This window comes from Anastrepha obliqua, chromosome 1 (assembly GCF_027943255.1).
Source record: "Anastrepha obliqua isolate idAnaObli1 chromosome 1, idAnaObli1_1.0, whole genome shotgun sequence".
NCBI lineage: Eukaryota > Metazoa > Arthropoda > Insecta > Diptera > Tephritidae > Anastrepha > Anastrepha obliqua.
Window position 1 is genome coordinate 66732427 of NC_072892.1, and position 71653 is coordinate 66804079.

At 37.6% G+C, this 71653-nt stretch overlaps 5 protein-coding genes across 16 annotated transcripts in view; 2 read left to right on the top strand and 3 right to left on the bottom strand.

Annotated features, from left to right (window-relative positions):
• Positions 1 to 891: 891 nt before the first annotated feature.
• LOC129253320 (probable cytochrome P450 6d4) lies at positions 892 to 6209 on the top strand. Its single transcript, XM_054891627.1, has 5 exons — positions 892 to 1630; positions 1704 to 1856; positions 4992 to 5188; positions 5253 to 5492; positions 5576 to 6209. The coding sequence occupies exons 1-5, from the start codon at positions 1095 to 1097 to the stop codon at positions 5995 to 5997; spliced, it is 1548 nt and encodes a 515-aa protein (XP_054747602.1). The 5' UTR covers positions 892 to 1094; the 3' UTR covers positions 5998 to 6209.
• LOC129253323 (cardioactive peptide) lies at positions 6159 to 30830 on the bottom strand. 4 transcript variants are annotated; one of them, XM_054891634.1, is made up of 3 exons: positions 26749 to 26840; positions 8864 to 8927; positions 6159 to 6591 (listed from the first exon to the last, which is right to left on the bottom strand). In XM_054891634.1, exons 1-3 carry the CDS (start codon positions 26800 to 26802, stop codon positions 6311 to 6313), a joined length of 399 nt encoding a protein of 132 aa, XP_054747609.1. In that variant the 5' UTR covers positions 26803 to 26840; the 3' UTR covers positions 6159 to 6310. The 4 variants fall into 4 exon arrangements, with proteins under 4 accessions (XP_054747609.1, XP_054747607.1, XP_054747610.1 ...); XM_054891632.1 differs by lacking the exon at positions 26749 to 26840 and adding an exon at positions 13761 to 14104; XM_054891635.1 differs by having other exon boundaries at positions 6162 to 6591; positions 26753 to 26840.
• LOC129253319 (uncharacterized) lies at positions 6566 to 43446 on the bottom strand. 2 transcript variants are annotated; one of them, XR_008583709.1, is made up of 12 exons: positions 42964 to 43446; positions 37500 to 37700; positions 37145 to 37441; positions 36669 to 37086; positions 36414 to 36596; positions 36158 to 36330; positions 33679 to 33826; positions 33360 to 33601; positions 32809 to 33295; positions 31357 to 31518; positions 8864 to 8927; positions 6566 to 6591 (listed from the first exon to the last, which is right to left on the bottom strand). XR_008583709.1 is itself a non-coding variant. In XM_054891626.1 (10 exons), exons 2-10 carry the CDS (start codon positions 37557 to 37559, stop codon positions 31391 to 31393), a joined length of 2136 nt encoding a protein of 711 aa, XP_054747601.1. In that variant the 5' UTR covers positions 37560 to 37700; positions 42964 to 43446; the 3' UTR covers positions 31207 to 31390. The 2 variants fall into 2 exon arrangements, 1 of the variants encoding a protein (XP_054747601.1); XM_054891626.1 differs by lacking the exons at positions 6566 to 6591; positions 8864 to 8927 and having other exon boundaries at positions 31207 to 31518.
• LOC129253321 (uncharacterized) lies at positions 20716 to 31365 on the top strand. Of its 4 annotated transcripts, none has more exons than XM_054891631.1 (7): positions 20716 to 20975; positions 25940 to 26058; positions 26826 to 26960; positions 29472 to 29807; positions 29881 to 30081; positions 30813 to 30926; positions 30992 to 31365. In XM_054891631.1, the coding sequence occupies exons 3-7, from the start codon at positions 26832 to 26834 to the stop codon at positions 31109 to 31111; spliced, it is 900 nt and encodes a 299-aa protein (XP_054747606.1). In that variant the 5' UTR covers positions 20716 to 20975; positions 25940 to 26058; positions 26826 to 26831; the 3' UTR covers positions 31112 to 31365. The 4 variants fall into 4 exon arrangements, with proteins under 4 accessions (XP_054747606.1, XP_054747605.1, XP_054747604.1 ...); XM_054891630.1 differs by having other exon boundaries at positions 20716 to 20964; XM_054891629.1 differs by lacking the exon at positions 25940 to 26058.
• A 3984-nt stretch (positions 43447 to 47430) lies between the features above and the next one.
• Positions 47431 to 71653, bottom strand: part of LOC129236464 (protein winged eye) — a 49429-nt gene continuing 25206 nt past the window's right edge. For 2 of the 5 annotated variants that reach the window (XM_054870872.1, XM_054870870.1), the window contains 6 exons: positions 58984 to 62747; positions 56098 to 56329; positions 54829 to 55727; positions 54582 to 54761; positions 54280 to 54441; positions 47950 to 49136 (listed from right to left, as the gene is read on the bottom strand). In XM_054870872.1, coding sequence (XP_054726847.1) covers positions 48825 to 49136; positions 54280 to 54441; positions 54582 to 54761; positions 54829 to 55727; positions 56098 to 56329; positions 58984 to 62747 — 5549 coding nt within the window. In that variant the 3' untranslated portion in view covers positions 47950 to 48824. The other 3 variants (XR_008581672.1, XM_054870874.1, XM_054870873.1) reach the window with 3 other exon arrangements.

Genomic DNA, 71653 nt, shown 5'->3' on the forward strand with positions numbered 1-71653 from the left:
CTGTTGACGTTTGACATCATCGGCCTTAACAACCGCACTGTTAGTTCTGCCTTTTCCAAACTGGATCAAGAAGCGAAGCGAATGAGTCTGATGGTGAACGAGGACAAAACGAAGTACCTCCTGTTATCAAACACACAGTGGCTTCGTTGGCTGGGTCATGTCGTCCAAATGGATACAAACGCGCCAGCTGGTGGTAGCAGAGGAAGAAAAGGGCCTTCTCTGCATTGAAAAGATCAGGTGAGGGGAGGACTTGGCTTCTCTTGGTGTTTCCAACTGGCGCCGGTTAGCACGAAAAAAAAAATGATTGACGCACTTTGTTAAACTCGGCCAAAATCGTTTAAGAAGTTAGTAGTAGAAATAACATAAATAAAGAAATAAGAGACAAACAAAAACAAGCCAAAAATACGAAAAAGCTCTTCCGGAAAATAATTGAAAATAACAGAAACAATTGGAAATTCCAGATAACAGGAATAAAGAAATAATTGATAATAGCAGATACTAAAAAAAATGACAAAAATAGGGAAAATAATTCAAAATAACAGACATAATTGGAAATAACAGAAGCCAGCTGTTTGAGTTAACTCTTTTGGTGGACATTTTGGTGTTTGGTGAAAGATAACAGCCTTAACTGCAGTTAATCTCGGAGTATAAAATTACTTGTTCAGCCTTCCATCATTTCAAATGAAACTCAAAGAATAGCACAAAATATAAATCTCATTTCAATTTGAGCATCGCATTTAATATAAAATTGAGAAATTGTAATTCGGAACGTTTGAAACTGTGTTTACTGGGTTATGGCTACTTATATTCGTCATTGTGCGCGCGCTGCCTTGCACTGCTCTTGTTTTGTTAATAAATTTATCTGTAGTAGCGAACTTCAGCACAGTCGCAGTTCACAAAAGGCAATGCACAAAATTGGACGTTCGTAGAACACCCGCGTTTATGCAAAAGTTATCGTGATTTTACTCGTACCGGTTTCTCAATAATTTATTATCTTTTCTGCATATACACACATACCTGTATATACTCGTATTATCACATGCGCAGTGGGGTTCAAAGTACAATAGTATCTACTTCACCGGAATTAAGTGAAAATGTTCGTGCTTCTCCTCTTTTTACTGCTGGGTACAATTCTCTGCTGGTTGACCAAGCAACAATACTCTTATTGGAATCGTCGCAATTTTCCAACCGATCCTGATCCGCAAATTCCCTGCGGTTGCTTGAAATCAGTGGTTAAGCATGAAAAATCTATGGGTGTGGCAATTTACGATGCCTACCTCAAGGCAGCGAAATTACCATTTATTGGTGTTTATTTGCTCTTCCGACCGGCCGTCTTGATACGTGACCCAGAGTTAGCGCGTCAAATACTCACACAAGATTTTAATAGTTTTCACGATCGCGGCATTTATGTGGACGAGAAGCGCGACACCTTGTCATGCAATTTGTTTAGTTTGCGCGGTCAAAGTTGGCGATCATTGCGTCAAAAGTTGACACCTTCCTTCAGTTCGGGTAAATTGAAAGCAATGTTTCACACGTCCGATGATATTGGCAATAAAATGGTTGCACATCTGAATAAAGTATTGCCGGAGGAGGGTAGCGCGGAATTGGACCTGAAAGATATACTTGTGACGTAAGCATGAATTTTGGATGGAATGGGAAACAAAAAGTGAAATGAATATTTTGCATTTTCGCTTATTCAACAGCTATGCTATCGACATAATTGGATCTGTTATTTTCGGTTTGGACATCAACAGCTTTGAGAATCCAAAGAATAAGTTCAGATGCCTTGTACACAAAGCGCGGCGCAACAACTTAATAAATGCCAATATTGGAATGTTAATCTTCTTGTGCCCATCGTAAGTAACTGATAAATTTATTGATCATAGTAATAAAAATATAAAAACAAAAAGCAAACTAAAACAATAACAATAATAATAAAGTACTAAAAAAAATAAAAATAAAAACACAAACATCAATAAAATAATATAAAACATAACACAAAACAAAAAAGATAACAATAGTGCCGACATGACTTGTAGCCCGAAACTACCGGCGTGTTCGGTGAAAATGAACCCCGCCTCGCGCGGTATGCGGGTGTGAGAGTGGTGTAGATTATAATAATAAAAAAATACCAGTCTAACGGTTAGACGCGATAGAAGTGAAACCTTCCGTAAAACAAACTGAGAGAGAATGAGACGAAAGCAGCATTAGGAGCGGGATAATTATAGGTTCATTATAATATTGCTATAAAGTTCATATTTTATTTTCTTCATTTTATTATTATTCATCCTCAATGTTTTCAATTTCAACAAATGATACGAGTGGCTTATGATAGCTAAAATATGATACAAATGCTTTGGTTTCGATGTTGTCAACATTTTTTTTGAAATACCGCGTCAATGGTTGTTTTTGATCGTGTTGTCGATTCAGTGCGATTGTTACACATTTTTAAATTGAATGTTGTATTGAGAACGTCAATTAAAGGAACCGCTGTGTCCAATGCAAAATTTACGTTAAAATCGCCACTTAAAATCATTGGAACTTTATTGTAATCTTTTCTAAGTATCCGCGATACTTCTGGTGTATACTTTATTAAATTTTCGTGAATGAATTCCGTGATGCTATTTATTGATTTTTTTTTCTGTCGATATTCACGACACTTTTCTGCATTATTTTTCGGCATAATTGCGGTAAATATTTAAAAATGAAAATATTTACGAATATAAAAATACACACGCGGTTGCTATTATGAGCGTCCCCAGCAAAACCTGCGTGACCGAAACTCTAACACAATTACATTTTTTTGAATGTTACAAACACATATGCACGCAGGTTTTGCTGGGGCGTGACCGAAACTCTAACACAATTACACATATGCACTCGTATTTGTTTGAAAATCCACTTTTTTTTTTGGTTCTCCGTCACCTTTGGAAAATGTGTAAACAGTAAGCAAACTTTATTCATATATTTTTCCTCATTTTTGCATCAGTAAAATTAAACAAACGCCGTAGCCGAATGGGTTGGTGCGTGACTACTATTCAGAATTCACAGAGAGAACGTCAGTTCGAATCTCGGTGAAAACACCAAAATTAAGGAAAACTATTTTTCTAATAGCGCTCACCCCTCAGCAGGCAATGGCAAAACACCGAGTGTATTTCTGCCATGAAAAAAAGCTCCTCATAAACATATCATAAAATAAAATAAAATAAAATAACTGTATAAAAAAATTTTTTTCTTGTGATTCGAACCAAGGATTTTGGATCGGAAGCTCACATTGCTAGCCGCTCGGCTATCGCGCCATGCTGTCGGCGCTGGCCTAAAAGTTATTTAGTTCGTCGCTAAGTTTATATCAACATATAATGTAACGCTTCGTAGCCAAGAGTGTCGCTTTTTCGTTTCATCGAGTCTCAAATCACTCCCAACGATTCTAAAGAAGTTTTCACTTCAATAATAACACTTTTCATTTTGGCGTGTGAGAGATTTTAAAATGCCTATTTTTGATTTTTTAACATTCTGCTTTTGATATTAGAACAAGTTTCTTATTTTGCATTTGCATGGTTTTGGTATTGCAATAATTTGAGCAATTTTCCATACTTTTGGGAAATATTTCAAGTTCAAGATTTGATTGAATAAGTTCCTTATATAGATAATTCCCTTCACTGGGAGTTCTCTGAAAATTTTACCAGTTATTAGGTCGTTTCCTGGCGACTTCTTAGGATCAATTCTCTTCTATATACATTATTTTATTTCTTCGACTTCTTCATTTCTTGGTTTGCATGAATCCTTTTTTGCGGGGGTGTATTATTGGTGAAAGTAAGTTTGAAGTGTTTTGTGAAAACTTCAGCCTTGTCAAGATTCATTCAAGTCTTCTAATAGGTGGTTCGTATAAAATTTTATTTTTGATTTTGTTTTTAGCCTTCCACGGTGAATAGTTTGTCGTTATACCAGCTCCAAGATTTTCGATGTGTCTCTTAAGTTTTTTATATAATATTTGTGGTCAAATAGTATTTGTTTGATTTCCTTTGAGGCTGCGTTCAGCTTGTGAGGTGGCAGCTTTGTTAATGAATATTTTTGAATGAACTAGTCATTGTGGTTTATTGGCTGGATGAGAGTGGAGTTGTTTGCGGCTGTCATGTGTTTTTGTTAGTGTAATGGATATTATCGGTGTTAACAAAAAATTATGTTCATGTTTTTTTTTTGAGTTTTTTGTTGTAATTTAACCGGTAGTCCTAATCATGATGCACAGAATGTAGAGATGTAGTCAACATCATACCGTTAAATGGCTCTCAGCGATTTTGAATGAATCAGCTGATTGGCTACTGTAAGCTGGGTTATGCACGATGTAGAGAATGCAGATGCTGACAAGGATGATAGATTTACTAGGTTTGGCAATTAACTATGCTGAAAAACAAAACTGTTCGAGCAACTTCGGCTGTCATGTCACAGGAGTACTCGACAGCCGAATTCTGTCCGCTCATTTCACACGTATTCACACATTCGTCCAATCAGTCGTTGTTCAGACGGCTGCATGGAAGGGGATGTGTTGATTTTTTTTCGATCCAAAACTCCTGTTACGCCAGCCGATTCTGTCAAATTCGCTGAGAGCTGGTTAACGGTGTGATATTGGCCATATTTGTAAAAATCTTTTCACCATGGAGGTGTGGCCAGCATTAGACCGTTAACCGGTTCTCAGTGAGCTTGAAGGAATGGGTTGATTTGCTTACGGTATGGGGAATGTTACGGTGGTTTGTTTACGGCAAAATCGTCTGAACCATATATACATATATACATACATAAATGCCTAGCTGCGAACCTCTCTCATTTTATGTAAGAGCTCGCCAGGAACTCGTTTGAGTAGTTGGTAGAACTGCTAACCCCTCGGCTGATAAACAGTCGATATACGAAATGACGAGCTGCCAGTTCGTTTTCACGTAAATTCATTTTTTTAAATTTTGTTAACAGATTTTACATTTCTTACCTATGCATTATAGCCTTGTGCAAATCATGACACGTTTGGGCTTCAAAAACACTTTAGCTGTGGGGTTGCGTGAAATAATGAAAGATACGATTGAATATCGTGAGAAGCATAACATAGTTCGCAAGGACATGTTGCAGTTGATGATGCAGCTGCGTAATACTGGCAAGATCACCGAGGATGATGACAATTGGAGTGCCAAGCCCAACGCAGGTATTAACCATTTTAAAACTTTGCAACATTTTACACACATTTGAAATCCGAATCTTGTTCACAGCGGTTGGCGTAGAAAAAGAATTCACGTTAGATCACATAGCCGCACAGGGTTTCATTTTCTACATTGCCGGCCAGGAGACCACCAGTTCAACAGCTGCTTTTACCATTTTCGAATTGGCTCAATATCCAGAACTGCTTGAACTTGCGCAGAAAGAGGTGACTGAAGTACTGGCGCGTCACGATGGGCAGTTGAGTTATGATGCTTTGCGAGAAATGTCATTCCTGGAGTTGTGCTTACAAGGTAAGTGGCAATGCAAACACGAAAGAAAAAAACAATTTATTGTAATAATTAATTTTAATTAATTAATAATTTAATATTTTCAGAAACTAATCGCAAATACCCGTTGCCCTTCTTGAACCGTGAATGCACACAGGACTACACCATACCCGGCACCAACCATATCATCGAAAAGGGCATACCCGTCGTTATCCCTTTGCTGGGTATATTTCGCGATGCGCAATACTTTCCAAATCCAATGACATACGATCCACATCGCTTCTCGCCCTCAAGTCCCAATTACAATGTAAATGCGTATATGCCTTTTGGCGCTGGACCACGACAATGCATAGCTCTGCGTATGGGCATGTTGAATTCAAAATTGGGCGTTGTTAAAATCTTACAAAATTTCAACATTGAAATTATGAGCAGACGTGAAATTATCATCGATAATCACTCCGTGGGTATTCAATCAAAGGGTGGTGTAAAAGTACGTCTCTCAAAGAAAACGCAAACCACAAAAGAATAGCAGGCTGCATGTTGAAAAAAAATTAAAAAAATTTACGACTTCCTTGGTATTTTGGTATTTTCTATATGTAATTAGTGTAATAACATACATTTAGGCGTAGTAACGCTGCATGCAATTGTAACTTTTTAATTTTTATTTATTTTAATTGTATTTCTTATTTTTCAAAATGTTTTATTTCATTACGAAATATAATAAATGTAACTCTATTTAAATCTCTGCGCTCGATTTGCTTGAAAGAATCAATACTTTTTCCAGTTACACGACTACATTTTTATTTCTATTGTTGTTGTTATTTTTCCTTATTGTTCGTTGCTTAGACACCTTCAGTATTATCTTGGACCTCTTCACGCTGCCTCATTTTTTGTTTGTTCTTCTGTCGGAATATTTCCTTGCTCGCTTCTTTGATGGCTTCGAATATTTTAGCCTGCGACATTATTTGTTTTTGTACATTTTCCACAGCTGGCTCAGCATTTATATCGATCAGATCACTTAGCCCCTCAGACATTTCTTCGTTGTTATAAGTTTTTGCTTCGTCCATTTCAGCGCGCTTCCATAAGGGGTAAGGTGGGAGGGATGAACGCTTTTTACCGCAACCTTTGAATAAAAGTAAGAAGTGATTAAGACATTTGACATTAACAAGAAGAAGTGAATATCTGAATAATTATTTACTGCGAATTACTTAAAAAAAGAATAAAAAATACATATATTAAAACTGTGTATTAAAAGAAAGGGTGATCAGATTGGAGGTACTTTTTCCAACAGTAGTTTTTTTACAGATGTCACGTGACTACTGTCAAACTAAATACATAATTCTTTTATTTATAATAATTTACGCGTAATTTATTTTTCGTCTCGAACCAGTGAATTCGTCACCAATATCGGGTGATATTACACCTTTGGACTTTTATTTGTGTGGGTACGTAAAGTCTAAATACTTTCTGGATGAACCAGCTTTGGTTGAGGTATTGGAAGCCAACATTACTTAAGTTATTCCCGAGATACCGACCCAAGTCCTCCAGCGAGTCATTCAAAATTAATGTTTACGGATGGCCGAATTACGGCGTAGTTGCGGCCAACATTTGAAAAAATTGATGTCAGGAATGGTTCTATACAAAAATATTAAAGACCTGCACAACATCATCGCTGTACAGTAACTCAACATCTTATAAAACAGAACTTTGAATAACATCTTTAATTGCTCCCTTACGGGTATAAGCCCCATTGACCCAGAAATAGAAAGCAAACGACCATTCACTTCGTTATCGGCTCTAAAACCTTAGGCCAGTTCGGATTGGTAGTCGCTTTGACTGAAAAATAGGCGGCTGTGCTAATGGAAAAAATTCCTGCATCCAAGATTCGAAAAAGCGCCACATGATTGTCAAGATATCAATGATTGAATCCGCAGGAATATAAATGTTTGGTGCGGATTTTGAATTTGTAGCCACTTTGGATCATTAATTTTTTAAAAAGCCATTTTGGCCAATGGTGAGCGTTACAAGCTTGAATATATGATTACCGACTCTTTGTGAATCGAAACAAAACAAAACTGGCTTTGACACCGAAGGAATCCCGCAAAATCCTTCGCAGTGCATAAAATTCCGCCCATCTGTGTAAGAGCAAAAATGTAAGAAATGGCAAATCCACCGTTCGAAGGGCTATTCTAAAACATAAATGTGAAGGTGGTGTCATGGTATGGGGAGCAATATCGTGCATCGAATTGAAAATTGTAGAGAACAAAATAACGGAAAACAGCTATAAAGCTCTGTTAGAATCATCTTTTCCCGAGATTTGTGAAACATTTGGACCTCTTAATTGGATCTTTCAATAGGATAATGCACCTATACACAATTCAAGTGTGGTCAAACTTGAATCGCGTCCCAAAGAATGTTAAAGCATAGCCACAGTATTCCCGAGATCTGAACCTTATTTAAAATCGATGAGTATGGCTTGCTCGCAAGGTTTATGAGAATGGGCAACAATTTGAAAACAAAAATGCTTTAATTCGAGACTGAAATGAAATTTCATTAGTCTATTTGGAGAACTTGAACAAATCCATCCATTAACGTATTTACGAAGTAATTTAAAAACAAGGTGACAGCTCAAACTATTAAGCTTTAAATAATAAATGTAAAAAAAAAAAAAATTTCCTAACTTTATTATAATTTAAAAACAAGGTGGCAGCTCAAACTATTAAGCTTTAAATAATAAATGTAAAAAAAAAAAAAATTTCCTAACTTTATTATAATTTTTTCTTATTTGATTAGTGCCTCTTTTCAAGTGAACTAATAAGTCAAAAACAGCATTTCAGCTACCGAAGTTTTATTAATTACTACGAAATACCGTTAGATGGAATAATATTTTGATGCATGTTTATTTTCGAGCAAAGTACAATCTTCACTTGGAGTATCACAAAACCTTGGATTACTAGATCAAATGCGGTTGCTTTAATAAACATTTTCTTCCATAAAAATAATTGCCTCTAATCAAGTGAACCGGAGCGCAGACTATCCGAGAGATAGACCAGAAACCGTTAACAAGGTCTTGGATGCTAATAAAATCCTCTACAACAAAGGCAGCTACGTGAATCAAATCCCTGCCATAATTCAAGAAAAGTTGTGATCTTTCGAAATAATAAAATAATTTATACAAAATTTATTTATATTTCTTTTAATTCAATTTTTTTTTTTTAATTTATTTCAAATAAAATAAATTAAAATTAAAATAAAACAAATTAAAAAAAAAAAAAATAAACTTATTTTTGGACTACACTTTATTTAATATTTGGGTGGTATTTTAAATAAAATAAAGTTTTAAAAATAAACTTAGTTTTAGACCACCCTTTATGTAATATTTGGTAATTACATACCTGTAAAGGCATTACAGAATGGACGCTTCTCATACTTCCACTGAATGATGCCACTTAATTTGTGCTGTAATAAAAAAACCAAACATTGGATTACATAGACATTTGAAAAGGGTGTTTTATAGACGTACAACTAGTTTTAATAGGCATATCTCAAAAAACTACCTCCTGAACCCTATAATTTCATTACGCATTTGTTCAATGCCTGCTTAACCAGAATTATCTTACCAGCTCAGTGGAAAGTGGCGGAAATTAAAATGGTGCTTACACTGGGAAAACCAGGGAATGAAGTGAAATCTTATCGTCCTATCAGTCTTCTACCAGTTCTACCAAAAACGTTTGGAAAAGCTTTATTTAATCGTCCGTCGGGCACCCGGTTCTGGCCAGACTGGCTTTTTCGACTTTGGACGTGAATTTAACATATTTCTATTACAGCTAACGACTTGAGCTTCCAGGTAGCTTCCTAAAGTTTAATTTTCTATATAACCCTTTGAAAAAGATCTTCGGACAGGACGACAAAAGGCCAGACCCGGGTGCACAACCGAAGGTTTTAAAAAAGGTGTCGAACGGAGGGTTAAACGTTTAATGGTTGTCATTGAACGCAAACAAATAATCCAAATACATTAGCTCGGTTTTACGAAAGAGCATTGAGCAGATTCAAACAAAAAAAATTTGTTCAGCAGTTTCCCTGGACATACCATAAAATTACGACCGAGTGTGGCACAAATGTCTACTCTTTAAAATAAAAAACAAATTTCCGCTAAACGCCTATTCGCTCCTTAAACATCAAACCTGTTCTATGTAAATTACAATATGAAAATGAATTCTCCAATTATCAACAAATTAAACTGGGCTCCCACAAGGCTAATATGCTGCCAAACCTGTACTTAATTTTTACACGCGATCTGTCAATCACAAATGGTGCTCTAACCGGTACATTTGCTGATGACACTACTATTAATACTGACAGCAGCAGATCCCTCAGAAACTCCAAACCGGCATAAATAAAGTCTCCAAATGACTTCGGGGCTTGCGCTTGAGAGTGAACTTGGATTTTATATTCTATTCAGATTTGGAGCGACAAAAATCTACGGGAGATTAATCAGGTTTCTGCACACTCCGAAAGAATCAATGTGTGATATGGATTTTGGTCCGCCGGTAGGTAACTGGGTAGGTAGGTAGGTAAGTAGGTCTGGTGGCTGCCAATATGACACTTCTTCCTTATTCTATAGGATCCCTTTTAAAACATTTTGTTGCTTTTATAAACGAGCTTAACTTCGTTAGTTTAAGATGCTCTATACCTGTTACATCTGTTTAAAAAAAAACAAGGCCGGCATCATATTTATTCTTTTATTTCATCTAAGGTGCGCTAGAAACTGTAGCCGCTAAGAATTACGATCGAAGGCTGACAACAGACTTTGTGGGGCTTAGGATGGAGGGGAAGGATTTCACAATAGGAAAAAAAGACGATACTATACCGAAATATTCAAGAGTCTTTGCATAAACAAGTAAGCCTACAAACAGTCCGTTATTGCCTGCGTAACGCTGGTTATCATATCAGAGTGGCACGCCGCAAGCTCTAGATTTCAGCTATTAACAGAAAGAAGAAAATGAAGTTCGCCAAACGCTATATAAATGAGCTAGATTCTTTTTATGAAAACGTCATATTCAGCGATGAGTCGAAATTTAATGTCTTCGGATCAGAAGACCCTCCAACAGTTTGGCAAAAAACAAATTTAGAACTGAATGAAAAATCTTATTCCTACCATTAAGCATGGAGGAGGACATGCGGTGGCTTGGGGGTGCATGGCTGCATATGGAGTAGGAAAATGGTTTTATTGATGATAAAAGGGTCAAATATATATTATTTATTTAAACATTTTGAAGAATAATTTGCATGATAGTGCTGTTAAAATTGGACTTGATGCTAAAGGGTTCTTGTTTTAACAATGACCCAAAGACTCATCTTATCTTGTGCAAGAATGGCTTATTTACCACTGTAACAGCTTAAAACGGCGACCTGAATCACCGGATCTGAGCCAAATTGAGTATGTCTGGGAGCTCTTAAAAAGGACAATCAGAAAGTACAAAATAACATCAAAAGCGACATTAAAGTCAGCTTAAGTGTTGAGTGGAAGAAAATTACAGCTAATGAAACCAAGGTATTGGTGAAAAGTATGCATCGACGTTTGGAAATAGTTATTGAAGTTAAAGGCGGCCCAATAAAGTACTGAATACTCGTTTTTTATTTAATAAAATATTTTTCAAGTGAAAACTTTTTTAGAATCGTTGGGAGTGATTTGAGAAAAAGTGAAACGAAAAAAGCGACACTCTTGGCTACGAATATTACATATACACGTAGCGACGAACTAAATAACTTTTAGGCCAGCGCCGACAGCATGGCGCGATAGCCGAGCGGCTAGCAATGTGAGCTTCCGATCCAAAATTCTTGGTTCGAATCACAAGAAAAAAAATTTTTTTATACAGTTATTTTATTTTATTTTATGATATGTTTATGAGGAGCTTTTTTTCATGGCAGAAATACACTCGGTATTTTGCCATTGCCTGCTGAGGGGTGAGCGCTATTAGAAAAATAGTTTTCCTTAATTTTGGTGTTTTCACCGAGATTCGAACTGACGTTCTCTCTGTAAATTCTGAATAGTAGTCACGCACCAACCCATTCGGCTACGGCGTTTGTTTAATTTTACTGATGCAAAAATGAGGAAAAATATATGAATAAAGTTTGCTTACTGTTTACACATTTTCCAAAGGTGACGGAGAACCAAAAAAAAAAAGTCGATTTTCAAACAAATACGAGTGCATATGTGTAATTGTGTTAGAGTTTCGGTCACGCCCCAGCAAAACCTGCGTGCATATGTGTTTGTAACATTCAAAAAAATGTAATTGTGTTAGAGTTTCGGTCACGCAGGTTTTGCTGGGGACGCTCATAATAGCAACCGCGTGTGTATTTTTATATTCGTAAATATTTTCATTTTTAAATATTTACCGCAATTATGCCGAAAAATAATGCAGAAAAGTGTCGTGAATATCGACAGAAAAAAAATCAATAAATAGCATCACGGAATTCATTCACGAAAATTTAATAAAGTATACACCAGAAGTATCGCGGATACTTAGAAAAGATTACAATAAAGTTCCAATGATTTTAAGTGGCGATTTTAACGTAAATTTTGCATTGGACACAGCGGTTGCTTTAATTGACGTTCTCAATACAACATTCAATTTAAAAATGTGTAACAATCGCACTGAATCGACAACACGATCAAAAACAACCATTGACGCGGTATTTCAAAGACATGTTGACAACATCGAAACCAAAGCATTTGTATCATATTTTAGCTATCATAAGCCACTCGTATCATTTGTTGAAATTGAAAACATTGAGGATGAATAATAATAAAATGAACAAAATAAAATATGAACTTTATAGCAATATTATAATGAACCTATAATTATCTTGCTCCTAATGCTGCTTTCGTCTTATTCTCTCTCAGTTTGGTTTACGGAAGGTTTCACTTCTATCGCGCCTAACCGTTAGACTAGTGTTTTTTATATGGCTATGTACGAATAATATTTTTGCGTAAAATTCTGCCTTAAGTTCGTTATTGCCTTAAGTTCTCTAACTCCAAAAATGAATTTGGAAGTTTTTGTTCCTTAAATATTGAATAAAAATGTTATTTTTTACGAATATATCCAAATTTTGTACTTTGGTATAAATCGTGCTAACTATAGGTGTATCTGTTTATAAACTGTGAGTGGACGAATAAATTGTGTGACCCCTGTACATCTTTTAGATGAACGTTGAAAAACGAAGCATGAAAACTTTTAGAATTGTCTCACTTTAGTTATTGCTTAAACTGTGAATAAATAAAATTACACAGGTCTATGAAATTCACTTTGTTTTATTTAATTAAGACAAGTTTTCGATGTAATTTTGCACGAATTGCTGATTATGGGATTAAGCTAAACTCAAAAAAATTAGTAAGCAGAGGTCCTCAGTGTCGCTGATTACAAACTCGATGGCAATTTTTCAAAACTAAAAATGTTGAATCCAAGATGGTGGTTGAAGTTAAAAAATTTGAGCTTAGGTTCTGCAAATCATCGCTTGTTCTTTTTTCTGGATGTCTATCATAGCCTTTTATGTCCGAAATCATCCGAGTTTGAAAAAAATAGCGATGAAAACTCAGAAAAACTTGCTTTGAGTTCGTTTACTACTACTTTTCTTAAAAAGCTGAAGTACTAAGGACTTTGTATTTATATATTTGGCACTTATACCCTTTTTGGGTGTTTGGCCGAGCTCCTTCTCTTATTTGCGGTGTGCGTCTTGATGTTGTTCCACAAATGGAGGGACCTACAGTTTTAAGCCGACTCCGAATGGCAGATATTTTTTATGAGGAATTTTTCATGGCAGAAATGCACTCGGAGGTTTGCCATTGCATGCCGAGAAGCGACCGCCTATTAGAAAAAACTTTTTATTCATTTTGGTGTTTCACCGAGATTCGAATCTACGTTCTCTTTGAATTCCGAATGGTAATCACGCACTTAAATTAAAGCTTGAGTTATTCACATTTTATTTGATCTTGCATAAAATTTGCATAACGTAAGAATCAGGGCTTAATTTGGATATAGTTTGCAGTCTCAGACACGTCAAGTTTTTTAAAAACAGTTTTAAAAACACCCAAAAACAAGTTTTTAAGGGCTTTTACCCTCAATTTTCACAAAACTGTGACGTTATGGGCACTTTTGAACACCAGAATCGCGCGTTCAGCTTACAAAATTACCTTATAAACCAGTCTTATACAAATACAAAAAAAAAAATAGCATGCAGTCTTGTGTTACAGAGAATTCCAATTATATAAATTCATTCGTTCATTCTTACATTTAAAAAGTTATTATCCGTTTCGATTTGTAATGCGGAATGCACACACAGTAACCCAACCAATGACCACACCTTCCAGGCCAACATTTTTTCAAATTTGTTTTACTTAAAATCTGTTCGTATATGTCCTGCAATCAAATGCTCAGCAAGTTTCTGCGTTAACTTTTTCTTCACAAAATGTTTTAATAAAAATTTACATTAATCCCCTTAGTTGAATATAACTTTTTTAAAAAACTGTTTATACAATTTTCACTTTGCACAATTTTTCAAAATCTACTTCATATGGTAATTTATTTTATATTCGAAATTTCGAAAGCATTCTTTGGGATAACCGTTCTGTGCAGCGTTCGGCGCACAATTGACCGTCAAAGTGGACGACTTAACTTTTAATTGTCCCTGAGCCGCCAACTCACTATACAAAATTGTGGCTGTTGGTGAAGTGTTGGCTGAGCAGTTCAGTATATGTAGTCGTATATGTGTATATGCATAGTTACGAACACTTGTAGGCGACAGGACCCACTGCTGTGCTGGAAAAGCGGTTTTCGTGGTTAGCTATGCAGGATCTTATAACATAATTGGCTTTTGTTTCAATTTTCCGTTGTTCGTTTTATTATTATTTTGTTTTCTTTTTTTTTTTTGGTTGGATTCTCATTCTCATAATGTTTTCACGGTATTTTGCAAATGGACTACTTAAATTGTGATGTGTCCCGGATAATGCACGCTTAAACTCATTTTTCAAGCATTTTATGAATATTTTTATATATAAATGCACTAAATATGAAGTGAAGTAAAAATTATGCATACGAGTACTGCTACTTTTCTGTGTAAATTGGTCGCGAATTTAAAGCCATGAAGAAAACGCCTCAGTCCCGTGATGGAAAAACCCGTTGTGACTCTAAAACTGGGTGATTCTCAATTTTATTTATCTATTGATTCATACAATAGTAACCTAGATTCGTTGTTTGTGCGTTCAAATTTAGTCGAGGAATGCCTGAATACTTCGATATTAGGCTCATTTGGGTTCCCGGTCACAGGGGCATAGCTGAAAACTGCTGGGCTGATAAGCTGGCTAGATAGGGGACTCTGCAGACAGCTTCGCCGTGAAATGAGAAGATCAGGGTTCCCTTGAGAACCTGTGTTCGCTGGGTTATTGCACAAACGAGCAAAGTCGCGAGATTCTTCTGGAAACGGGTAGATCGAGAGCGCTTGAGGGAACTTCTAGGACTAATAAAGCAGCAGCTCTCGAATTTTATGGGTATCCTTGTCGGGCATTGTCCGTTAAGTATTCATGCGGAAAGACTTGGGATTACTACTCGTGGGCCCCGGTGATATATTCTGTTGGTGTTATTGGGTAATTTTTCTTCGAATATATGCCTGGAAATGGGCTTTCCGTTAACGGATTGACATATAGAGATAAGTTAACCAAATCTTTTTGACCTATTATTGATTGCCACAGCCAATGGAAGAATCAATTTAATGGAAACGAAATTGCTGGAAGGAGTAATTTCACGGAATGGTGCAGCTATTCGACCGCCAGATCGACAAATTTAACGCCTTTGGACTTTTTCTGTGGAGCCGACTCAAATATAGAGCGCAAGCAAGAAACAATTGATGCTTTGTAAAACAATAATCAACGCCGAGATAGAACACCAATTGTCTCTAAATGTGTATAAGAAAGCAAGCAGAGAATTTTCGGAAAATATTGGCCATCATTTTCTACATGCATATCTCATTCCGTCAAAAAATTTTTAATTTGAATTGAGATAACTAAATGGGATTTAAAAGATCTTGTATGTGGGACCATGACCATGAATAATTAAGCAGTAGAATAGAAACTATTACAGCGGCCTTTATGCAGATTAGTAAACTGCTGACATGCCGGGACATACCAATTATTATTAAGTGCGACACTTTTATATTGATGCCAGGCCAGAACGTTAAAAATTGCAAGCGTAGACTAGAAGACTTTGAAATTTAATGCTATAGAAAAACGATGAGAATAAGCTAGACTGACAAAGCATCACAAGACATCCTATTTATATAGGATACAAGTTCCAAGGAACATGCTAACGGACATGAAACAAAGAAAAATCGCTTATTTCCGACATATTACAAGAGGCAACAAATGCGAAATTTCACAACTGGTGATACAAGGAAAAATCGAAGGGCAAAGAGGAATTGACAGAAGAAAAATAACTTGGCTTGAAAATATCAGGTTTCAAAACAATTGGCGAACTAACAGAGGCAGCAAGAAACAGACACAAATTTAATGACATCATCAATAATATGCCTCCTAATATGGCCTGAATGCCGTCCGACTAAGATCAAAATAATTTTTGTATGTAATAGTCACCATCATCATAGCATCACAGTTCGATGTAAACCATTGCTACAATTCGCCGCCACATCACTCGGTCTTCAGGTATTCTTTTGTCATCAAATATGCCCATAGTCCATGAATAAGTCATCTTCTATGCCATCTCTCCATTTTTTTCTCGGCCGACCTCTTCTTTTGTGCCGCTTTGTGGATTTGTTTCGAAGATCTTTTTTAAAGTTCTTTCGTTGCTCAGTCGCAAAATGGGACCGTATCATCGAATTATTTGGGCTTTAACGAGTTTAATTCGTCATTGTACCGAATGCGTTACTTATCATCTTCAATTCGTACAGGGCCAAATATAATAACTTTCTGAGAATCTTTCTTTAGAAACAAATTAACTTATCAACTTAAGTGACTGATCATCCGTCTTGTGATGGTTTTTTATATGCGAATTTTCAGGTTTCTGGTAGTAGCCTCGACTTCATCAATTTTCTATGCGCAAAGTAAGATTTATTTGCAGCTTGCATCCTGGGTTGTATGGCAATTTATGTATCTTCTGCACACTCAGCACTACTACAAGGTACTTAAATTCATAGACTTGTAATCACGAACATCCAACATGGATACGCCGACCAGATTTAAGAACTTAGACGGGTATATTGCCACATCCAGCTTTGATTTGCTTAGGGAGCGTGGGCGTCGGGGATAGAGAGAGTGAGCGAGAGGTGTATATAAAATATAGCCTTTTTGTTCATCATCATTAATTCCTAGAGTTCCAATTTGGAGCATAGGACCACTTTTTTACTTGTTTATTTATTTCAACTTTATGGCTCGGAAGCCAGTTGCCGCGTATCATTTCAGCAATTTATTGAGCCGAAGAGTCTATGTGAAGAAACTGGCTGTTATAAGAAAACTCGTGATGGTAAGCATAGTACCATTTCATAAGATATTTTGTGAATTTGTGAATGAAGAACATGTTCTAAAATTTTAACTTGCTTCATCTATATATGTATATAAAAATGAAATGATGTTCGTTTGTACGCATTTTTTTGGTCCGATACGAGGCCAATTTTATTCGTTCTTTTTTCATATATAGGGGATCCACTAGGGGAAGGTCTTTAGCAAAAAAAAATTTCTTTTAAATATTTTCTTCATATAAAAAAAAGAAAAAATCAAAATATTGTACAAAACAAAACTTGCTCGATTCTTAGATTAAAGTAAATTTCGAATCGACATTCATTTTATGTGTACAACTTTTTTTGAATTTTTCGTTATTGTATACAGAAATTTCAAATGATTCGAATGAAAATTTTTTTTTTTTTATTTCTTCCATAAAATATTACACCTGTCGTTAGACAATAAGTAATTTGATTTACAAAAAGATGGAATGAGAGTGATATTGAAGGGCCAATGCCCCCAAGCTCATTTAGAAGAAATATATACATATTATTTAAAAACAAGTGGTTAACAAACAATGACATATACGATTAGTTGACAATTGATTACAAGGATTTTGCAAGATCTGTTGGTGTTAATCAATTGTAATCAAATCCTTGCCGACTTTGGGTAGATTTTTCTTTATTTGGTAGTCTTCTCATCATAGGATTTGTATGCGTTAATAGTCTATTTATGTGTCTTCTGCTAGCGCTTTGTATTGTTTCATCAATAGTATCGATGTCAAGGTCGCGATGAATATCTGCGTTAGGTATGTACCAAGGTGCATTAGTTAAGGTCCTAAGTATTTATGAAAATAATGTTTCAACTCAATTGAGCAATGCTTTCTTTGACCAATTCTATATGGAAATGAATGCGTTTGCAAACGATGTTTTCGGCTATGAACAAATGTTGGAATCGAATGAAAAAGGAAAGAAACGCGAAATGATAAAAAAAAATCTTGGAAAATTTAAAATGAATGGTGCTTCATTGGAAAAATTCAAAGGTAATAAGAACATACACAAGATAAAGTTAGAATTCGAATTTTTAGATTTATTTTGTTTATTTCTCATTTTTTCAGAAGTACACCACACAACAACTCATTCCAACTCTGATTTTGAAATCCTGTTGGAATTGGTGATCGATAATTTTGTCACTATAATGGTCAATGGAAATTTGCGTGTATCAGACCCTGCATATTATTTACCATATCAACTTTTTATGGAACATATGAACCAAATGAACACAAAAAAATAATTTAGTTTTGTTTTGATTTTTTGCAACATTTTGGTTTTCAGTTAATACAATAAAAACAATACTGTTTTTTCGTGAACACAAAATTCTAAATTTATTACGTTGTTTGTTTAGAATTTTTTTAGAAAAAAAGTAAATTTTTTGGTTTTGAGGAAATTTGTTTATTGTTTCTATTTGTGAAAGCGTAGATATTTGTAAGTATTTGACTATAATCCTAAAAGTTAATGGAATACCACTATGACACATAGAAAACATTTTTTCAAAGGGGTGTTTTTCGAAAATTATAAAAAAAATTGTTTTCAAAAATTTTGAAGAAATAAAGTAAAATAAAAAATTTCGAAAGCATGAAATTTTTTCAAAACCAAATTTTCCTCAAAAAGATAAAAGAAATTTCTTCGAAGAGGTGTTTTTCTAAAATTACAAAAAAAAAAATTTCAAAAATTTTAAACAAATAAAATAAAATAAAACTTTTTCAAGGGTATGAAATTTTTTCAAAACAAAATTTTCTGAAAACCAAACAAAATTTAAAAAAAAAATGGTGTTTTCAAAGCATTTCATATTCCACTATTAATAGAGAATACATTTTTTCGAGGGGGTGTTTTTCAAAGCGGAAAAAAATCTTTTTTAACAAATCAATTTAAACTTTTACAAAAGTATGAAATTTTTTCAAGAACAAAATTTTCTCAAAAACGTTAAATTAAAAAAAAATAGTTTTTTTAAAATATTTAATTTTCAGCAATTAACAATAACAAAAAACACTTTTTAACCAAAAAAAATAAACCTTTTTTCAAAAACAACAGGAATGATAACATTGCCTAACAATTTCTGCACTTTTGCACAGTCTAAAGAGGCATTGATACAGAGTGTATTTCCAAACATAGTTCAACATTACAAAAACCATGATTGACTCAGCGAAAGAGCAATTTTAGCTGGGAAAAATAAGGACGTCAATGATATAAATTCAGCTATTTTAGATCAAATACCTGGTGACATAGTTGCGTATAAGTCAATGGACACTATTACTGATCAAGATGAAGTCGTAAATTATCCAACTGAATTCTTAAACTCACTCGATTTGCCAGGCTTACCCCCTCATAATTTACGATTAAAAATTGGAGCACCGATTATTATGCTGCGCAATAGTAATGTGCCCCGACTTTGCAACGGTACCAGACTCGCTGTGAAGAAGCTAATGGGTAACGTTATCGAAGCAACAATTTTGAAAGGGAAGTACAAAGGAGAAGACATTTTGATACCCTGAATTCCACTGATTCCGGCGGATTTACCATTCGATTTCAAACGTTAGCAGTTCCCTATTCGCCTTGCCTTCGCTATGACAATTAATAAGGCGCAAGGACAGTCTCTACAAATGTGCGGTATTAATTTAGAATACCCAATTTTTTCTCATGGACAATTGTATGTAGCTTGCTCACGAGTTGGCAAACCATCGTCATTATTCACGCGAAAGATGAAAAAACCAAAAACGTTGTCTACCAAAAAGTGTTACAATAAAGTTCGAATGAAATTGTATCAAAGAATTTGCTTTGTTTCGTATTAATTTTATTCTCTGTCAGCAAATCATTGAATTTATCGTCTAGCGAAGCGGGCGAGGGTACGCTAGTACTGTACAAAACTTCTTGGCTAGTGTTGCAAATAACGAGCTGGATTTTAAGCCTAAAGCACAGCACGCACGGTACAATGTGTTGTGGAGCATGGGCTGGGTTATACAGCTTGAGTGCAATGTACTGTACAGTGTTATTGTACCTATTTGATTGTGCGGGCGATATGATGATAGATGAAATTTTATACGAAAAAGAAGAACAAGATTTCTTATTTATGGTACAACAACGACATAAAAACAGTTCCGCACGATACACCTTATCATACAAAATAAAGCTTCGCCCACCACAAATTTAAATATTTCAATATTTTTCCAACAATTGCACCATCAAAGGAATTGGTCATTCATCAAGGCTACATACGAACAACTGAATATGCTGCACGACACAGCCTTGTACGGTACAGCTCCTTGTATTGTGTGTATTCTGCATAATATTTCTATAAGCTAATATTTCGCGGTATTGAATGCCAATATTTTTACGAACAATATTTCTGTGATCTTGGAATATGTAATAAACAGTTGAAAAAGATACGCAAACATCGGCACTTCAAAATACTTTGTAATCACATATTTATGGTCGACTTCCCTCAAACAAAAAAATGGAGTCTGACTGAGTCTCAGAGAGCACGGCAGATTGAATGCCGCTCACCACATCGGCCGGCCGAATGCATTTTTTCGATTTTCGAAACAGCCGGTAAGTGTCGCAACGTTACGAGAACGCGACGTAACAGAGTCTATTTTTATAAATATTAACAGAAAAGTGGTGAAAGCATTTTTCGGCAAGCTGAACGTGCTGCGCCAAGAATTTTTCCGAGTCATACGCTCGCGCTCGATTCGCTATTGCAATATGAAAATACTTTTCGAAGTGAACGGGTGTTTTGCGGTATAGTGTAAAATAAGATAGAACTGGACAAAAAAAAAAAATACAAAAATAAAAATTGTGAAAGAAAAAACAAAAAACGGTAAACAAGTGTGAAATAGAGTCTGAAATTTGTAGAAAGATTTACAGTTATATCATAAATAACGAAGTGTATTTAAAAAATCAACAAAAATAATTTTTACGGAAGTTTCGCACAAAAGTGAGTAAAAAGTAAGAGAAATTGAGTAAGAATGCATGTGTGCTTCAAAAATATGCTCTGATTAATGAAAACTGTATCCAAATGTAGCTATTTTTCTTTAGAAAACTTAAGCAAGTGTTTAAAATATGAAAACTTTGTAAAATTTTGAAATCAAAATCAGCTAAGAATAGCCGCAAATAAAATAAAAACCGCAGTGAGGACCGCGTAGCAACGCAGAAGTTGCGTACACATTGCATTTTTTCCTGTATTACCGTTTCGATGAAGAGAAAAAAAGCACGGCAAGCAGAGGCGAGACGAGAAGGCAGACGGTGACAAATTTTCCCCACTTTCCTGTCTATAAATACGGATACTATTTTAAGAAATATGCGCTTTTTACGTTTTTTGCTGTGTAAATTTATTAAATTCGCTCCATAGGTATGGAATAGCAGTGAAATCTTTGCGTTAGCTGTGAAAGTAGAGAAAGCGTATTTTTCTTGGATCTACATCTAAATTTCATTAATACATAGGTGAATGTACATGCAGAAAAATATTTTAGAGAGTGTTGAGAATGGGATTTCATTCTTCACGTCTCACTTCCTTGTTGGCGCATTTTGCGTGAACTCAGGAAGCCAAAGACATTTGTTTATAAGAAAAACCATCTCGAAATTCCAACACATCCGATTTATCACAACTACTAAAATAAATTTTACACATGCAACTACCCTGCAGGGAAACCAGTACTGATAAAATAAATTTCGAATTTAGAAATCAGGCTGAAAGTGATTAGATTTTCGCAAACTAGAAGTGGACTGTTGTAATTTGTGATTTTGACCTATTAAGGTTTTGTTAAAAAGTTAATTAAAAGGTGTATAGACTACAATGATGAAATTGAATTGTTTATATACTTTTCCATCTTCTTTTATGCATCCAACCGTTTTCGTCGCCTTCAAAGTATTCCATCTTTGACACGAAACCCACTTATGCCAATGTTTTTTTTCCAATTCTCGAAAACAAATGGTTCAACTCAATTTCCGAGACGGCTTTCAATTCACGTCGAGACTCATTCTCAAAAATTGACTGTTTGGTGCACTTTATGGTCATATTTCAAAACGAGGAAGGAGACACCGTTATCGTCAATGATGTTAACCAACTTTCTGTGACCAAAACTCGTCAGCATCGATATATCTGAGCTTGGTTTTCAGCAAGATAGCACTACATGCCATGGAAGCGACGCAGACCCCGAGTTTGTGACTGAGAAATTTGACGCCTCTGTCATTTCACGGCGAGCATTCAATTGGTTCTTGTTGGGTGTTTTGCTAAGCTCATCCTCCTATTAGAGGTGAGCGTTCTGATGTTTCTCCACAAGTGAAGGAACCTACAGATTTATGTAGCCTCCGAACGGCAAATAGTTTTTTTATGAGAAGATTTTTCAAGCCCGAAAGACACTCAGAGGCTTGACATTACCTGCCTAATGACAGTCCTTAGATAGATAGATAGATTTGATGTGAAGTTTGCACTTCGACTTCATGGTCTTTGTGCCCTCTACTCATCACAGTATCTCATCCAAGCATAGTTCTCTTATCAAACTTACGATAGAGCTGGCTGGACTGAGCGGATACGCCTTTTTTGGCTGCAATTGGCCGATATGGCTCAACCTACTACGCGGCATAGCACTGTATCCGAGGAGAAGGTGTATTGGAGTCTCTGGGGATTGGTCACACAAACGACAAGAGGCAGTGGACTATATGCCGATCATGAACAAATGACTGCACAATCTGCAAGGCTACTTCGTTCCCAGTTATACCCCAATGTCCTGAGACTCAAATTAGCTGCATGCGTTTGTGCTTTCCTAACAAATTCAATATCTCGATACACTCAAGGTCCAGTGAGGACTTAACCTCACACCTTAACAGTACCTTGAGCGTCGTCTCACTGTCGCTCAGAATGGCAATTCGTTCATTCCCCCAATTCCTGCCTAAAATGATCTCTGCCCATAGACAGATGGCATACAGAACGGCACAGAATGCTTGGTATTCCATATGCCTTGTGGTGTCTTCGATCCATCTGTATAGAGGCAGTCCTTAGTATAGACTATCACTTTGAATAATACGTTACACATATTGGGCCGAGACATCGAAAACAGGGTCAATAACTTGAAGCTTTGTCAGCAAAGCCGAGGCGACCATTTTAAAGATGTCGCATTCAATATGTAATAGTAGCTTCCGAATAAAGTTAGATGAAGCATTCTGGTTCTTTTTATCGTTGTTATTTCCGATAGCTTTAATTCGATCACCCTATATAATATTACTTGTATATACTAGTACTTACTTTGGCATACCCTATGATCAGAAAGTACCGGGACTGTTTAAATCAAACAAAACAGAGTCAAATTTCAGCAAATTTATTTTATCTCCTTCAAAATATGACCCGTCTGAAGCAACACACATGTGCCAACATTTAACCCAGTCCTCCATGCATCCCTAGTAGACCGACGAAGGGATGGCTAACAGCTCCTTAGTAGCATTCTCTTTGATCTCCTCTATCGACTGAAATCTCTTTGCACGAAGTGGTAACTTCAACTTGGGAAACGAATAGAAGTAGCACGGGGCCATATCAGGTGAACACGGTGATTGCACGATGGTTTTTAATTCGTATTTGGTCAAATAATCTAGCACAATTTGGACTTATAATCATTCAAAATCCAAGAATTGTTTGCCCATATTTCCGGCCATTTGCGACGTACAGCATCTCTCAAACGCTTCAAAACGGATAAATAATATTCTTTATTGACTGTCTGACCCGGTGGAAGGTACTCATGGTGCACTACGCCTTGGCAATCGAGGAAAACTGTCAAAAACACCTTCCCGGTACTTTTTGATTAAAGGGTACTTACTCTAAAATTTTAAGGTGATTTAGTGCAGGCTATACACAAATTTGAACTTTTCAAATAGTGAATTCTTCTTCTTTATTTGCCTATTCCATTTACAGAATGTTAGCGGTCACAACATTACGGTATTAAGCAAATTATGAAAATTTATAAGTACATAACTCTGAATTTACTTTAATTAAGGGGGTTTTCTGGTCTCCAGCGAAAAAAAAATCGATTTTTTTTTTTGCATAATTTTGTTGTATGTGTATGCGAGAATACGCCACAGAAAGGATTTTTTGAAAATCGCATTTTTTCACATTTTTCTGGGCACCGAAGTGTACCCTCCTCCGGCCGTTTTATCATAAACTTTATCTTTAAACGCGTTTCCCCGAAAATCGTGTTTTTTAAGCATTTTGGTCACACTTTTCATAGTAGTTATACTCCGATTTCAATGGTTTTGGTCTTAAAAGGTTCGGAAAACTTACCGCTAAGTTTCCCCGTGTACGATTTTTGAAATTTTTTTTCATTCCATTTTTATAACCTTTTAAAGTTCAAAAAATGAGCAAAAAAAAATTTTTTTTGCAAATTCTTGCATAACTTTTGAAAAAAATTAAAAAAAAAAAATCTGTCACGGAAAAACTTAACCAGGGCAACTCTGAAGACAACGCATATCTAATTTTTGCTTTCTGATTACCCAGGTGGAAAAACCGTGACCAAAATGGAGACCTGTTTCGTTTGGAGGTGGACGTCTTCAGCGCCATTTCAAGGTCGCGGGTGTTAATTTTTTTCAAAGTCAAAACCATTTTTTAAAAGCCAAGACATGTACCTTTAAAATAAAAAAAAATTTTTTTTAAATATTCACAGGATTTGTCACAATCAATCCCCAAAAAAACCCTTCATTTCAGGGCCTCGAGACCAGAAGACCCCCTTAATACTTGATACTATATCACGATAATCTTCACGGTTTTGTGCTGCTTGTACGAGTTGCCCAATTGTTCGAAGTCCAGTCCATTCTCTTATGTTGCTTAACCAAGACATTTGCTTCCTTCCTATGCCACGTTTACCCTCGATTTCGCCTTGCGTAACTAACTTGCGTTAATGTTGGTTTTAACATTAGACGTAACTTCCAGTGTCCAAGACTCAGCACCATCGGCAAAACAGACCAAACATGGCATTTAAAATACCGCAGCCGCTAGTTTAAATTTTAGTTCCTGTTACAGAAAGCATTCCGGTAGTTGTAAGCGGCTGTTCTAGCTACTTCTATTCGACAGCCAATTTCTTTATCGCTTTGCCAGCTGTCGTTAAGCCAACATCCCAAGTATTTGAAACATGATACTCTTTGAATCGAGCTACTACAGGGTCCGGCACTCGAAGTGTAACCAATTAAAAAGCTATAAATTTAGTTCTGAAAGTTACTTTTATTCAATTCCAAAGTAAAAATGTGTCAAAATAATACAAAATTATGAATCAATTTACTTTTGCTCGATATAACCACCTTTTGTCTTGACTATTGCCTTGAGGCGGTCCAGAAACGAGTCGCAAACTGCTCGAATGTGATTTGCAGGTATTTTGGCCCTCTCGCGGACAATGGCTTTTTTCAGCGTCTCAACACTGGTGAATCTTTTATTTCGGATCTTGCTCTCCAAAATGGCCCAAAGAGAATAATCCATCGGAGTCCCGTTGAAACGCCCATCGTCTGCCATCGAAATGTTTGTCTGCCCACGACTTTAAAGCAACCTTCAGAACACATTCCCGATAATATTTCACATCTACCTTGACGCCTCGATGAAAACAATTGGAGAGCGCTCATCTGCGGTTACAGCGACCCAAATCATTACCTGTGGCGGGTGCTGCCTCCTGGTGACCAATCGATGACGCAAATTCTCGTACAAACTGTCCGTCAAATAAAGCCTATAGTCTTGGAAGTTTACGAATTGCTCAATTTCTCGTCAGAAAACAAAATTCTAATTAGGATGTACTCTTCAGGATGCACGGGGCGGGACCAAATATATGCTAGAACTTCAATTTGTGAATTTATAAGTTATTATATTACCATATTTTTGAAAAAAAAAAAAAATATATATATATATCAAATTGCAATTTCATGCAAATAGCTTCTTTTTTTAGCACGAGCGTTGTGGAAAATTTGCGATTATAGTACATATAGAATACATAGATTTGCCGCAAGAGAAATTTCAAAAATTGTTTATTTTGAAAGTGGGTCAAGTTTACTTCCGACAAAGTAGGTAAGATGATTTGTGCTACTTTCTAAATAAATTAAGTAAAATTAGTAAAAGTACGTGTATACATGTATATGTGTATATGTATATATGTATACATGTATATATGTATACAGCTTTGCCTGTAACCTATATTCCGTGAAGACACATTGACAGGTGCGTTTTTAGAAATATCTGCAATTCCGCGGAAAATAATGGAACACTTAGACTTACGTGGTGGATGCGCACATGTATTAAAATGTAAACAAAACAACCAAACTTGTGAACACATACATATGTATATGTATGTATATATCTTCATATATGGGAAAAAAGTTTTATTTAAAAAAAATTTACTTTACAAGTCGCTTACACAGATTTTTCTTTTTTGGGTTATATAAAAAATTTATAATTCCGTGTATGATGTTAATAATAATGAGCACATTTTCGTAATGTAAAAACATAAATTTCCCACTCGGTTTTTGCAATTTCCCGGTCATTTCCATTGTAAGTATTATTCCTACTCTTCCATGTGAACAATTAATTTGTATGAATTATTAATTGTACAGTCATGTACGAGCAAATTAAAATGTTTTTCTTTTTTGTGTTCTTTTGTTGTTTTTAATAATTTGTATCTATTATATTCTGTTGTATCACCTTTATTTATATATACATATATTTGTCAATATGTTTTGCAAATACTCAAAGAAGAGGTACATACATACACACACATATAAGCGTTTGTAGAATTTCTCTCCAACATTCCGGCATTTAAATTTTATTGATATTTTTAGTTGAAGATGTCAGACACCAACAGTGAAACATCCGCCCGGCAGCCGCAACAACGCGCAAATGGCACAGACCGCTCCCCGTCGACTGAAGAGAATGAAGTCCCACGCGAACCTGCTCTGGTACACAAAGACATAAATGTAAGTGTTATACAAAATTTATTTGCATCTATAGTATGCGCATACGAGTACTTATAAGTTCAAATACCTACTCGTACATAGAGAAACGTAAGACGTATACATTTTAGTGATTTAACAGGCACATAAAAATAAATCGGTGGGTTCTACTCCGGCTGCGACCGGCAAATGGTTTCTTGCGAGAAGTTTTTTCTTGGTAGAAATACACTCGACAATTTGCCATTGCTTGGTGAGAGACGACCGTTAATAGGGGGAAAAACTGTTCACTGTTACTTTACATTGCTGCTTCACGGACCAATCGCATGGTAGTTACAGTTGAACCACTTGACTATAGCGGTCGCATAAAGGCTTAACAATTAAATATATATTTGTATGTCTCAAGCAAAGCATCCCAACTGATTTGAAAGTCTGAGAAAGTTGTTTCCGTATACTGAAGCATGCACCTACATAGAGTCGGAATAGTAGCATAGAGAATTAAAAAAACATGTTGAGGATCCAATTTCTCTTCAATCCTGTGTGAGATATCGATGTAAGAGAACCCGTTTTGGTTGGCGCAAGGTGGCGCAAAATTAATCAATGAATTACTTTTTTTAACTAAAAGAAATGATTTTCAGTGATGGATTATTTTGACCTTTATGCGCTCCATTGCCCTAAGCTGTGTAGTTCAGAAATGCTAAATTGGATTGACATACAACGCCATTTGCAAAAATTATAAATCTTCCGATAGAGTGATTCATTTTGCGTCACCTTGTACTACTTAAATATATCTGGTTGTAGTCTTAAATCAGTAGCCCAGGTCAAAGATCTGCGAACTTATTTTAACAGCCATAGTGATTGTATCTACAAAACTAATACGGCTTGCAAAATGACGTTGTTCAAAATCGGCAAATTCGTCAGAATCGGGAAGGACCTCTCCGAGATCTGGTGATGAACGAGGACAAAACGGAGTACTTTCTGTCATCAAACAAACTGTCGGCGCCCTCACGTATCCATACGCACATTATTGCTGACAGTTATGATTTCGAGGTTGTAATAGACTTAGTCTATTTAGGAACCAACATTAACACCGATAATAATGTCAGCCTTGAAATCCAACGAAGAATCATTCTTGCCAACAAGTGATTCTTTGGACAAAACAGGCAATTGAGTAATCTTTTCATGACGGGCCACTTTCTGTGGGCAAAGCACATGGAAAGGTTGGGCATCTCAGACAGTGTACTCTGCCCAGCTTGTGAAGAGGAGGATGAGACGGCGGACCACTTCCTGTGTGTCTGCCTCGCCTTCGCCCGAATCAGGTTTGAGGTCTTTGGCACTGATGTGTTAAGAAGCGACCATCTTAGCTCCTTGGCACCACAAGATCTACTCAGATTTCTTCGGAGATCGGGTAGATTTAAAGAAAATTAAAAGGGAATCCAAGTGTAGTACAATGGACTCAATTAATGTCTTTTCATCATTGAAATCATCTCCCTCAAAACTAACACTTTATGATGCTTTCATCATGCACGTCCTAATGTATGGCGCAGAAGCTTAGACGTTGAAAGATGTAGAAAATTTTCGGACCTTTGTACGTTGGCGACGGCGAGTATCGTAGGCAATGAAATAATGCAACATAGACATTAGTTGGAATTTTTAATCTGATATTGAAGAATATAGTTACATAACTATAACTGCCAACATCGATGAAATTGGCCGCAATACTACATAAAATGATGAAACAAATAAGCCAACATGCGGGGAAATTCTATCAAACAGTCTGTACTTTACAATACTTACTTTTATAATTTCATAGTAGTAAAGAATTTAGTTTACTGTTTTTCCAATAGATGGCCTAGTAATCTCACAATCTCGCTTTATATAAGGACGAATAAGTTACGCTAGGTGACGTTAGAAAGATAAAATGTAATACTACAAAACTTCTGAAACAGTTTTGTGATTACTTGACTCAGTTATTTGCGCGAAGAGAAAATACATCTTATATGTGTTAGAAGTTTTCTTCAATAAAGCAGAAAACATAAGGGACTCACCATAAGCTCCGCAAGCTTGGTTTGGAGGTTCTTATGCACCCACCACGGACCACGCACCAAATAACTATCATCTACCCGTATCTATGGCAAATATATTGTTGGTGAAAAAATCACCTTAAGAGGTGAAATTCGACTGTTCTATTTTTTTACCAATAGGGACGAAAGTTTGTGTGATAGTGGCATACTGGAATTACTTTCAGCAAATTAACGAAAATTTGAAATAAATCTGCACAATCTGGCAACGTATTTATTTATTACACCTACTCTGAGCTACTCTGTCCTATAAATTCTATCTACACAAACAAAAAACTCACTCAATATATCCCTCCTATTGTTTGAACGGCGGCCCTGTTATTGTTTCAGCAGAAACGCCTCAAGTTGGAGTGTTTAGCGTAAAAAGATTAGTATTTTATACATAATATGAAAATTAAAAAAAAATATTTAGATTTTCAAATTTTCTGAAATACTCTTTTATTTCCACTTCTTGCAGATTAAGACTGAATTGGAATGCCTCGTCAAATTGCTCGATGGCAGAATCTACAAAGAAGAAGAGACTGCCATGGAAGAATTGCACCAGTATCTGATCGAAGACGAAGGCTCATGGGTGTTGGGTGACAATTTCCTCATTTTCGTGCAGCGCATATTGCGTGATGACAACTTTTCACCCGATACACGAGTACATTTGATACGTACATTGGCCTATGCAGCGCTAAAGGATGACGTCATCATTATACTGCATCAGGATCGACGAGATCATACACTTATGAACTTTGCGCAAGACATTGAAAAACACACACCAGAAGAGCAACAAGCGTGGGCGATGTTTGTAAGTCAATTCGAATGTTTATCTGCGTAGAAAGGAATGAATAATTACGATTAATAATTGTTGTTTATTTTAGATGTGTAATCTGTTTGAAAATCTAGGCCCCTCTGAATGGTTGCTTTATATCTCCGAATGGGATTATATGGGTCAAACGATATCGAATATACGAGTTACAACAAAAGTAGCGGTACATTGTATACTTTCGAATTGTCCACAAATGAAGAATACCGGTTCAATGATACTCTACAATATTGCCATAAAGGAGGTGAAGACAGTGGTAAGCATGGAAAATAGTTGGTGCATAGATATGGTTCTTATAGTCGCATGAAGAGAAGTATTTTGAATGAAAGCTAAACTAATAAATTCAAGCAATAGTAGGATTTTAAGCGCATTGAGGATCTCAGCTCTCATTCAAAAGAAGGGTTGATCTTCATAGCAATGCACCTCAAATATGTAAATAAAACATGGCAAAAGCTAGGAAATGAAATTGAAGTCACTTCATTATTGGTATTTATAAGTCCCAAGTAATGAGGAACAAATGATATTTTGAGATCGGTAAGCTTTTGAAAAGCCAAGATATCTCTTAACAAACAGACACCAGAAATGATGACGAACAAAGATGTGAAAGTGCTAGAGGCAACCAAGAAAACTATTCTACGCATGGTCACCAGGTATCTCAACATGAATTGCAAAAAGTACATAAAAGTATAAGCACCATCTGGGATTGACTAAACCATACAGTTCACAATCATTATTGATCGACGAAGAAACTCCCTTGATTTCCCGTGGCGATGATGTCGATCACGAAGAAGGCCTTTTTCCTGTTCCCAGAAGCTAAAACTGAATTGAATTATTATATTTGCTAGCAAGACAAGGCAATAGATTAGCTTTTGCTTATTTTACTTCACCCTTAAATACCTACATGCATGAATATGTAATATAAGTTTTTCGTTGCGCACGAGTATTCACCGTTGATACGTACATACATATGTTATATATAATCTACAGGTCTTTGATGACGTTGCTGTGGAACTGGCCATGGCTATTTTGCAATTCTTTCAAAGCAGCCCAGTGGAGGAGCAAGTTTTCCGCACGCTTAAGGCATTGGCGCGTTTCTTGGAGGTGGGCAACTCCTTTTTTTTGTAATTCATTTTTATATTTTATTAATGTTTTTTACTTCATTTAAGGTATCCGCTGACGTTGCTGCCATCATCCAGATGATCGGTCCGCATCCCAAGCAGTTTGCCGGAATGAGCGAGCGCGTCGATGAGTTGGTGAATAATATTAGTCGCAAAGTGCCGGCTTAAAGCCATTCTTCTGCACACACTTTTACATACGTACATATATTTTAAAAATATTTGCAATAGAACTGCTAAGTGTCACAACTTCTTTACAAGGCATATTTAATTTTAATATTATTTTTTATTCATTTATTACTATGCGTTCGAAAAATTAATTTTACATATAAGCACACTTTCTAAAGTAATGCAAGCGACTTTTTGTAAAAAAAAAATATTAAGCTGAAATATCATTGATTAGCTTTCATGCTTACTGAACAAGATTTTGAGGTTGTTTTTGTATTTGATTTAAACCGCTGAATCGCCACAGCACCAGCTGAAAATGTTTCCTTTGCTGGCGCGCAACTGTAACCAATTTTTTTGATTTGACACAAACATTTCCGATGGCAGTTGGGTCTCTTGGGCGGCAGCATCAGCTAAAGAAAGGTTGAGGGGAAATTAGAGGTAAATAAAAAAAAAAAAATTATTAGAAAAAAATAATAATAAAAAATAAAAAGTTAAATACTAAAAGTAGAGTTTAAAAACCTGTTAGGTTAAGTTTAAAAAAACCGGCATTAGGAAAATTTGTGAAAATGGGCATGGTCACTCAACTATGACGCCCACCGCTCATCCAAAGTTAAGATCGTAAAAGCAGATGCAAGATGAATGAATTTTGAATAATGAGACTTCTGAGAGACATTAAAGCGCATAGCTCGTTTCCACGGCTGCCGGTTCTACGTCACCGGAATGGCCCCGACTTATATCCGGCCAAGAACGCTCACCTTGAAAGGCTGAAGAACATCATCAACCAACTGATTGGACCTAATCAGTGTGGCTTTAAACCTAGAAAATTTACAATTGACCAAATATTCACAATAAACCAAGTCTAGGAAAAAATCAATCAAAGGAGAATCAACACACACCATCTTTTTGTCGATTTAAAGCTGCATTCGATAGCCCGAAAAGGAGTTGCCTATTTGACGCAATGTCTGAATTTAATATCCCCGCAAAACGGCTATGCAAAATGACTTTGCTCAATACCAGCAGCGCCGTCCGAATTGGGAAGGACCTCTCCGAGCCGTTTGATGCCAAACGAGGTTTCAGACAAGGTGACTCGTTATCGTGTGACTTCATTAACCCGATGCTGGAAAAGATCGTGCCAGCCGCAGAACTTAATCGCTCGGGCACAATTTTTTATAAGAGCGTACAATTGTTGGCGAGCCCCTTCTACGGCAGCTGTATGGAGGCTGGAGGTGGCGTCATCTCAGCTGCCTTGCTTTTGCGAGACTAATTTTGAGGCCTATCGGCTCTCACCATTTTGCTACAACTGTGGAAATAGTGGGTTTATATATCATCTCGCCTCACCATCAGCACGGAGCGGTTAGAGCAACAATAAATAATCATCGTTCGAGCATTCTCTCTTATCTATTCCTCTTTCCCGCTGCTCTTTTCCCCTTACAATGGTACCAAAATAAGTAAGCCCTCTTAAACTTGGGCGCAACCATCTGAGCTAATCGAAATCTGTCCCACTGAAATGTCGCCTCTCATTCCACTTTTAAAAATTACCGTCATTGCCCGACTTTTCCATTCTTAATGCCGATAATGAGTGATGAATATATATCGATAGATCAATTCGGCTGTTAATGAGCCCTTACACAACACCGGTGTTACAAGGCTGTTACAAATCTCCCTCAGCATCTAAAAATCAATCACAATCATCTACTCACCGCCCACTGCCTTCCGATCGTATTCAAATTTTGGCGATTGAATTATCGAAATTACATCCTCCGGCTTACGCAGCAATATTTTACCCACACCCTTGCACATGCGCAACACCTCGTGGTTACTCAACTTTTCCAACTGAGTCACGTCCAGCAGAGGACAGGCCAGTATCCACTCGCGCACGCAATCGAAATCATTGAGCAATTGCACGGCGCCGTTTACACTGAATTTGATGCGTTTCATATAAATATAGTCCAGCCAAGCCTCGCAAATAATCTTTAAAATCAACTTCAAAATAACCAAATCCTTGGTGGCTTTAATGGCAGGCAGAAATATTTGGTCCAACACATAATCGACATAATCACTTTTCCCATCTTCATCGAAAACGCGCTGCTGCCAATGCGAGGCAGGCGGGAAGGCAAGCTTGAAATTGGCAAGACTGAGTATGCGACAAACTTCGGACATGATTTGCACGCATTCTTCGTTAGTTTTCTGTAAGGCGAGAGAATTAAACATTTAAAATTAAAAAGAAAATATGTAACTAAAACTCTGTCACCTTCAATTTATCAATATTGACATTGATCTCCAACATCAACTTAGCGCGCAATGCAACATTGACCAGCATAAGAATATCTGTGAGATCGGCAGTTAGTTTTGGTAGCTTCTGGGTGCTGAAGCCGGCTAAACAAACACGCACATCGTGCTCCAAAATGCGAAAGAAACGATCCATTTGCCACTCACAGCAAAGTTGCTTGGCTTGCTCTTTCACCCACAAACGCATGGAGTGTACGGAATGATCTGAAAGGAAATGTTGTGTATAACAAATTATAGGTTATGTTAAGAAGGTACAAGCTAAATAGACTTGGGCTGCTCACCAATGCGGTGCAATATGGGTATTTGTTCGGCCACAGGTAGAGTGCTGATTTGCATTTGTACTTCACTGCTTGGAAAATAGCTGTTGCTTAACTCTATCAAATTCTTGAAGACCAAGTCCCAAAAACCGCCAGTGTAGGTGCCCAAATGCTATAAAAATACATGAGAAAACGAAATTTGTGACCCAGGGTAGGATTAAGAAACATAACCTAAAAATAAATCTAGAAATTAAGTGATCGTGTTTTTTGCTCAATTTCATTGCTTTAAATCAAGCAAGCGCATGCATTTAAAAATTTAACGATTTCACTTTTACTACTGAACTTTTTCCCCATTGAACTTTCAAGTCTCAAGGTTCAACTGCTTCTAAACAAATGGTATGCTCCAAGCGCATAAGACGCTCTCACGAGAAAATTTACGTTCAGGTCTATTAAGTTCTCTAATCTATACATCATCATCGCATTCAATGTTATCCGCCTACGAAGCCTAGCAGAAATATCGAGAGGAGGAATAGGTGTACGAAACTGACTTTGTGGGATAATTTATTCTTACAAAAATTCTATTTTAACCCTTCGTTGGATGCCTTTTTTAAAACCTTAGGTTGGTCATCCGGGTCTGGCCTTTTTCGCCCTGTTCGAGAATCCTTCTCAAAAGATTATATATTTAAAATATAAGCTACTTCGAAGCTCAAGCAGTTAGCTAAATTCACGTACAAAGTAGAAAAAGCGATAAGCTTCCTCTACTTCCTGGATAATAGAGGAGAAGTTAGTCTTTTCTAAGCCACAAAAAGGCTCTGATAGATATATGTGTTGGAAAGTGGCGAGGTGCAATGGAAAAATATGCAAATTTATATATTTTCATTAAGTCACGGCCATTTGCATTTATTTGTTATCAAAATATTATTTTGCCAGGGCTTGATCCAATTCGTAACTGGATACGGATGCTTTAAGTTATATCTTCATCGATTCTAACATGAGCTGGATCTCATAGGCAACTATTTTGCAAGAGACGTGACAGAAGACGTTTACCATGGCTTCTTTGAGTGTTCGCTATTCCACGCTTATAGACGCAAACGAAGCGAAGCTCATACCGCAAAGCAGCAATAGACTGCAGAATGCGACGTAATAGCAGATACGAAGAAGACGCGAAGAACCCTCAAAAGAGTACGGCGTAGTAGCACCGACTAACCACTTTTCCGCCCACGAAGTATTTAATGCTTGACGGAAATAACAAACTTCGCAAGCTGGTTTCATAGATCCCCTTGAGGATAATGCACTATCACATATACGAGGTGTGTTCAAAAAGTATCGCGAATTTTGAATTTTCGCAAGTTACGTATATTCGAATTTCGATTTTTTGTGGCGATATGTTGGTACTCATGTCTCTCACTCATAATCACAACATTTTGAATGTTCAGTTCTTTATTGACAGCTGCTTTGCTTGCACGTGTTTCGGCTCGTCTTCGATTTTTACCTATTCAAAAAGATGGATCAAAGAACCTTTATCAAATTTTGTGTGAAAAACGAAATTAAATGCGCGGATGCATTCCGAATGTTGACTGTGTCATACGAGGAAGCTACTTTGGACCAAAGCAACGTTTATCGGTGGTACAAAATGTTCCCAGAAGGCCGAGAAGATGTGAACGACGAAAAGTGTGCGGGACGCCCGAGCACTTCAACAACAGACGAAAAAATTGATGAAGTGAAGAAAATGGTATTGACCAACCATCGAATCACCGTTAGAGAAGTTGCTGAGGACCTAGATATCGATTGGCTCGTACCATCCAATATTTTTCAATGATTTGGGCATGAGACGGGTCGCCGCGAAATTCGTACCAAAACTGATCAATTTCAACCAAAAACAGCATCGCATGAACATTGCTAATGAAATGTTAGACTCTGTCCGCGACGACCCGAATTTGCTCCTAACTGGTTACGATTTATGGCTCCATCCATCTCATCTCCAAAGCTCCATCATCTCATCGGAGCTGCCGCACTAACCAAGACCGAAAAAAGCGCGCCAAATTCGGTCGAACGTAAAAGTTTTGCTTACCGTTTTCTTCGATTGCAGGGGCGTTGTGCATCATGAGTTCTTGCCACAGGGTAAAACGGTCAATAAGGAATATTACCTGCAAATTATGCGCAATTTGCGCGAAGCAATCCGCCAGAAACGCCCGGATTTGTAGAAGAACAAAAATAGGCTCTTACATCACGATAACGTCCTTGCTCACACATCGTTGCTTGTGCGCGACTTTTTGGCCAAAAACAACACACTAATGATACCACATCTACTTTTTCTTTTGCCTGCCGAGGAGCGACCACTATTTAAAAAAAAACCTTTTCTATCATTTCATGTTTCATTCCCGTAGATATGAACTTGGGCATATCCAAATAGTAGTCGCGCACCAACCTAATCGGCAACAACGGCCGCCCTACCACAACGCTCCTAAAAATAAGAAATTTAGACAATTGCATTAATTTGTACCTCATCTTGACCAACAGGTCGATATAACTGTAAAGCACGATCCATCGTTGCCGGCTGACAATTTGTTGACAATAAAGTATACCGAAACAATTGATCCCAAACGTTATTGGCGACGAAATTTGTGAGACTTTCAGCAACGCCACGCAACGTTGAGTAAACGGGTTCCGGAATGTCTGCAAGAAAGTGAAATTTAATTAAATATATGCAAGTAACATACAGCAAATGATGGCATTTTTCTAAGCACACCACTACTAACCTTCCTGCGTATGATTCTTTAGCCAGTTTCTCATAGTTTCCACATGCGTCAGCGGATAACAAGCAAGCGGAGTATCAATCCACCACAAAATGATGTGATCCAAAAGGAGTCCAACATTAGACCACATCAAACGCATGCCGCGCATAACAAACTCACCCAACTCCTCACGTGTGCAGCTTTTACCTACAGCAAAAGAGAAAAAAAACATTATTTATTGTACATAAATTCTTTGGGATTTGCTTTGAAATCGCGTACCAAATATGCTCGGACAGTAATCGTACGCTTTATCTATAAGCTGGGTGAGATATAAACGTTCACGCTGTAAAAAATGCTCAGCATATTTGCGGCAATTACTTTTCTGCATACGCCCCTTACTGCCCACATCCTTATTGTCATTGCTGTAGCTGTGAAACTCATCATTGTCACCGTGCATGTTGAGCGTGAGAATGCGTAAAATTTCCAAACTAGAGGCAGTCGATTCACAATTTTCTCCAGCGGCAACATCCGCCGTGGCTGTCAGGGTTGTTGCACTTGGAGCCGCTGCAGCAGGCATGGTGCCGGAGGAAGTGCCTGCAGCTGCAGCTGCTGCCTCGGCTTGCTCCTGCTCACTCAAGTTGAAGAGGCCGAACAGCAAGTCCAGTGAGTTTTGTTCGATGCGCGTTTGCGAGGCATGCTGGGAAAGTGTTATTTGCATTTATCAATTAAATGATTTCAGAAGACATGTAACTTACCTGTAAGACGTGTGCGAAGTCAATTGGTTTCTGCGGGAGCAACAATGCTGGACACATATTACTGCATATATTGGCATTCCACTCCGCACTAGATTCATCTGCTCCAGTTTCACCCGACTGTCGGTCCCTCTTCTTACTGGTCGGAGTCGCAGCGTTTGCCTCCTGCGACAAGTCATCGACATTGACGATATCTTTTGACTTCTTGCGGTGACACCATTTATTGTAGAGATTCGTTATTTGTAATGCCCAACTCAACCACATATCCGACTGTGAGGACTTGCGTAGCAATTGTGTGACCTACTTAGGAAAATTGCAATGAAATGATAGATAGATGATTGAATTTCTGGCAACTTACCGTCTGTTTGAGAACGAACAGCAGTTGACAAAAACGTCGATCATTGATCTCCACAAGCATATTGTATTTCTGCAATAGCAGGGCATTGTATGGGCTGCGCTTGATTTTCTTATTTAATGAGTGTATGTCCTGGTTTTGCGACTCGTCCTTCAGGTTCCAGTAGAGTTCACAAACATGTTCCACCTCTTCCAAAAGTGTATTCTGGCGTGAATGTAAGAAACGAAGTGGACATCAAAAAAGGGAAAATTTGTATATTGCCATCACAGATTATGTGTTTTTCTTCTATCACAACTACAAAATGGGCTAGAAACCTTTACTCTAGTTGTTTAATAGGGACGCAAATGAGTAGATACATTTTTTTCGCCAAAAATCTGCAATACTCAACGGGCTTAAGAAAAACTTGCTTGGTTTCGTTAACTTTAAAAAATAAAACGCAGCAACTTTGGTATTAAAATATTTACCCTGACAAAGAAATGCAAAAAATAATGAAAATTTCTAAACAAAATAATTTAGTTTATTTATGACAAAAATAAAACAAAATTAATTATCTTCAGCATCTTACATTAAAAAATTGTAAATACGGTAGGAAAAAATAATGTTTACTCATATTAAAAAGTTGTTAATAGGATGTGTGGTAATTTTTTTAAATATAATATATTACACTTATAAGCCGACTTTTTATAGAAAACTCCAACTTTTTTTGTTTCGTCTGGAGAAATATCTTGTCACTCTTCTACAAAGACAATTTAAGTTTTAGGAAAAGAAAAAAGTCACAGAGGCTATATCCGGTGAATACAGTGATTGTTCGATGATATTTGTCGAGTTTTTGGTCAAAGAAGTGTTCACAATATGAGCCTTGTGAGACGGTGCGTTATCCTGGTGCAAGATCCATGAGTTTTCTTTCACCAAATTGGGCCTTTTCCTACGCACATTTTCTCTCAAAAGTCGCATAACTTCCAAATAATATTCTTTATTTACCGTAGAACCATTTGGAACGATGTGATAATCAAAGAAAACGAGTAGCATCACTTTCACTTCTGACCGACTTTAACGTGGTTTTTTTGGTTTTGGCTCATGTGGATAGCGCCATTCAGACGTCTGTTGACTGGTTTGCATGTCAAACTCATATACCCACGTCTCATCACCTGTTATGATGCGCTGGATAAACGTTTGATTCGAATTCACTCGCTCAAGCATGTCTTCAGCCACCTTCTTCCGATGAATTTTTTGAAAGAAATTCAACTCACTTGGAACGAGTGAAGCAGCCACACGTCTCATGCCCAATTAACGGTGTAAAATGTAACGAATCGATTCGTAAGACACACTAAGGTCATGAGCTACCTCTCTCAAACTTAAATGATGGTTTTTCAGCCCCATTTCTTTGACTTTGTCGACGTTTTCATCCGTTGAAGACGTTGATGGGCGACTAGATCGGGACAAATATTCCACGACTCCTCGACCCTCTGCAAAAGCCTTATACCACTCATAGACCCGTGTTTTTGATAAAGCACACTCGCCATTGGCTTTTTGCAGTATTTTCAACGATTCGGCATACGAAATGCCGTTCAAAACACAAAATTTAAGACAAATTCTTTGTTCGATATTTTTATCCATAGTGAAAATCACAGAGCACACCTACGCTTGACTGATATAATTAAATGCCAAAAATAAGTTAATCGACAGATCCCGCTCAAACTCTGCGACAGACAACAGTTGAACCCACATTTCAGAAATAAAAAAAAATGTAGACAAATATGTAACGCGCGCTTTTTAATGACATATTCTCGATATTTTTTTGACAGAATGTAAGCTCAAAATTATGTTTGGGGTTATTGTCTTGCACTACCTCACAACCCGAGCCGAGAACCAGTCGGCGCTTGGCAGATAAATATTGAAATCTATCCATAGTACTTCCCACAAACGCAAGATTTCTTACTCCGTGGGCTGCCATTGTGCCCCAAACCATTACATTGCCGCCACCGGGTATGATCGTAGGAGTGAGGTTCTCCTTTTTCAGCGCACTATTCGCTTTTCTGTATACAAATCTTCTCCCATCTGACCCAAATATATTATATTTACTCTCATCTTTGCAAAGGTCGTCCGGCTTATCAATTTAGGTTTTTGCGTACTCAAATCGCTTTGCTTCATTCTTCGCTGAGATAAATGCTTCCTTGTAAAGTACATCAGTTGTATCCTTTGATTTTAGGTAATTTCCGATGGTTTGCGGGTTAACAATTGGTCATCCAGTTTCCAAAAGGCTTGCTGAAAATTGGGTGCTCCGATTTTTCCATCAACTTTAACCATTCGTTCGTTTACTCACACCTCCTTCTCACTAAATATTCTTTTTCGCCCTCATCCTTTTGCCATTTGAAATGTCCTACTCTTTTCATATGTTTTTATGGCCGATTGATGGATGGTAGCACGTAGTCTGGCAGCAATTGAAGATATTTCAACGTAACTCTTTCCTTCGGTTTCTAAGCTTATAATTATTTTTTATATCATCCGGCACTTCGGAAGGCTTTTTAGTCGCCCGACTCTCCATGTCGAGGTGTTTATTCTTGAAAAGTAAGAAATGCACTAAGCAACAACAATAGAAACTTCTAACAAGTGTAAAAATGTTGCAATATCATGTACCGTTATTCACCGAAACAAGTATTGAATGATTTTTGTGAAATACAGTTTGTCAAGAATATCTTTGTATAGTGAAGAAAAATATAAAATTTTAGCTTTGATCGCGAATTCCAACAACAAATAAAAAAGCAAACAAAAACTTTATACACACATTCCATTACTGTACTTGTCTATGACTATTAGGCGCCAACAGTTATTAAAAGAAGAAGAATCCAATTGCATGCAGCTAAAAAAAACACCTGATACATACATATTAACATTAGGATGGCCCAAAACATGGGAAATTAATGGTAATTTTCAAAGCGTTGGCGGTACGCTTCATATTTAATAAAAAATAAATAATATAATAGCTTTTGTTGCCACACCCTCGCTGCCAACAAGTTATATGGCTTATTTCTTCACGACTTTATGCAGTTTGTGCTATTGAGAAACCTTATAAGATTGTTTACATCTATACTAGACAGTTCAGCCTTTTGTCAGCAATACCCTTCAAGGATAGACACATTTGCCGAGTTCTACAAAGAGCAGGCAGTGGCAAAATATGTGCTCCAAAGTTCTTTGTAAGCGTGTTGTCGTTTCCACAGCACAGCTCTGTATTCTCTCCAGGCGCACTAGATGACCTTATTTATATACACATGCCCCACAAAGTCTGCGTTCACCCGAATAGCCTTCTTAAATTTATTAAAAACAAAATAGAATATTATGATTAAATTAAAATCTTTACAATTTGTTTATTCCCAGCTTTTAAGGGCAAAAAAAAACAAGATTCCCCACTTCACTTTTTAGATAACGGGAAAATAATTTCAGCAGCATGTAAATGTGGCACCAAAAAGTCGCGTTCAGCCTGTTTATTTTAATGATGCCGTTAATTTTAGGATATTTTTCCTTGTTTATATTAATTTTTCATTGCGCATTACTTCGACTGAATGTTAACAAAGCTTAGTTGAACATTTTATTTATAACTGGAGATAATTAAAGATCATGGAAGGAAAGGGAAAAGAAATAAGCGTTTCTGAGAGGAAAGTAATTATAAAAATGTGGAAAGACGGAAAAAGTTTCCGAAATATTGAAAAATCTATTGGGAGAACGTATTCCTCTATTCAGCGAGTTGTAACAAATTTTCGGCAAACTGGAATTTTTACACTAAGCCCAGGTCAGGGCGTCCGAAAAAATTATCGACCCGGGAAGAGCGTTCTATAATCAACTTGACAAAGGTTAACCCCCGGATTACATCCTCAAAATTAGTTGAAAACATAAATCAAACATTTAAAAAAAGTATTTGCGCTGAAACTGCCAGAAAAGATCTACGTCAAGCTGGATACCATGGTAGAGTCGCCCGAAGAAAGCTTTTCATTTCTCTTGTGAACAGACGTAAACGCATTCAGTTTGCTAATGAGTACATAAATAAGCCTCCCGAGCTTTGGAAAAAAGTAATATTTTCAGACGAAAGTAAATTTTGTATATTCGAAATAAAAGGCCGTCAAGTTGTTTGGCGAAAACCTGGAACTGTTCTTGAAAAGCAAAATCTTGTTGGTACGGTTAAGCACGGAGGTGGCGGGGTTATGATTTGGGGCTGCATGGCGGCAAATGGGGTCGGACAGTTAGAATTTATTGATTCGACGATGGATAAATGGGAATACTTGAACATACTAAAACGAAATTTAAAGCAAAGTGCAGAAAATCTCGGCTTATCAAGAACATTATGGTTTCAACAAGATAACAACCCGAAGCACACAGCCGAGATCGTTAAGCTTTGGCTCTTGTACAACGCCCCAAAACAGCTTAAAACACCGCCACAGTCCCCAGATCTTAACCCCATCGAGCATCTGTGGGATCTATTGGAAAAAAGAATTCGTCAGCAAGTGATTACTAGTAAAGAGGTTTTGCGGAGTGTCATGCAGGCAGAATGGAGGAAGATAACAGCAGAGGAAACAGAGAAACTAGTAAGTTCAATGCCAAATAGGCTGAGTGAAGACCTAAAGCAACGTGGATATCAAACTAAATATTAGATTTAATTTTTGCATATAGCATATCACGTTTTTGTATTAGACTTTAAGACTGAACGTAGACTTTATGGTCGTTTTATTTCCTTGTTACACCCATTATTCACCGTTATCTAAAAACTTATGTGAGGAATCTTCAAATTTATTTTTGTTTTTGAAACTTAAACATATGAATATATAAAAATTAATATATAAAATCAGGTTGTGTGTTTCATTCACTAAAAAGTTATTATAGGGTGAACGCAGACTTTGTGGGGCATGTGTATATAATTGGCGCGTATACCCTTTTGTGGTGTGCGTCTTGATGTTGTTCCACAAATGGAGGCTGTTTCACCCAAATTCGAACCTACGTTCTCTTTGTGAATTCCGAATGGTAGTCACACACCAACCCATTCGCCTAGACGACCTTAGCTAGGTTAAAAAAATCATTTAACTTCTTTTTTGTTGACCATGGCGGTTTTGGTTTTCGCTTCCGCCTTGAAGGTGGACAAGATTTATGATAGGCCAGAAGAGTTTTTGAGATAAGAAGCTATGTTGTCGTCTCCAGACCGGATGATGGGTTTAAGTAGAACTTCAGGAGATTTTCGTACTAAACCCAATTTGTGTTTTTTGGGTATATGAAAGCTCCTTTTTTTGCGTTAGCTTCAAATACCCTGTAAAGCTTATGTACCTAGGAACAGAGAGCTTAGGTACCTAGGACTTGTAAGTTGTTATCGCAACAGAGAGTAATAACTAATACTTCTTCTGATATTGGGCCGATGTAGGTCGAAATATTTTCTCTATTTGCTATATTTAACTTGTTCTGTAATATTTAGTTGAAAAAAACTTACCTCGATTATTCACATCTTTGCTGCCCTCTTGTTCTCTTCTCTGTACCTCCTCCGTGAGCTTTTTCAACTCAATGGGTGCCATCTGGACGTTGTGAGCCATGTAGCATGAGGCAAAGAGTCTGGGCCCTCTGTCCTCTCCCTCAATGGCAATCACAGGGTCAGGTGATTTGTTCTATAATTAGATAGTAAGTAGGCATTTACACATTGTTTCACCAGGATGACCGATCTAGTCTTCCTTGCTGTTAGAGCGTAGTATACATTTATGTTATCAAACTGCAGTCCAGCCATCTTGTTTCCGGATGTTATCCAAGGTTCCTGGATTGCAGCCATATCGTAGCAAATACTCTCTAAAGTTTTAAAGAGCTTTGCTTAAGCCGTTGTATTATGATGAAGATTGATATGCAGGATATTTCCTTCCAACGAGGTCAGAAGCCTGTTTTGCGGGTACAGCTGCCGTCGCCGTTTCTCCGCTCTCCATCGCTTAATCGCCTTTAAAGTGTAGTGCCAGTGTAGCTTGCGTCCCGGATTATTAAGCCGAGATCACGCTCCACTTCGTCAGCCTCCAGCGTGTTGTCGTTTCCATCCTGCGGGTGACGTTTTTTGAGGCGTAAATAGACACTGCCAGTGCCCCACGACATCTTCCCAAAACGCTGATATAGTTTGTCCTCTGCTTCCTTATTTATTTGGATGATCAGATCACGTTCATTTTTGGCATCTGGTTTCCCTGCGTGTAGAAGTTTCCAGTCTGCCGTCGGAATGTCAGGGTTTTGTCGTTGGAAAAGCAGTAGAGCAGCTTCTGGCTTAACCGTGTTAGATACCCGGACCTTAGCTCTCGGTGCGCATGGAATGTTCTTCCTATCCACTATTTCCAGTTTTGCGCCGTTCCATAAGCCCTCCAGAGCTGGAACAGTCGCAGTGAGCCATTTTAGCGTCGCATCATCAATGCACTTCAGAATTTTCACGCCCGTTAACCATCCAGCTCCATCAAATGAGGGCGAGGGTTTGTCCGGCTCATTAACGATCCGCGCAACGATGGCTTGCAGCAGTTTTTCATCTACCCGCTTCCATTGATCCATCGTCATATGTCCATTCGGATGACTTCGGTCGATCAGTGCTACGATCAAGTGTCGTTTGGCTACATCACTGACCTTAGATATCTTCTTGGAACTACTCGGCTGATCAGTACGATTTGCCCATTGTTCCTGCGGATTTGCAGGAGGTGCAGTCGTACGAGGACGCTTAGCTACAGGTTGTTCGTGTTTACCGGATCTTTTGCTTTTCGTCTCCTCTATGATTTTCGTCTCCCTTATGCTTTTTGCCACGTTCTCCTCAATTTTATTGGCAAAGACAGGGTTCGTTGTCGCAAACTTTTCGTTTCTTGAGAAGTGCTCTCGGCCTTTCGTAATTGTGCTTTCGGCCCACTCCAAACGCTCCTGCTCCGTAGGAGTGAGGGAACTCTTGTTGCCGAGCCGTATTCGGATTTTGACCGCCGCTTTGTATTGGGCAAGGGCTTTCAATCCCTCCTTACTCGGCTTCTTCCTCGGTCCGTACCTGCTCTCGGAAACGGCACCTGGCGTTGAAGCTTCTGGTGAGGTCAGTAGCTCCTCTTTCTCAGCTGTGTTTATGGTCGCCACGCTACTAACGTTTTCGAGATCCCAGTCTGATTCGACTGCGGTACCTCTACAGGCTAACCAGTAACCTTGTTTTGCAGTAGTATTTCGACTGCTGGGGCCTGCAACCACCGCAGCAGAAATGTGACCGCTGGCGACACGCAGAGGAGAATAAATTTCCCCACCGTGCCTGCCGGTGGTAGCAGTCACTACTCCCACCGACGTTTGAACCGATATCCCGGCCCATGTTTCTTTCTTTGTCGACGCCATGTTGGTTTTCTTGTTCAGGGACTCCTCCCATAGCGTTTTATGCCTACCCGCCAGACACCTCTTGACCATGACTGCAACAAGGTTCTGCATATCTTCGCCCACCACAAAGGTGCTGGGAGGAAACATACATACCCTGTATACAGCCTCAGCTGGGCCCCCTACCGCCTTGGTACTCGCATCCTCGTCCCCTTGCCAATATCGAATTTCGAAAATTCGATTATTAGAACTGAGACGGGGATGGGAAGAGCAAAGATGTCGAGACCCATTGTCCAGGCGGCACCCTCGCGGAGGGTTCAGTCAGAGGATTTTTGCCACCCTTAATCAAAAACCTCAACCTTCATTAGAAACCAGGGTATACTTTTCTAAAAGTTTTCGACGTGCTGAATACAAATCCGCCGTCATAATTACTCTGATGGCTCAGGTTTTGTCGAATAAAAGAAAATATTGGAGCAAACTCTTTAAGATGTTGTATATGGGTTTTCTTATTTAAAAAAAGCCGCAATGAAACATAACCTCAAATACGGTTCGAATCCGCTTTGATTGTACTTTTAGGTTAAAATATCTCGGAAACCTAATGCGTAGGCGCCGCTGATGTTACAAACTATAATTTTCATTTTTTTCTATGACAAATTTACCACCAGTCAAAATTAAATTTTAATATATTAAAATATGTTCAGATATATAAAGTAAAGGGACGAGGAATAAAATAATTTTCTTAAGCTACAAGTAAAAAAATAAATTTAATTGAGAGCAAATTTATGCACTTCTAAAAATAGCGACTGAGTTATACCTTCCGTAATGTACATAAACATTTCCTGCCACCTTTCGAAAGGTTTTTTATGAGGCCTTTATACTCACATGTTCATCGAAAACATCAACCTTCACGTCAACGGCAATGCGATATGTGACACGCCTCAATTCCTTGCCCAATTTCGTAATCTCCGTGAATGTTTGTATGGGTGGCGTTGATTTATTGCGACAATACCACTTCGGTGTGGAGCTCATCTATTGGATTACAGCAAAGGCAGGAAATTCCAAAAACACAACACAAATTGCCTCGCTAAAAACGTGCGAACGATATGCTATTTGAATTTGTACTAATATTTCACTAAAGCTGTACGTTTTTTGTAACTTTTACAATTTATACAAAAGCGCAAACTTCCAACACAGCACAAATTTACTCACAATATCGCTTAACCCTCAATATGTTGTTGGATCGATGCTCAAGTGGCTGCATATGCGACTGCCAATTGGCTGCATGGCAACCGAGTTGCAAGTAGGAAACAAAGCCGCAGTTGCTTCGTTTCACCAAATTTATGTAGTTTATTGTACGAGCGTTTGTATGTACGTATTACAGTCTATCTAATAGAAACGTGGCCGGCATAACTTAGAAACTATTTGACCTTTTCGATTCTAACAAATTATTAACACACAATATATTCAACAAAATGTACTTATATAGCCACCACTATTAGCTTGAATAGCTTCAGATCTTCTTGCGCACATTGTGGAAGCAATCCGCTCGAAGTCAGCTGAATTTGCCGTAATAACTGTTTGATCGTTCATATTTGTTCTCCTTTGAGTTCTTACTTTACTTTGCTTTTTGTTCAAATATTTGCAAAGGGATGATATCAGGCGACTGCGAAGAGCAGTGCAGCATTTCAATCCCATTTCGCTGTTTCCACTCTACTTGTCTTCTTGTATAGTAAAATCGAAGTTTGACTAGTTCTTCCAAACCTCTTCGCAGCTGAGGGTAATAATGCTTTTTGGTAAATTTTATTCATTAAAACTGCATTCGAATTGGCGTAAATACAAAAAAAACGCCCAAATCCTTTTTCGGAGAAGCAGCCTCAAACATGAACCTTAACTGGATGCTAAGAGTTCGTTGAAGTTATCGATTATTAGCAATACACCAAGTCCGACGTGTGCAACTATTCGCCAAAAAAAATATTCATATGTGAATATTTCGTTTCTTTTCGTTTGTTTCCCGTTCTGAATTTACCTTAGCCCATGCAAGTCTTTTTTGAGTGATATAGAGAGCAGCGGATATTTCAAGGTACTCCGGAATTTTAAGTCTTCCTAAACGTTCTCGAATCGTGCCTTTAGATACATTAATACCACATTTTCTTAAAACTGAGTCACGCTAAGATAAGTTCGGCTTTACCACAAACAAATCGAAGATCTTCTAATCATGGGTTGGAGAGATATTGTTTTTTAGTTTTTGGACATCGTCAACGTTTTCAGCTTCGGTATACCGTTTCCCCCATTTATTTATAAACGGATTCGATCTTTTCAAATATTTTGCTGGAGATGCATTCGACAGTTTTGGATTTTAAGGTGTGTGTACATAAAAAAACTGCTTCGTATCAATTCTCACACGCGTAACTCATTTTATTGAAAAACAACGTACGTTTTATAAATTTTTCACAAAAATTACGAATTGCACAACGCGTATTGCGAAAAAGTTACGACTATTTAGCGGCATTTACATTTTTTTATAACACAACTCGAAGTTTCAATTTTGACGTTCACACTTCTATTAGACAGTCTGTATGTGCCCGTGTGTAGAAATCAAAACACCACTTAATTTGCTTTGTTTATACTTATATGATTCTTTATTTTTGCGTTTTTTGTTGATTTTAGTTAAGATTCTTCATTTGTGTTTGTTTTTTCTTTTTGTTTTGTATGCATTTTTTGCTTTCGTAATTTTATTTTTCAATCTGAATAAACGAGATGTAAATATACAACGCATTCTTTCCATAGTCATAATCATCAAAAATCATTATTAGCAATTATCATCAAAATCATTCTCTTCATCAACATCATCAATTATCATCGATCGACTATCACAATAAATTGTTACAATTATAGTATTTCTTTTTAGTAGTTTCCTGTGCCTAGTGACTGCTCCGACACTTCATTTCCCACGTGCACGCCATCAGTACCCCCCACCTATCTAACGCTATTTGCTTTTCACAGGTTTTTGTTTTTCTTTTTTGCTTCCTTCTTTTCCTTAGTTGCTGGAGTTTATCGTTTTTTTTTTTTGTTTTGTTTTGGGTTTCTCTCTCATTTTTTTCAATATTTTAGTTTTAAATTTCATCTGAAATATAGTATATATATATATAAGTATATTTGTTGTATAACCGTTGTATTACTGTCCAAAAAAAAATATCCATTTTGTTTGTGTAGCAATATTTTGTTGAATTTGCTTTTTTCGTTTATTCTTTATTTCTTACTCCTTCAATTCTACAATCGTCGGTTCGTATATATGTCCGTCCGCTCGCCTTCACGGTTCATTATTCATTATATGTGCACGTTTTGTGTGTGTATATGTATATAGATATATTTATGTTTTATTTATTAAATTTAAAATTAAAATTATACCTTCATATCATAAATGTTGCTAATCGAATTTTAGCTTGCATAATTATATATTTATATATATATATATATACGGATATATATATATATACATATTCATATATATACATACATAATGTAGAATAATATATTTAGTATAATATACCATATAGTGAATCTTTTTGTATCATCTTGTTTTGCAATTAGCTCCTTTTTAACTCTCTCTCCTCTAAAATTAAATCGTTTCACAGTTATACTTACACATATAGTATAAACATACAGCACAACTTAGCCGGCCTAGTTAAGTGACATGTGTGTCGCTCTTGTCTGCCGTCTGTCGGTCCCTACAGTGCATACGGCACAACATACACCTATGCAGTAGTAGTACGCACTATGTTTTAGTATTAGTTACTTTGTCATCATGTTTTTTTTTTTTTAATCTACATATGCATATTCATATATATTTTATATATATTTATATGTACATATGTATATACATACATATATTGTAATTTTTTTACATAAATTTTTCACTGCATTTTTACCTTAAATTACTTTAAATCAATTTAAATCCTTCGAGCCTCGACTTACTACTTTTTTTGTTGTTTGTTTGTTTGTAAATTAATCAACAACCGCATTTACATCATCTATGTCTATACCGTTTCTCTGTTGTTTCTCAAGCTGTTGCTGTTGCTGCTGCTGTTGTTGCTCTGCTTTAAACGCCGGTATCTCGTCTTGTAGATTAAGCACCTGTATTCGCGGATTGTAATAGCCCGCCAAGTAATAAGTATCATTGTTATCGTAAATAGATTGATATTGCTTTGAATCAGTTCCGAATTTGGCAAAATAACGCTCAAAAGGAAGTACTTCACAGCGATGCGATATTGTCTGAACATCGTTTTCGTCCTCGTGCGGTGATTCAAATAAAGCACCCTGTTTAAAAGAAAGAAGAGGAGTTGAGTGATAAGATCAGTAAAATCAATTTATTTGTGTATTTTAAACTTCTTTGTTTTGCAAATCAGTGTTCTATATTTCGCAATATTTTCCGAAATGGGAAAAACGGAGTATGCAGAGAATTCACACCGCAGAGCAAATATTTATGTGTAATTTTTAAAATTTTAAGGTATTCAGTACTTCGTTATCAATGAGCGGACTCAGACCAAAAAAAGGGTGACAAATGAGTTAGTTTGAGGAGCCAACTGAAGAGAGGGCTTGTATCATGAGAGGTTGCATTTTAACCGCGATTAACTTTGGAGCCTTATGTAGAGAATATGGAGGCCATATATGTATAAAATATGTGAGACTCCCACAATACCCAGTCAATGAACCGCAATTTAAGTTTTTTTAAATTTTGTTGACATTTTTTATAAAAAAAAAATTTTTTTATATACAGTTATGTGAAAAATAATAGGGACAGTGCCTACCCAAATTTACATTATATTTACAACCGAATAAAAAATCGGAAATTCTTTCTTGTTTAAACGATTTATTTTTTCTTAAACGGTAGAAAAAAGGTTAATAACAAAATTTTTGCTATTCCTATAATATATTTTGTTTTTTTTTGTGATTTTATATGAATTTATATAGTTTAACATGTGAAAAAAATAAGGACACTTCATGAAATCTTAAAGCTATAAATAACTTAAGTAAAACTAAATAGATATTTTAACTGAATATTGTTGCATAAAGCCTTAGTGCCATATTAGTACTTTGTTGCGGATCCTTTGTTATCCAGAACAGCAGCACATCTTCTAGGCATTGAGTCGGCCAAATTTTGACAAACATGTACCGGTATTGCGTTCCACGCATCCTGAATAAGATTCCAAAGCTGGTCGCAACTTGATGGACACTCTCCCCTGATTGCCCTCTTAACTTCGTTCCACAAATTTTCTATGGGGTTCAAATCAGGGGATTGTGCTGGCCATTCTAAAACATCGATTTTGTTGTCCTGGAACCACTTCTTTGTGGACATTGCCGTATGTTTTGGGTCATTATCCTGCTGGAAGACCCATATGAATGGCATATTTTCTTTGGTATACGGCAGCATTGTATTTTTCAAAATTTCAATGTAATCAGTCGATTTCATTATGTTCTGGATGCGATATAGAGGACCGACACCATAATAGGAGAATGATCCCCATACCATGATGCTGCCACCACCGTGTTTGACCGTCTTTGAAGTATATTTTGGATTGAATTCTTGATGGATAGGCCTTCTTACATGGTGGACACCTCTATCAGAAGAAAACAAGTTTACTTTTGTTTCATCGGACCACAGAATGTTACGCCATTTTTCTTTAGGCCAATTGATATGATTTTTAGCAAATTGTAATCTTTGTTTTATGTTCTATTTGGATAACAATGGCACTTTTCTCGCACTACGGGCTCTCAATTCCTCACCGATGAGTGTTTTTCGAATCGTTGATGTGTCAACGTCAATGTTTAAATCATTTTTTATTCGTTTAGATGTGATAAATGGATCTTTTTTTACGCATCGAATAATAAATACTTCTCTTTATAGTAGGTGTAATTTTGGGTTTTCTACCACGGGTTCCATCCTTGGGAATCCATTTAATAGCATTTTCGACCATCGTTTTTGAAATACCGAGCATTTGTGCAATTTTTCTGTACGAATTTCCGTTTTTACTTAAATTTTTAATATTATTTCTAGTAGTGTGGTCGCAGTGCGTATTTCTACGCATATTTGCCTAAAAAGTTACAAAATTGCAATTTATTTAGCAATTAATGTGAAGCTGTGAATTTGTTTTACGCACTTACTTAAAAAAAAAAACAAGTCTCTCTAATTTTTAGTATTGTATTTTTACCAAAACGAAAAACTGTCCTTATTATTTTTCACAGCAGAAATCGCGCACTTCTTAAAGAAAATAATTTGTTGTCTAAGCGAAAGAAAAAGACACACAAATTGTAACGGGATTTCTCAATGTCGTTTACAAGCTTTGCTATACAACTCTCTTTTAACAAAAATTCTTTCATTTTACATGAATTCGTAAACACAAAAAACGGCGAATACAACTGTGCTTATTATTTTTCACATAACTGTATATATATTTTTTTTTTGATATATACATACATATATATATATTTTTTAATATATATATATATTTTTTTTTTTTGTAATATATATATTTTTTTTTATATATACAGTGTTTAATTGAAAAGTAATGAGCCTTATTTTTTTTAAGCAGTAAACCTTTTGGCTTATACAACTATTATTCTTCAAAATAGGACCCTTGGTAGCGGTCCTTCCACTGCAGGAAACATTTTTTAAACGCCTTTTTGGATCGCCTCGATGGAGTCGAAACGCCTCCCCTTCAGCTTTCTTTTGAGGCGCGGGAACAAGAAGTCCGGAGAGGACAGGTCTGGGCTGTAGGGAGGGTGAGGAAGAACCGGAACCCCCATCTTGGCCAATGCAGAGATGCAGAGGAAGGCGGTGTGCGCCGGCGCATTGTCGTGATGAAGGGTCCAATTGTTAACGAGATCGGGGCGACGCGATTTTTTCAGCCGAAGTTCTTTGTAAAAGGCCGCGTTTACAGTGCTTCCTGGAGGTACAAACTGTTTAGCTTTACGCAAAATTTGACCGAGTAACGTTGCTCCAACGATCGCTGCATTTTCGCCACTGCAAAATCCTAACACACTTTTAAAACAGCTTTCACGCGCGGAGCGATGTTGACCGCTGTTGCCAGCGAACTGGGGCCGGTTTCTAGTGGAACGGGAAGGTCCAACGATCATTTTCCCCCACCAGCCGATTCGGTTGATCGGTTGGCAGACACTCCGCGCGGGAAGGCTCATTACTTTTCAATCAAACCCTGTATGTATATTAGGGCGGGTCGATTTAAAAACGCTCATTGCTCTATGAAAATCGTATTCTAGGGATCAAAATAAGAAACTTTGCCGAAGGGACCATACCTCTAAAACGAATATATATATATATATATATATTTTGAGGTCTTCTCCGGGGAGGCCGTCATTGTTTTTTTAGCTTCGGTATACCATTGTACCCATTTATTTATGAACGTCTTCGATTTCTTCAAATATTTTTCTGCAGTAAATTGTAACATTTTTGGACCTTTAGGGTGTGTACATAGGAACACTGCTTCAAATCGGTTTTCATGCGTGGAACTCATTTCTAAAAACATCGTACCCTTCCTAAATCTCTCTCAAAATTAGCAAATTGCACAACGCGTATTGCGAAAAGGGTACACCTAAGTACATATTTAGCGACACCTCTATAACGGAATTCTAAGTTTGAATTTTGCAGGTCACGCTTCCCTTAAGCAGACATATATTTTTATATTATCTCATTTTGATCTCAATTTAAAGTTTCTCAATATAATCTTACATTATGAACTTGAAAATATATAAAAACAATTTTTCAGTTAGCAGATTTTTGGTTGAAAAGTTTTGAATGAGAAAACACGATGTTTGGAAAAAATTATTTTGAGTGATGGAAATCTTTATTTTGACTTTTAGGCATTCTATTGCCTGTATGTTTGTATACTTCAGCTGCCTCGTCCACAATTGTCAAATATCATTGACATACGACGTGCAAAAATTACAAATCTTCTCTCTCTCTTATTATATATAAAAAATCATATAACTCAATCTCTGCTCCTTTTCAAGTTATATAGGCAACATATTTCAACACATCCAAGCCTCGTGGGCGCTAAGCAATCTAACTTTTTTTTTTGTGAATTTTTATTAATACACAGTTGAAATGATCATATAGAGTATATGGATTAGACTTTGGAAACAAGAGTCATGATGAGTCATCTGCTTTAATATTTCCTTCCTAAACCAGAATAAGATTTAAAATTAGAAAATCGAACGTAGTGACTTCAGATTTGATCTTTATTTAGAGACCAATGCTCGAATCACCCTATATCCGACCGCAAGTACCAGCATTTATACAATACAAAAAAGAATTAACTCATAGGTCGGTCGTTATGTAGGGTATTTTTTTTTTTTTTTTAGCTGCATGAGAACTATCGATATCGATAACTGTGGTTAGGCAGCTGAGAATGTTTAGTAAGGTTTGGCAAATCCTCATGAATCGTTTAACGCCAGAACAATACTTCTAAATTGTGGAAATTGACTTAAAACAAAATTGTTTCCAAAAATTTATCAGCTAAACATCGACGACATTTGGCTCCAACAAAACGGCGCAACTTCCATAGAGCGCGTTTCAATATCGATTTATTGCAATTTTCAAGCCAAACCTCCTTTGACACCATAGGCCCGATTTTTTTGAAAGAGTACAATAGTCAAAAATTAGACTGATCGAATGGATCATGTAACTCTTAGTTCCGGCGGGCATATGCCAGATATCCTATTCAAAAAATTATTGTCATGAAGTTATCTACCAGATTATAATAAAAAAACTCATTCCAACAATATTTCTGTTTTGTATTGTTGCAAACGGGAAACTTTGAGAACCGAGTGGCAACAATAGCGTGCGAATGATATGCCAAAACAAAAACATGAATTCGCTTGATGGCAACAGCCCGATGGCGAGACAGAACTCGCCAGAAGCTATGATCTAGATTGAGCTCGTAAGCGAGTAAACGAGAAGAAAAAAGTGATTCAGTCGTAAGATGAACGTGTGCATGTAAAGTAAAGCAGTTAAGTGTTGGAAATAGAGTAAAGCAAGTGGTGTTGCCATTAATTTGTGATTTTTATTTGACAATCCAGTGATCGAACTCAGAGGAAATATTTGTGAGAGACTTATTTGCACTTTAACGTAAGCAAATTGGTAACAGCATTATCATTTTAAGTTCTCAAGCCCATAAAAAACACGCGATATACGTAGAAACAGCAGCAACATTCCTTTATATATCATCAAATTTGCTTAACTATTTCTATAGAAATGAAAATTCTAACAAAAAGTATACTCATTTACGACTTAAGGTAACTTCTTTATCCTAATTAATACTTTTATTTTTTAACTAAATAAGTTTGCTCGCCCTCGAATGCAATTTTATGACTATTTCTTAATTTTTATTTCTTAAATAAGCTAATAACTGAAACATTAGTAAAATAATTTTGGCCATTTACTCACCGGATATTTAAGGTTTGGACAACCCGTTGTCTCCTCGGGGTGATAAAACCATCTAACTCGCACCACTTTATTGCTAGACGTTGTCTCCCACATTGATTCAATACGTCCTATATATGGCCTATCTGGTCTACCAGTCGATAAAAATACTGCACAATCCCCAACCTGAAATATATTAAATAAAAGTTATAGATTAATTCACTTTCCAACAATTTAATGCAATCTAAGTACTCGTATAAGAACTCGATATCTTCGATTCTCTCTTTCTTTGATACTCTTTTTTATTTTATTTCATCGCAACTTACGGTTATTGTTTCTTTGCCCCTTTTGATTGTTTTGTAGAACTGCTTGCGGGCTCTACCCTTAACACCAGCTTTGCGATACGCTTTGCCCTGCCAACCCCATAGTTGTCGCTCCGGCAAGAAGGCGGCAATCTTGCTACCCTTCGAATTATTATGTTCCACCTCATCGTCATCGCCTTTGTTCTAGAAGCCAACATTAAAAGGAAAATATGAGATACCGACATTTAGGTCACCTACTTATTTTTATTACCTCATCCGATAGTTCGGACATCATATTAGAGGTGCTTTCCTCCTCCAAATCCAAATGCTCAGTTTTGACTTTAGCATTTGTTGCTGCCGCCGCTGCTGCCACCGCCGCAGCGGTTTCCATTTTAATTGTCGCAGCTAAAGGCAAACCCGACGATGCGCTTTGCATTTGCGACTTATTGTGACCAGTCACTGCTTGGAAGGCGCCACCCTGAGTGTGATCTACTTGTGCTTCTTCTGGCAGCCCCACAACGATTTCATCTTCATCATCTTCTATTAGTCCATTATTGCTGGGATTATCACTAACTGCCACAGAGTATTCACGTTTACCCTTATAAGATGGTGGTGTTGACACCAAGAAACTCCCGCTCGGCGCCACACCGGCATTCTTGATTACAAACGTGTTGTTCGTGCCATTGATAGCTTCACATTCGCCATTCGCCTTGCGATGATGATGCTTCTTGTGCTTTTTGCGTTTTTTGTGCTTATGATGTTTGCGATTACACTCAGCGGATACAGCGGCATTGCCGTCAATACCATTTGTGCTATTCACAGTCGCAACAACCGATAATCCGCCATTAGAAGTTATAGCAGATGCATTTGCGTTTGCGGTCGCGTTAGCGCTGGCTGCCAATGCTGCAGCAGCTGCCTGGGATTTTTTCTTCAAATTCTTAATACGTTTTTTCTCCTTACGCTGAGCGCTGATTTCTTTCGCGCTCTGCGTTGGTGGCTCAATGCCGCTTGTCAATGGTGCAACTACCGGCACATCGGAGAGAGCGAATGTGGAAGTGTGCTCGTGAGCATCATTGGAATTATGGCTACTGCCAGAACCGTTAGCGTTGCGCGCGGTTGCGCCAGACTTCTTGTGCTTGCCTAAAGAGTAGAGGGGATTATCGTTGTACTCTGAGGAGTTGGGACGTACGTTTAAAAAGAAAAGAGAACGGAAAAAGTAGGGATACAAATTAAAACGCACGAAATATAGAAATAGGTGATCAATCGAAAATCATAGATGAATTGAGGTGGTAAATGAATTTGAAATTGATCGGAAATTTATGGTTTAATTTTGAAGGGCAATAAAATGACAAAAATTCAATGGCATTCAAAAAATAAGAAAATTCGTAGCACATACTTTTCGGAAGCGAAGAAATCTCTTCATCATCCAATAAACTTTGACCCAAAATTTCCGACCCTTTTTTTAATGAAACTGAAATGAATGGGCGCAAAAGAGATGAATATGAATAATCATTGTGGTGTTACATTCGGTCTCACTTACCCACAATGGGATAATCGCTTAGTAGGAAGCGAATATTCTGCAAGCGTATGCGGCCGCTATCGCCATCATCGAATTCCACGCTCACCGAATCATTGGGAGTTTCACCATCGTCAGACGATTCAGAATCGATAGCACGTCCGGGATACAAGCAACGATATTGCTGGCTCCAATAGGCACAGAGTCGTGTGCCAACAGGTACACTCTCCACAGATTTGGGTGCCACCTCCAGAATCTGAAAATGGAAAGAAATATGAAGCCACGACTTATATGGATGTACGTATTTAATAGGAAACTAAACGAAACAGAAAAAATTTACATAAAATAAACCAAAGAGCATTTAATTACAGGAGCATGTTCACTTCGATTTCATCTCTTGATATTATGGTTAGGTTAGGTTATGGTGGTCTGTACGACCAACTAACATCGAACATACAAGTCGATACGACAGTGCTCATTTATTTTTCCTCGTAAAATAATTTTGGGCTATTAGAGAATTGGAAAAGTATCTGCCCACCTAGAAAACCTGCTCTATTTTAGCTACGGCTGGGCAATTGCAAAGGAAGTGCTCAACTGTGTCTTCCTCTTTCGCATCTCTACAACTTCTACATTATACTACTATTCATGAGAAAAAACTCCCAGTCTCAAGGAATGCCTGCCAAAGCTACGACCTTCGAGATATCTTCTCTTGCAAGGCTAAGCAGTTCCTTTGGCTTTGTCTTATTCATTTGCCACCACAGCAGCCTAGCGGTTACACATGTGCTTTCATCTCTCCATGACCTACTGGCCTCTTGGATAATGTTGTTCTTAATTATTAGTTTGCTCGTGGCCATAAGCATCCTAATGGTACTTCTATCGCTAAGCAGTTGATGAGCTCACATTTTCCCTCAATATGATATCATGACATTGGTAAAATTTTGTACAACTTTTTTCAGCGTAACCCGCAATAACTCGCCAATATTGCGCCAAATGTCGACTTTAAATCGTAGTTTGTTCATCAGCTCCATGTATATACACAAAAAGTAGCCAAAGGAGTCAAATCGCAAGGCCCAGGCGTCCAACTGACAGGCGACCTTATAGAAATGATGCGGTCACCAGATAAAGAGAAGGTTTTACAGGTTGTACTGCATGTCGCACATTCTTTTTCGTTCGTTGATTTAGCACTTAGATATATGATATTGAAATTTGAAGCCAAAAAGTCGCAAATCATTTGCGTTGGGTTCACGACGGAGAGGATACAGACGGTTGCGTTAGCGCGATGCCGCTACTCAGTTTTAGTGAGCTTGACAGAATCTGCTGTTCAGCTGATATAATTTTTTTTTAATTTTTTTATTAGCAAACAGCTCTATCCTATCCGCAACTATAAAATTTTTGTCTCAAAATTACGTTATTTTGACATTTTGCTCTCAATTCTCTTTCATAGCTCATCTAAAATTACGTCACGTTACAATAACTCTCAAAATTCAGCTATGAAAGAGTATGTAGTCATACCTAAGCGATACAAACAACAACATACAGTGATTTTTCGCCTCGTAATGGTCTCGACGGCCTAGTGAGAATTGTGCTCACTCTACATAACATAAAGGCTGAAAAGTCCCGGGCCTAACACATAGATGGCACTAGTTTTATTGCATTCACCTTTTTTTCAATTTACTAACCTTAAAACGACAGCTGTTAAAATTTCATGATATTCTATTCATTAGTTCGTGAGTTATTGCGCTAAGAGTGACGCCATTTTTTGTTTCTTTCAAAACAATGGATCAAAAGGAATTTCGTGTTTTAATTTTACACTGCTTTTTGATAGGAAAAAATACCGTTCACGCAATGACTTAAAAAGTGTTATGGAGACTCCGCTCCATCAGAAATAACAATAAAATAATGGCTGGCTGACTTCAAACGTGGTCGTAGAGTAGATTGTGCACAACGCTGTGGGCGTCCGAATGAGATGGTAATACCAGAAAACATCAAAAGAATCAACAAAATCGTTGTGAAGGATCGAAAAGTGAAGTTGCGTGAATTAGCTGAAATCGTAAAGATATCAAAATACAGTCTTGGCTTTATATTATATGAGAATTTGCCTATGAAAAAGCTCTGTTCAAAGTGCGTACCGCGTTTGCTCACTGTTTTGTTTTATCAAGACAACGCACCGTATCAGACATAAGTCAATCAAAACAATGGCAAATCTACATGAGTTGAACTTCGAACTGCTCCCCCATCTACCGTATTCTCCAGATTTGTCTCCCCGCGATTACTGGCTGTTCGCAGACCTAAAAAAACTGCACGCCGGTAACAAATTTCGCTCGAATGAAGAGGTTATCACCGAAACTGAGACCTATTTTGAGGCAAAAGATAAATCGTTCTACAAAAGGGGTATTGAAATGTTAGACCGGCGCTAGAATGATTGCGTTGTTCTTGATGAAAATTACGTTGATGAATAAAGCTAATTTTGAACAAAAAAAAGGTGTTTTCTTTGTTAGGCCGGGGATTTTTCAGCTCATTTGTTATATGCCGCAATTTTGTTTATTCGCATTCCCATTAAGTCCGAAATTAGCATCATTGCAAAAAATGGTTCAATTTCCAGGCCATAGCTGGTCCAATGACTTCAACTTCTCCCTCAGTTGAATCTTTCACATGCATAGATCAAGATTTTTCCTCTAAATCTTACATGCAGTCATTTGGCAGGGAACGATTTTATTGAAAAAATTTAAATGTAAATCAATACACACAAAGGAAAAATAATAAAAAAACGGGCTGAAAAAATTTCATTAAAAAATGTTCTTAATATACCGCCACTATTCCTGGAATTGACCGAAAGGGCTGTAAACTATTTAAAATAAGAAATAAGTGATGCACGGATAAAGAGTAATAACAGATAAACACAATACTTACAGTGTCCTTGAAAATTTCCTCGCGGGACATTATATGCGACTTATTACCACGTTCCCCATCCAACGTAATAGCGTAAACATCGGGCGGTTGCAATGGCTTCATGACCCCTGCATAGAAAAGTCCGCCCATATCGGCTAGCACACGTGTCTCCTTCCGATACAAATGCTCGCTGGTTAGCATTAGCTGATAATCACGCGGATCTGTGGGTTTTCTGCATTGTTGCGATTGCGACTGCGTCTGATGTTGCTGTTGTGACTGCACCACCGTCGATAGCTGCTCTTGTCGCTGTTGTGCCGCATGTTTAGAAACCTGCGGTTGAATGCTTGCTCCCACGATTTTATGTGTGAGCGGCGATGACGCGCTAAGCGGGCGCTGCTCATCGGCCGAGGAAGAGAGTGTTTCATTCGAGCATCGACTGGACGCGAGCGAAGAAGACGAAGTTGTGGCAACTGCCATTAGTTTTGGCTCTTTACATACAATCGTTGAGTTCGCACACTTATCCGATGAGATGTGTTTTTGCGCCTGACGTTGAGGTGTACCACCATTGAGCAAGCCGACACCAACTGACGCCGCCGCAACGGCACCCGCTAAGGCGCTGGGGCCCAATCGCACTGGTTTGTAAACGGCCATGGATGGACCGTTAGAACTACTAGCCGAAAGCACATTGTTTTCTTCTGAATTGTCACATTCGGCGGGCGGAAATTGTGCGTGTAGTGGTGTTGGCGTCGCTGATGGCGCTTTCTCGCCGAAACGCAGAAAACTGGAACGATTTAAGTAGGGTGTCGATGTAGCACCGACACCGCTATTGGTGGAGAATTTCGGAAATTTGTAATCACAGAGTGGTAGAGTGGGACCAGAGAGGCTACCACTGCAGCTGGCACCACTGAGCGACGCCAATGAGAGTGTTGGCTGTTGCTGTTGTTGTTGTGCGGCAAGCAATTTTGCGCATTTCATTTTCTTCTTAAACTTCGATATTTCACTGAGCTTTCGCTTTTTCTTGTGATATTGTCGCGATATATTGGCTAAACGCAATTTCATATTTTTTTCCATCATATAGAAAATCTCTTTCGCATTAGCCCATTTACCGAGTCGCAACTGAACGCTGGGATCCATACGATCAAAGGCACTCTTCAGCTCCTGCTGTAATTGCTCGTCCTCAAAGTCCACGTCTTCGGAAGCAGATGCAGAGGCGGCAGCCGCGGCAGAAGCAGAGGCCAACAATTGTTGCTGATGATGTTTGTGTTTGCGCTTCTCCTTGGCATATTTCTTCTTACTCTTCTTCGAGCATCGCTGAGACTTCTTTCCACCTCCGCCCAGTGTAGACGACGAAGACGACTTCGATGATTTGGAATGCTTGTGTTTCCTACGTTTTACTGGCTGTTCGCCTCCGCCTCCTATACCGAGGCCAAGTCCACTCGTCGAAGGTAGTTCAATGCCTTCCATTGAGGGAAAAGAAGATTGTTCTAAACGATAGGGCGACTGTGGCTGTTGCGACAGATGTGACTGACTTTGTGACTGAGGCGTTGGAAAGCGGAAGGAGGATGTAGAAGGTGATGGTGGCGTTTCGCTATCACCAAACAAATTACCTCTACTGCTCTGAACTTCTTCCTGGATACGCTGCTCGGCAAGGGCACAAAGCAAGTTCAATCCACCCAGTGGTTCCACAGCAGGTGTCGGCGTAATGGGCGGCGGTGCAGGCGTAGCCACGGAGGGCAACAAAGGAAGCGCTGTTGGTTGACGCTGCATTTCAGCCTCTCTGGGGTTGCACGAGTCGCAGCTACCAGATGCCGCCTGCGACATTGCGGACTGTTGTGTCATTAACTGTGACGTTAGTGGTGGTTGCAATGGCATTGGCTGTGCTGAAAATTCGTCGGTCATTGAAGATACCGGTACGTCTATGTTATCGAGTGGTTCCTGTTTGACACGTACCATTGCCAGTTCAACGCCCACACCGATACCTTTACTCGCCAGAGTGCTTGTACTGATATTAGAGAGTAATTCGAGACCGGTTAGATCCTCTGCGCCAGACTGCTGCTGCTGTTGGTGGTTTTGATTTTGTTGATGCTGCTGATGCTCACTGCGATGCGATGGATCATTCACCAGGTCTTCGCCTATAGACGATGCCGTTGAAGGCGGAGGCGGAAGCAGCTGTGGCTGCGAAGGGAGCTCTTGGTACTCAGCTTCTCCATTTGTCGTGGTGTTTGCTTCATTATGGCACTCAAAATTATTCGTTTCTGTTGTTTTTATGGCGGTAGATGTTGACGTTGTTATTGCCAATCCACCACTTTCGGAGCAATTTAGGACATTACCATGATAACTCTGCTTAGTTAGTTCCAAAGGCTGTTGCATGTCGTTATCATTCATACAGCTCGGTGAGTCTACAGAGCCCCGCTGTGTCGTGTGTAGCTGCTGCTGCAGTTGCTGAAGCTGTTGCTGGTGTTGCTGTTGCTGGTGTTGCTGTTGCATGGCAAGGGGGCACGTAGAGTTCTCGTCATCGCTACATACCGGCGTATCGGTTTGTATATTTACATCCTGCATTTGTGGCGGCGGTCCTGTCTGCAGTGCTTGCCCGTTATTGGTAATCACACGCGGTACGCCCACCACAATACCACCCACCGATTGTTGCGGCGGCGCTTCCACTGGGCTGGTTTTAAAGTTGATTGCCGTCGCTTCATCTCCCAGTGGCGTTGGTGGTCCGATAGCCGTCGAAAGTGTCGCTGACGCCCCTGCATTGCCGCCACCACTTAAGAAGATACCTGTAGGTGTGACAGTTGTAGCGCCGACACTACCAGCTGCACCACGCGGCAATGATGCCGACAAATTGAGCAAAGCCGGGGATGGCGTCGATGTGGTGTGGAATAGTAACTGTGGTTGCAGTTGTGGCCCGCCAGCAGCTGCAGCCGCAGTCTCCATAGTCGCCGACGTGGGAGGCGTCGGTAGCCGCATTAAATTCAATGCTTGTGCATTGGCAGCTGCAGCAGCGTTTTGCAAATCCAACAAATTCGTTGTAGTTGAAGTAGTAGTAGTCTTGTCGCGACTTTCGAAATTCAAAGCGAGCGGTTGAGTCGGCGCCGATGGGGCACCACCCAATGAAGTGTGGCCTGTCTTAACCGATGCTGCCGCCGCAGCCGCCATGAAATCTGCGGCATTCCACTCTTCAATCTTCATTGCGGTAGGTGGTAAGATGAGTGAAGACGGCGGTGGCGGCAGCGAAGCTGTGGACGGTGGCGGCACGGGTTGTGGTAACGTTAACGTTGGCTGCAGGGTTTTCTGTGGTTTTGGTACATCGAGCATGGTGGTGCCAGGTGCACCTGCAGCCGCCAAACTTAAAAAACGGCCATTTGTATGGCTGTTATTTGGATTATTGCTCATACTATTGCCACCGCTGCCACCGCCGCCGTTACCCGGTGGTGCAGAGCCCGCGCTCGCCAAACTCAAATTGATTGAGCTTGTGGTTTGATGTGTGCTCGTTTGTTGTTGATTGTGTTGGCATAATGTTGAAGTGGCGGCAGCTGCCGCGGCTGCAGCTGCGGCCGCAGTTAAGTAATTCGAGCCGAAAAGTTGGAGCGACGTGGCGTACGACTGCGGCTGTAGCGTAGAATGTGGGCTCATTGAAGGGAATATGAAATTGGGCGGCGGCTGTAGGGTGGCTGCCGCAGCGGCTGCAGCCGGTGTTGTACCCTGCGGTATGTAGGATGGCCAGACGAAAGCCGCCGCCTGTTGGAACGGATCTGTGGGGGCATAGAATGGAAAGTTTGATATGCCTATGTGGGTTTTTGAATTCGAGACGCGATTTTTTGTTTTTTTTTTTTTTGGTTTTGTGATTTTAAATCAGTTCAAACAAGGCAACAACAATTTTGATTCGGTTTCGAAATATTTTTTTTTAATTTCATATCAATTGTACCGATCAGGTGGTGGTGGTGGTTTGATGGTGATGGGAGATGGGATGGAAAAAGAAGGTACCAAAGCGAATTAGTGAATATGAAAATTTGCAGGTTTTGTTGAATATTATTTTCTTGTCTTGTTAAGTACTCTTTTTTGTGAAAAATGAGACATAGCAAAGCATTAAAATCATAAGCATAATTAAAAGTGTATAAATATAGAATAAAGTAAATGATTTTTAAATGGTTTCCCAAAAGGATGATGTATTTTGAAAACTTTGATATTAAATTAAAACTATCGGCAACAATTTTACTTAGTCTAAAAATTTTCAAAGCATCCCAGCATTTAAAAGCTTACCAACCCTATAGGAAGAAAACCCTTTCTGATTGTTTGGCTCGGATTTTCAATTGTATAATTACCTAGTAAATTTTACTTTGAAATATTCAATATACTAAAACTTTTGTTAATTACAATCAAAGTAATTTTTCAAATAACCAATTGAAAATTTTCAAGGGATCGCTTGCTAAACAGTCATATTTTAGTTCCCGTTAACGAGCTACAATTGAGCGACTTCATTGGAATCAAACAAAGGGAACCTTATTACACTTATGCATTATTTTGCATGGAAAAGAAAAGCGGAAGAAGAGTTTTTTCAAAAGAAAAAGTGAAAGGCGAAAAGCAAAGCTGAGACTTATCTAAACAAAGGTTCAAGGGTTTGCAAGGGTTTTCAAAGCTGGGGATTATTATAAGGTACTGGCGGAGGATGTTATTCCCGAACATCTCGTTCGTTTGCTGGAAGAATTTCATTACACAAAAAACAAGTTTAGATAATAATGCAGAAATTACCCCCAGCTCATCGTTAATGCTGAGTAGAAAATTCATAACGACATTTATTGACAGTAATTCATTAGTAGAAAAGGCGTCTTTACTTTTACCCAAAGAGGCATAGTAAATTCAAAACTTTGAAGCCGTTTTTCTTGAATTTTTGATTTTTGGAGTTATGCCGTTATTTCAGCAAACGAAAGATATATATGTACCTACAAAAAAAACCTATATACTCTTTTAAAAGGAGAATGGAGAGCAGAAACACATGAAGAATAGCTCGTAGACAATGAAATTTTCTCCATCACACAATTAGGTTTGTCATTTTCAGTTGATTTTTTTTAAGGGTTAATGACCGTAAACACATTATGACCCGATGGAGAGATAATTATACTTCTAAACAATGTCTCTCTATGTGTGTCATCTTTGAGAGATGCCGCTTTGAGAGATGACGCTTTACGAAATCGATACAAAAACACTGCGTAAAATTCAAAATTGGATATCTTAATGGGGCACCCTATATTAGTTAAAATATTTTGTAGTGTAAATTGTTGTTAGTTTGTGTAGAAATCGAAAAATTTAGTGCCCTTTTTTCTTATCATCATTAAATTTTAACACTCTACTTAATTTTTATTTGTCGAACCATTTCTTCTTTTTTTATTTAATAAAGCAGTCTAAGTCAAAAATACAATTTTTTTCAAATATAGCTTTTTTACAATAAGGATTTAAGACAATGAAAACGAAATTTCTCACATTTTTGACATTCTTGCATTCATATAAAATGCCTTAGAGATAAATTAATTTTTTTTTCTAAGACATAATTAAAAAAAATTGTTAAAAGTAAGTGTTATAGAAAAACGTGCTATTGGAACAACCTATTTTTAAATTAGTTTAGATGAGGTTTGACAGGTTGTTCTTAGAATTCTCCCAATCCTATTCTAATGAAGAGTAATAAAAATTAACTCAATTATGTCTCTATTTGGCTATCTAAGCGAGTTCTGATTATTCGCCCGCTCGTAAATATTTAATTTTTAATAGGGAATTATGCTATTGGCCTATTTATTTTACTTGCCCAGTACATACCCGCAACTCTCAACCAGCTTAGAGACGGCTCATTTAATAAATTTCAGTTTTAGGACGTGCTTTCGGCACAGGTACACGCCTTTTCCGCGGTTCGTTCTGTCATAAGCCGTCAAAAATGTCATTAAATGATTTCATTAAGTTTCTGAAGTAGTGAGAAATGTTGCCTCTAGCCTTACGTACCGTCCCTTGCACGGCTCAATATTATAAGCCCATACAATGCAGTTTGTTAGAGTCGAATGGATTAATAGCATTGGTCATAGTGTCTAAGTTATGGCGGTCACGCTTCTATTATTTATTTATTTATTTATTTATTTATTTCAAGAAGTTGAGAAACTTGCCTTTAACCAACTAAAAAATAGAGTTCAATTGTACAGAAAATTCTTCCATAGCAACTGAGTAATCGAGCAAGTAAGAATTGGAGATCTCATTCAAATCACGAAGAACACGTTTAGTAGGAGTATTGCAGAGCATTACGGATAATTCTGGGAGGTGTAAGAAAATTAATAATTAGAAGCTGAAGTGGGCGAGCAATTTCGCCTTTAATAACATCGAAAACAAGCGAGAGAACAAGAATCAATCTCTACTTTCTAATGACTTCAAGTTGATTAGACAGACTGTAGTAAAAAGTTGATTCTCATAAGAACTGCTAGTACGCGAATTTTAAAACTATCGATACTGAGTAGTAAAAGGTACACAGTACTGGACATTAAATTGAAATTTGTATTCAATATGAACTCATAGCAATAGTCAAGTCCGGAAAAAGTATTATACCTACAGTACTCAAAATAATTCAGTACACTTGAGTATCAAAACAAGATGAGTATAAAATATTCACTCTGATATCCTATTTTGAAGTTAGTAATGCTCGTCTGATCACTTCTTGAGTTGTTTCTTTCGACATTGAAAATCTTTCGGTCATTCAAAATCGGCTGTTTGGGAAAACTAGAATGCTGAGCAGATTGAAAATAAAGTACGCGATACTTTAAAAAATACCAGATTCTTAAAAGAATCGTTTCCAAATTACTCTATTTTCAAAAGCGCTCGATAGTTCCCATCACTTGCCACATACAAGGTGGTGCAAAATTAATCATCCAATTTGGTGCTTCAATAACTTTTTTACTAAATAAAAAAAAATAAATATTTAGATTGATGAAATTCTTTATTATGACCTTTACGCGCTCCATTACTTGTTTCTTTGCATACTGCAGCTGTCTAGTTTACAAGTGTCAAATATGATTGACGTACGACGCCATTTGCAAAAATTATAAATCTTCCGATAGGGTGATTGATTTGTGGAACAACATCAAGACGCACGTCACAAAAAGGAGGAGGAGCTCGGCCAAACACCCAATAAGAGGTGTTATTTTGATAAAAGATCAATGGTTTCGTTGCTTGTGTGTCACGTAGCGCCGTCTTGTTAAAAATAAAAGTTGTCCAAATCAATACCATCCAATCCCGGCCATAAAAATTGTTAATCATCTCTCGATAGCGGAATCCATTCACCGTAACTGTTGCTCCAGCTTCATTTTCGAAAAAGTAAGGTCCAATGACTCCGCCGGACCATAAACCGCACCAAACAGTCACACGTTGAGGATAGAGAGGCTTTTCAACAATAACTCTTGGATTTTCTGAGCTCCAGATCCGACAATTTTGCTTGTTGACAAAGCCATCGAGGTGGAAATGGGCCTCATCACTCAAGATGATTTTTCGATGGACTCCGGATCATTTTCTTGCATTTCAACGACCCAATCAGCAAAGACACGACGTTGTCGATGATCGACCGGCTTGAGTTCTTGTGTTAACTGGACTTTATAAGCCTTAAGACACAAATATTTATGCAAACTGCGGTGTAATGACGTTTTGTGGAGTGCCTAATTCCAAAGAACGACGAGGAATGGACAAACCTGGGTTTCTTTCAACACTTTCAGCTACAGCAGCAATATTTTCGGCTGTTCTTGAGCGACGTACATGGGTTTTATTCTTCACATCACTAACCTGTCGCAACAGCTCGAATTTCTTCACCAATTTCTGTATTGCGGTCCGACAAGGTGCTTCACGATGACCCAAAAATGTTCGAGTTTTACGAACCATCTCTGCCAAATTTTCACCATTTTTATAGTGAATTTTAATAATTTCAATGAGTTATTTAAGCGTGTATCGTTCCATTTTTATTAATGGCGTAGTTTCAAATATCAAAAATTGACAGCTTCAAAAGTAACATCTACCGAAATTGGCTATTCAAAATAACACCTGTTATTGGAAAACAGTTTATATATCGTCCCCTTAGTATAACAATAGCCTATGTGCTCATAGGCTATTATTTTTTTATTGAATTTTTGGATTCTCCATTGTCGATTTTATATGTGGTCAAAATTTTGACAAATTCTAGTTCCACAAAGTGGGTCAAAACGTCAGTAAAAAATATTAAATATTTACAGACATAACGAGATTTGAGTGAGAGCTGCTTTCGACAAAAATTTTGAAATTCATTTTCTCAAAACATCAAAAAATTTATAGGCTATTTTAATACTAAGGGGACGATATAATATTATACATTGATCACATTTATATTCTACCTTCCAAGGCGCATTCAGTAAATGTGGTGGCACTAGACCAGCAACAATATTTTGTACGTTTGATTGTCAAAGCAAAGTATTGGCAAGGTAGAGAACAAAGAATGAATTCGCCTTGTTTCATTCTGGACTAACAGCCACAAGGACACGGCGAAAGAAAACAACAAATCAGTTGATTTAACGATACCACCTTTAATAGATTCGCCTTGCTACCTTCCAACGGTAGATAGTTTTTTATAAACTTTTTCGCGGCAAAAATGCTTTCGGAGGTTTGTCATTGCTTCCCTCTCGGTTACATTTTGTTACTCCAACAGTTACTTGTATGTTATTTCTCTCTAACAGTTCCCCGTGTCAAGCTCTCCTTTAGTTTTGTTTCTCATGGTAATTTTAAATTCCTACGATATAATTTTTTTAATAATATAACAAGGTCAGCAATGCCGGCGCCAAAATATTTTGTTGCTCTCTTCTTCTAAAGCGGATTTACATATTTGCAATTAGGATTTTTTGGCGCTATTTAACTTTTTCAGCAGTCATATACATATTTACATATGTATATATAGTATATATATGAAATTTGCATTCCTCAGGCGCAATTGTTGTAATCAGTGGTAAACTCCAAAATTTTGAAGATTGTATTGAAAAAAGTTTTAGCCTTTTCTGGGTGCCTTAAGCATGGCGCTCCTTTTTATTTTTATTGTAATTTTTTTTTTTTGATATAGCGATACCGGAAGTCAACGCTTAAAACCGCAATAAAAAATGTGCATTGCTAGTGGTGCAGATATCGCCCAAAGTGTTAATTAATAGTATAGACACAATCTATGTATGTAAATCAAATAATAAATAATGAAGTCAGCTTATCTACCTGTTTTGGTCTGTCTCATAACAGCGTAAAAATTTACATACAAATATTATTGGACTGATGCGAAAACCTTATTTCAAATACTATAAGTTAATGTCATCTCTATCTATGCACAGAATTTTCGTGAAATTTTCGGCATATTCTCTGCTCTAGCAGATTTTCTCAGCCTGCCATTGTTGCTGTAACAGCATAAATATTCCCAATACATTTTTGGGGAACGCTGCTGAAGTGGCAGTCCCGGTAACGCACAACTGACTGCCGTGTGAATGTATGAGCTAATCGAATGAGGTGCTGCAAATAACACGACAAACCTCGACGAGGCTTCCATTTCAATAAAACAAACATTTTTAATGGAATTGTTATCTGGTGATTGTTTCGGTCAAGAAATAGCATTGGTCCGAACATTTATTTAATTTTTTTTTCATTCCAAAATTTTATAAACTTTTAGCTTTTAAGACATTTTTTGAAATACTGGTTTTCTGTTGAAAAAAAAACAAATGTGCTCAAAACCTACTGTAGACATGAAATGCCAAACGATAAAAAAGATTTTTTCTAATAGCGGTCGCCCTTGGCAGTCAATAGCAAATCTTGAAGTCTATTTCTGTCACAAAAAAAACTTCTCTTAAAAACCCTTATCTGCCGTTCAGCAAAAAAACATAAAAATATTTTTTAATGTTGTTGTTAATTTCGCAAACATACATATTGTATGTATGTATGTTATGATTGGAAATTAATGCGAGTGAAAGTTATGTAGCTTGTTTGCTTTTTTATTAATAAAATACTGGATTTTGAAAGTTGTTCTCTTTATTTGAAATTGAGATTGAATTTTGAAAAGGCCAAAAAGCACTGAGAGAATGGTAACTCCTAAAACATATATATATATAGTATATATATATATGTATATATTTATATACACTTTTTTTTCATGAGAAGTTTTTTCACGGCAGAAACACGCTCGGAGGTTTGCCGTTACCTGCCGAGGGCCGACCGCTGTGAGAAAAAAGTTTTTCTTAATTTTGGTCTTTCACCGAGATTCGAACCTACGTTCTCTCTGAATTCCGAATGGTAGTCACCCACCAACCCATTAGGGATTTCAAAGACAAAATTGTTCAAATATGATTACAATTTTAATATATTTTTATATATTCACTTTAGCTCGATATGACCACCTTTTGCCTTGACTATAGCCTACAAACGGTCAAAAAATGAGTTGCATGCTACACGAATGTGTCTTGAGGTATTTTGGCCCATTCTCGTATAATCGCTTTTCTCAGCGTATCCATAAAAATAAATAAATAATTGGCGCGTACACTTCTGTTAGGTGTTTGGCCGAGCTCCTCCTCCTATTTGTGGTGTGCGTCTTGATGTTGTTCCACAAATGGAGGGACCTACAGTTTCAAGCCGACTCCGAACGGCAGATATTTTTATGAGGCGTATCCATACTGGCATATTTTTTAGTCCTCACCTTGCTCTCCAAAATATACCAGATGGAATAGTCCATCGGATTTGCGTCTGGCGAATTCGAAAGCCATTGTATGGACGAAATGAAGTGTGGAACATGATTTTTTAACCATTCTTGATTCACACGAGCTTTATGAGACGGTGCCAAGTCCTGTTGGAACGTCCATGGTCTACGACCGAAATGTTTGCGTGTCCACGGCTCCAAAGCAGCTTCTAAAACATTTTCCCGATAATAAGTCGCATTCACTTTGACACCAGGCTCGATAAAAACGATTGGAGAGCGTCCATCAGCGTCCAAACCATTACTTGCGATGGGAAATTGCTTCGAGTGGCCATACATAGGCTCCAAATTTTCGTATAAGCGTTCGGTCAAGTAAACACGATCGTTTTGAGTGTTTATGAACTGCTCAATTGGGAAATTTTTTTCATCAGGAAACACAATTTTAGGAAAACCGCCACGTTCGTGCAAGCGCAACAACTCCTTTGCTCTTTCGCACCGAACTTTTTTTTGCTGGGGTGAAAGATCGTGTGCTTTTTGGAACTTGTAAGCCTTGACCTTGAGCTCATTTTTCAATATGCGTCGAATCCTGTCTTGCGATATTTTCAATTCTTTGGCTATTTTTCTTCCACTTCGACGTGGATTTCGTTCAAGTCGAGCCTTCACTTTCCGACCCATTTCTGGCGTTGTTGCGCTTTTTTTTGGTCCACCTCCATAGCGTTTTGCAATACTACCAGTATCATTGTAACGCTTTATAGTGCGATACACAAACATTTTATTCACTTTGATGTGACTGAGCTCACGAACAATGGCTGGTTGTGATTTTCCAGCCAAATATTTATAACGCAATCACACTATTACGTTTGAATTCCATCACAGGAAAAAAAATCAACAAAACTGATACGCAAATGCTTTTGATGGCTTATAAACAATATATTGAACTGTCATTAGAACAATTTTGACGTTGATGTCATGAGCTATTGTACAGATACAAGCAGTGTGAAGTTGGTAACACTTCATATCGTTCACCCTGTAGAAAGTAAAAGAGTAGATAGGCAAGGACGAAAGGAGAGGAGTAACAGCAAGAAAGAGATAGGATAAAATAAAGACAGAGACAGAGATAGCTAGTCCCGTAAAAATGTTCCAGATTCTGTGGCAAATCTGAAAATATCCTCCAGTTTGAGAGAACAAATATTACACATTCTCAAGACATCGGAAGCCAAAATTCTCACCTTGCTCTAGCAAAGACAGGACACTCACAGAGAAAATGCTCAGTGCTATCCGCTTCCTCTAAGCAAGACAGGCAAATCGGGTCCTCAATAGTTCCAACCAATGGTGGTCAAATGCTGACCCATGGGTTGTCTCCTGTAATAATACCGACCATCAACTGAACGTCTTTTCTACCAAGTTTTAGAAAAAAGGTTTCTGTTCGGGCTTGTCACAACACACTTTGCAGTTCTGCAGCGTTCTACACTGGACCTAAGTGTTAAATCAGTCATCTCTTGTCTACATGTGGTCCAAAAGTTGGTTTGTTACCAATGTTTTGAATAACCAAATCAGTCGACAGAATGATTATTGTTAAAACAACAACAAACAACAACATAATGAAATCCAGTAATTTGAGACCTCTGGGCTTACATTTACTGCTTCCCCATACAATGTTCTGCTAGTTTGCATCACAGGCCACTAATAGCACCAGATACTAGATTCTACATACTGAACCACTTCTCTTCGCTCTCTCGAAGGGGGAGGCTGTAAAGAGTCGTAGTGTAACTTCGACACTATTCGCACTCTTTCAGTACTTAATCTTTGAAGCAATGATATCTCTAGAGCATGACTCTTTTCAAATCATGTGTTCGATCAGCCTTAACAGGCTGATACATGTTCGCGGACTCACACTTCGTCCGCAATGAAGGATTCGTCCAGATCACTTGTGACACTCTCATGGTTTTTGTATTAGTATTATGTGTATTTTATGATATGTTTTTTTAC

Coding starts and splice junctions, on each gene's coding strand:
- LOC129253320 (XM_054891627.1), top strand. CDS start 1,095: ATGTTCGTGCTTCTCCTCTTTTTACTGCTGGGTACAATTCTCTGCTGG. Junction 1,857..4,991: donor TTAATCTTCTTGTGCCCATC/GTAAGTAACTGA, acceptor TATGCATTATAG/CCTTGTGCAAATCATGACAC. Junction 5,189..5,252: donor GAGTGCCAAGCCCAACGCAG/GTATTAACCATT, acceptor TCTTGTTCACAG/CGGTTGGCGTAGAAAAAGAA.
- LOC129253323 (XM_054891632.1), bottom strand. CDS start 13,847: ATGTTGGCCTGGAAGGTGTGGTCATTGGTTGGGTTACTGTGTGTGCAT. Junction 8,928..13,760: donor CGGATAATAACTTTTTAAAT/GTAAGAATGAAC, acceptor TTTTTATTACAG/CACAAATTAAGTGGCATCAT. Junction 6,592..8,863: donor ATTCTGTAATGCCTTTACAG/GTATGTAATTAC, acceptor TTTTATTCAAAG/GTTGCGGTAAAAAGCGTTCA.
- LOC129253321 (XM_054891631.1), top strand. CDS start 26,832: ATGTCAGACACCAACAGTGAAACATCCGCCCGGCAGCCGCAACAACGC. Junction 26,961..29,471: donor TGGTACACAAAGACATAAAT/GTAAGTGTTATA, acceptor CACTTCTTGCAG/ATTAAGACTGAATTGGAATG. Junction 29,808..29,880: donor AACAAGCGTGGGCGATGTTT/GTAAGTCAATTC, acceptor TGTTTATTTTAG/ATGTGTAATCTGTTTGAAAA.
- LOC129253319 (XM_054891626.1), bottom strand. CDS start 37,559: ATGCTTGTGGAGATCAATGATCGACGTTTTTGTCAACTGCTGTTCGTT. Junction 37,442..37,499: donor TGTTCGTTCTCAAACAGACG/GTAAGTTGCCAG, acceptor TTTCCTAAGTAG/GTCACACAATTGCTACGCAA. Junction 31,519..32,808: donor CGATCGGAAGGCAGTGGGCG/GTGAGTAGATGA, acceptor ACCTTTCTTTAG/CTGATGCTGCCGCCCAAGAG.